The sequence below is a fragment of the Lissotriton helveticus genome, chromosome 7 (assembly GCF_964261635.1).
Source record: "Lissotriton helveticus chromosome 7, aLisHel1.1, whole genome shotgun sequence".
NCBI lineage: Eukaryota > Metazoa > Chordata > Amphibia > Caudata > Salamandridae > Lissotriton > Lissotriton helveticus.
This window is the reverse complement of record NC_136068.1, coordinates 76,579,509-76,651,597: the sequence shown is the minus strand read 5'-3', so window position 1 is coordinate 76,651,597 and position 72,089 is coordinate 76,579,509.

The window sequence follows — 72,089 nt, the reverse complement described above, 5'->3', positions numbered from 1 at the left end:
TGCAAATGAACATTTTGAAACCCGTTCTATCCTGGACACCCCGGGTTGATGTTCTTGCATTCACCTGGAGCCAACCAGGCCTGCTTCTTTGTCCGAGGCGTGGTGTAATCATAGTACCTTTGAGACCTTAGACCAGCCTCATTTCTCTCCCCCACACAGTCACAGGTTCCCAAACCTCACTATTTACATTGTGTGCCAGTCCCATTTCAGGACGCGCCATACCTAATGCTGCGCGCAGCCAGTTTTCATAACAAGGGGGGCTAGCGTCCTTCCAGAGTTTACAGATCTCTGCGCGCAATCAAAAGTAAGCTAAAAAATAAAGCCACTTGAGTCGCCATTAGTCCCCTTAAAAGGTCTACGTCGAGACCGAATATTACTCTGACCAAATTAAGGGACACTTTAGCTTTAAAAATACCCTCCAAAGCCCTCTCCACATTAGCCCAAAAGGGGCCCAGACTAGGACATTCATAAAAGATGTGGATATCATCAGCCGCAGCAAGGCCGCATCTGGGGCACTTAGGGGACGGGGTCACAAACCTAGTGAGGCTGACCTGACAAACTTATATAAGATTTGGAGGGATATCCCATACAAGCTACCTGAGACTTCCTCCAACAAGGAGGAATCCCAAACTAGATGTAGAGCGGGAGATTGTAATTCCTCCACGTCCAGCAAATTTCTGTACCAGAATCCCACCTCTTTCTTCCTGGGGTTAGGTGATTGAAGGGCAAGCTTGATGTCCCAGTTACCCCCAATATTCTCTTTCTCAGCCAGATACCAAGAGCATAGTTGCATATACTTAAATCTGGAAAAGGAATCCCCAATCTTGAATGAAGTATGATTGATAGAATGTATAGTGTGATGTACAAATGATATACAAATGAATATTCCTAGGTGGAGGAACCAGAGTGTAGCACTGAATGAGAGGTATACTTAGGGTCACTGGAATTATGTGATTGTGCGGCAGCTGAGGTTTTCCCATAATTATAGATTTGCCTCATTTGCCACCTAATCCATCATCTTTCGCATAATCTGCAGGTTTTAATTTAAACAAATGTTGTTTCTAGTCCAAATGGTTAAAAAGTTACTAAAAATGTTGCAACAGGTTGCTGCACAGGGAAGGCCCTTTGCAAAGGTTGACTGGTCACCTTTCTGTTGCTTATTGCTATATTGGGGTGTTAAACTGGTACTAACGAGGTGCAACTAATGCCCAAACTGAGTAAAAGTGACAACATAATGATGTAGTACTTTAGCAAAATGTGCTGCATTACACCACATAATTTGTCTTTTCTTGACGCATAACTTACTCAACTCTGCTGCATAATTTGGCCTTCCTCTGCCACATAATTCCAAAGCAATGGGTATACCCGAGTCAAGGCGGTTGTATCACCCCAGGGGCGACCTTAGGCATGTGCAAGCTGTGCACCTGCACAGGGCCACCAAACCCCAGGGGCCGTCACGCCAATATATATCCTTAATATAATAATCCTCTGAGGATGGATACATATTTGCGTGGCGGGCCCTGGCAGGGATTTGGCGGCCTCCGGCTCTGTTCCACTTCCAAACACCCTGACCTCCCCCTCTTCACTGGCCTCCGCCCCTGCGTTCCTCCTGGTTCCTGATTGGCTTCTTTTTCTCCCTACCCACTGCTGGCCACGTCGTGTGTCACAATACCCTCCTCCTCCTAAATTTTATCGTTCTGAGACAAATTTGGAAGGGTAGGAGGAGCCACAGGTACTGGTCATCTAACGCCTTTTCTGGACGTTTTAATCAAACACCTTCCTGAGCTCTGGGGGGCTCCGCCCCGCCAGGACCCCCTCTTCCGGGGCCCCTCTACCTATGCTCCCTGCCCAGGGCCGCCATGAGCCTAGAGCCGCCCCTGACCACCCACTTCTCGGTAATCATAATATTCCTTAGAGAATCGACCTGTCAAAATCGCAGCCTATTATATCTGCAATATATTCGGTTTTGAAAGATGGCTGAAAACAGAACCCAGACTTAGGCTTAATAAGCAGAGTGGCAATTATAATGTTGCAGAAGACGTGGCTGACAGGTCAATTACAACTCCCTGGTTTTGGAATGTTTGTAAAAAAAAAAAAAGCAATTCTCGTACAAAATGGAGGCCTTCGGGCAAGCTAGCTAAATTAGTTGGTCAAGAATATAAATCTTGGATTGTTACAGCCCTCAAGCTAGATATATTGTTGAAATATTTGATTTGACATTTGTTTATTTTTAATTTTTATATTAACATCAATGCTGGTTTTTAAACTGACATTAAGACAAGTGATGCATGAAGTTGGAATTGAAAACTCAGATTCATTCATTATGATTGGGGTTGATTTTAATGAGAAGTTAATTAAAAAGATTGATTGAAAAATTGGGTTTAAACCGTGGGGTGGAAGTGTTTAATAGATATGACTAAATGATTAACCACCTCGACAAAGATGTATTGTTGGAAGTGATTATTTCAAGGTTGATGAGCAGGTGTACTCAGTTTATGTTACAGACTTATGAGTTCTGTGACGCGGTAGGTAGTGACCGCGTCTACATTGCATGTAATGTTTTTACTGACAAATTGTCTTCATAAACTTTTTTTTTAATGCCAAGGGCCTGGTGAAGAGTGTGGTGGATGGGTTACTCAATCACAAACATGGTGGACATTCTGTGCACTTCAATGCAAGTGCCGTAGGATATAGTGAACTTGTAATATGGTGGGCGGGATCTCTGTCGTGGTTGTGATGGACAAGCCCATCTGCCAATCTCTGAATCAGACCCTAACTCACTAGCCCCTCATTTCACTGTGCTCTAGGAACAGTGAGTCAACATCCAGCACTGCAACCTGTGAATACTTACCAAATGCACTGCCTCCGAGATGCAAGAACTCATGTGTCTGACGACATCCTATTGTCCGTTTACACAACCCCACCACACTGCATTATAGCCGTGTACACAACCCCACCACACTGCACTATAGTCCATGTACACAACCCAACGACACTGTGGTCCCCATAGACACTCCACTGCACTGTGCCCAAGGAACACTACCCCAACCCAATGCATTGCAAGATAAGGACATCAACCCACTACAATATACTTCATGCTATGGACACCAACCTCCCAAAAATGCCCCAGAGGGATGCTGTTTCCCTAGATACACAACCCCACAACACTCCACTCCACTGCATACCAGAGAAGTGTAACCAACACACTGCACAGAATTATTTATTTAGCAGATTTCTAAAGCACTGTGGGATTCCTTTCGATCATGTGAGAGCGATGTAGTACTCGGAATGGGGCAGTTTATCGAATAGTGGTAGTAGCTGGGTCCGCAGTACGAACCGAGACAAGTCTCTGTACTGGGATAGCACTGTGTACTGAGATGTGGTGTACTGTCATATGAGAAGTGCCCAATGTTATGTTATGTTATGTTAGGTGGTGTTTTATATAGCGCTCAGCTACGCCAGGTAGTGCCCCGGCGCTTCTGACCAAAGAGAAACACAGACAGGCAAAAAAGAGAGGGGGGCAGGCCCTACTGAACAAACAACCAGGATTTCAACTCCTTCCTGAAAGCCAACAAGTTTGTGCTCTTTCTCAAAGACACAGGCACGGTGTCCCATAGTTGAGGGGCCAGACATCTAAACGACCGCCCTCCAATCCGCGCTCTCCTGATAATAGGGACCAAGGCCAAAGCTAGTGATGCTGACCTGAGTGACCTAGGAGGCAGATAGAAGGCCAGCCGCCGTTGGATGTATTTGGCACCCATAGCATGGAGAGCTTTGAAGGCCAGAGTAAGCGCCTTAAAAATGATTCGCTTACGGATGGGGAGCCAGTGAAGAGTCTTCAAAAATTCAGAGACTCTGGCTCTCCGATGGAGGCCAAAAACGGCTCTAGCAGCCGAGTTTTGGACTACCTGCAGGCGTTTGAGAAGATACTCCGGCAACCCAAGATACAGGACATTTGCATAATCAAGGCGAGACCCGATTAGAGCCTGCACCGTGATTTTCCTATGTGCCTGCGAGAGTAGAGGGAGAAATTTTCGGAGCATTTTAAGAAGGCCGAAACATTTCCCAACTAGGCCAAGAATCTGGGGCTTCAACGAAAGAGTATTGTCAATTTGTACTCCGAGGTTCTTGGCCACCGCCGAAGCAACCGAAGGCGGAAACATATCCACGGGCCACCAAGAATGCCACGCAGGATCGGACCGACATCCAAAAAAGAGCACTTCGGATTTGTCCGAGTTGCATTTAAGGCTGTTCTGCAGAAACCACTGAAATACAGCCCCTAGGCAACCTCTGATGCTCTCCCCGTCAAAGTCAGCCCCCTTCTCAAACGTGAAAAGGAGCTGGGTGTCGTCGGCGTACGATACGATCCGGGCACCAAATGACTCCGCTAGTGCCGCCAGGGGGGCCATAAAGATGTTAAAAAGAGTCGGGCTCAAGATAGAGCCCTGAGGAACTCCCACCTCCAATGGCGGCACCACTGCAGAGAACGGAAGGGCCCAGACCGTTTGGCGCCGGCCCGCTAGAAAGGACTTGAACCAGCTGAACACCGTCCCCGCAAACCAATCTCACTGAGTCTCGAAAGGAGACCGGCATGGGGGACGGTATCAAAAGCTGCCGACAGGTCGAGCATCACCAGCATAGCCTTGCCCCCCGCATCCAAAGCATCCTTTATCGCCTCCGTTACTTCAAGCAACGCTTGAATTACACTGATACTCCAAATTGTGCTGTGGAAGAAAGAGATATGTTGTCCTCATCCTTAAGACCTATGGAGAAAGTGTTCTAAATGTCGATGATTGTGAAACTTTACTATCCCTGCTCATTCTGTGCTGTGCAACCCTACTTAGGAGTGTAACGTAGCCCCCTACAGCCTCTCCGCTGCAGTGCGCCCAGCACCCCTGAGGTGCTGGCGACAAATGTCATGGCAAGGCTACCACATGGGTCATAATGAAAATGGCACCCATGTTCCCCCGTCTGGCTAATAAACGCCATAAATGGGGTGCAGTGCACCACACACCACAGAGGCCTGGTGCCACTATGACTGCACCTGATGCAATAATTTCACCTATGCACCTGTAATGATCTGCCCCTGGGGGGCGCTCTTCAGGAGTCTCTGCTTCGCCCACCGCCTCTGTGCATCTGTGAGACTCCAGACCACATGATGCATTAGGGGCCCTTCAACACGTTTTACAGGGGGTCTCTCTTATTGCTTGGTTCTCCACTCCAGAAGTGGTAACTACTAGCCCTTTGACCCGCTCCCCTGTTTGACTTAGAATTACCATATATAGACCATCGTCTTCCCAAAAGGCAGCCCCTGTTGGAATGATATGTGCAGGCGGGCACTAAGACCCTGCACAGGGCAGATGGGGAGGTGACTGGACATGTTTTCTGGTCAGGGAGAGGGGACACTGGGATTACTACTTACACCCGTGAGGAGGAAAAGAGGTAGACCACCAAAACCAGAGCAACTACGCATGTCTGACCTCCCCGAGGAGGTGTGGATGACATCGCAGCTGACTTCTATGGGCCACCGATGGGTACCTGCTAGTCGTCATCGACAAATACTCCTGGTTCCCCATAGTACGGCAAGTGTCATCAACATCAGCAACTGCCACCCTAGCAATCTTAGACGACATATTTTGAGCACGGGGTGCCCCGCTGACACGAAAGACAGACAATTGACTACCCTTCTCAGGAAAAGAATTCTGCAAATTCATGACCTATCTGGGAATACATCATAGCAAAATAACACCTCTGTGGCTGCAAGCAAATGGCACAGTGGAAAGGTTCATGGGCAACATTAAAAATGCCGTCCAACGAGCAAAACTGGTGCAGAGCTCAGTGGGCCAAACACTGTGCCAAATACTTCAGGACTACCATAACACCCCACACAGTTCCACGGGATGATGCCAGGCAGAACTGGTACTGGGGAGAACAAGCAGGACCCGACTGCCTCAACTGGAAGTCAAAGCACCACTTGAACACAATGGCATTGTTAACCCCTTGGCTGCGGCGGTAATTCCACCGCGGCGCTGTGGGGGAGGGGGGCCCGCGGGGCGCAGACATGCTGGTGACAGAACCACTCGGTCACCAGCCAAGGGTAGGCTGTGCTAATGACGGAGTGGTTCCGTCACGGCCCCGCCCGCCTAATAGAACGCGCCGCGCAGGCGCGAAATCAACGCCGCGCAGGCGCGGCGGCCGTGCCGTGACAGAACCACTCCGTCATTAGCACAGCCCACCCGTTGCTGGTGACGGAGTGGTTCCGTCAGCAGCATAGAAGGGGTTGAAAGAGTCGTAGAGGCAAATAGGAAGATGAAACAACACGCCGATACACAGCGTCATACCACAACATCTGAACTAAAGCAAGGAGATCTAGTACTAGTACGCCAACGGCAAACAAGGAAGTCAGACAGTCTCTTATCGAGCCAGCCACTAATGACAACAAACGTGAAAGAGCCCATGATCGCGGCAGCGTCAGGGTCCTGCTCGATCACTAGAAACAGCTCTCACTTCAAAGAATTCAGATAATCGGATAATGGAAGGTGAGGCACTGCCAAGTAACGCACAGAAAGCTACGAACGACGAAACTGAGCAATGTGCGGGACGGAGCCCCTCACGGCAGCGAAGGACATCTTCGGACTGTAGCGGCAGTGGAAGAACAGTGCCAGGAAACATAAAAGTCCTGCCACAGAAAGAGTGAGCAGAAGACACAAAAGACTCACTGAAGAACTATAATGATCTCTAAAGTCTGAGACATAGCAAACAATGTCTCTCTCTCTCTCTCTCTGTCTCTCTCTGTCTCTCTCTGTCTCTTGTCTTGTTTTCTCTCACATTTTAATATCATTTGGTTACTCTTTCCTGCACAGGCAGGCGAGGAAAAAGTATTTATTTGTCAACAAGAGGGGTGGGGCGGAGATTTTGGAATGACATTTTCAGGCGGGCACTAGGACCCTGCACAAGGCAGATGGGGAGGTGACTGGACACCAGACACCTCTTCGGGGGGGCTCAGGCTGGGGCTCAGGAGATACGACAGCACCCCCTCCCATAATGTTCTGGCTTCTGGACAGAGACCATTTTTAGCGCATGGTTCAGGTGACCGCCGGCCTCTGTGGAAAATGACAATGTATATGTACATAAGCGGCGTTCATTTGTGTTCACTCATTACCAACTGCATGTACCCTAAGACTCCGAATTTCGAAGCTGAACGTACGAAAGCTTTGTATGATATCGAAATACGTAATATAATGGGGATATACATAAATTGGCAAAAACAAAGAGAGGAGTATCCACTATGATTTTGAAGAACAGACGTATCTGGAGGACCGGTTCTTGGCAAAAAGAAGGAAATTCATCCTTTTGATAGAAACCCCTCACTCACCACCTAGTGGTGACATGCTTCATCATCGGGGTCCACCTTGGCGTCCTAGCGACACCAAGGTGTGCTGCAACACCTGGACTACAGTGGAGCGGGTTGTGGCTGTAGGTGCAAAAAAAAATGTTAAAAATTGTCCTGGTTGTACTCAGAAAAAGTAGTTTTATTTTTAGAGCAACTGAACAATGTTTTAAAATTAATACTGGCGAGATCCTGGTAGGGAGGGTTACGACCAAGGGATCTCTATATGTGTTGAGTGGTCAACATGTTTCTACCATAAGGGCTATTGCCCGGTATTCGTCAGGACCAGAAAAAACAGGTGGACAGGGGGTGCGTGCTCCCTAAAAAGCACACCCGTCCTTGATCCCCTGTGTGCCTACTGGCAAAAATTGCCAGTGGTGAGTGCCGCTCAATAAAATAAGTGAGCTGGCGGGTAAAAAAGAGACCTGTAAGGAGAGAAGGGTGGATAAAGAACAATCAGGTATTGAGTGATAGACTTACTCTCCTGTAACGTCGTGCAGTCTCTCAGTGCAATTGATATATAGTGCCAAATGAAAAGGGGGGGGGGGGGTTCTCCAGATATACGTAATACCGAGGTGGAGGGGTGATACTAGTCAACATCTATGGCAAAGGGTAGGTGCACGCAAGTTGCATGCAGTGCTAGCACGACCCAGGGGGGGTTTGAGTATTGGGTGTAAGATACTTGTGCTACACGGAACAGGTCTGTCACGTGGTGCCTAGGCTACTCGCAGGATATTTAATGACAGGGCGGAACCTATTCCATTACAGTTGAATGTACGGTGAAGTGAATTAGGGCATAGATGTAACTCGGTAGTGCTATATACATTTGTCAGCAACCGACTCAAACGTGTAAGTGAATAGCATTAAATTAACAAACAAAAACAAACATACATGTAACACTGAAGGACACACTTAAGTTCAGAATGACTTGGGAATATGCTTACTCAAATATGAGTGCTCTGCGCTTCAACGGGCAGGGCGTAGGGTCAATGCCTGTATAATAACAAATTCTGTAAGAGACAAACAGAGCGCGAGCGTTGTAAATCTCTGCGCCGCTCAGGACGCTGTGTGGGTGGTGGGCGGCGCCCTCGTGGACCCGGTACATGGATGTGTACCCGGGGCCTGGTATCATGAATCTACTTACAGTTTCAGGCAGGTAAGATCAGAGTCGACCTACTCCTCGCGTCCACTGCTCGGCTAGTAATTTCGAGGGCAGCTGGACGCGGTAAAGAGGAGTCGGCCGCTTCCGGGTTTGGGCGCGGCCTGGGCGTGTAGGGGGCGGGGCTAGCAGTACGCGGTGGCGTGCTGTCGGTAGCTAGGCTACCGTGAAGATACAGCCAGCAGGTTAGGTTGTATAACTACACATAGCAGGGTCGGTTGGCTCGCGGGGTTGCTCCGCAATGCTGGAAAGAAATGAAAACGAAGCGTGAGGTTCACGCCAGGACTTACATTGTAGAAACAGTTATTTACACAGCAAGTAGTTGTGGACATTATAATTTACACTGCGTTTGGACTGGAGACCTGTGTCTGATCACTGGTAAGTGAGGTGCCACAGTGTCAAAAGGAGCCTTATTGCAAGGTTTCTGAGGGTGATACATTTTAATAAATAAACAAATTAACATTACTGGATCAAGTGGGAAAAAAGCCCAACGCAGGGGCGTCAGAGCGGCTCAGTGGGGCCAAGGTGATTCATGCTATGGTATTTAGTAGTGTGAGGAACAATAAGTTAAGCGCTCAGTAGAGCAAAGCTTGGGAATATATTAAGAGTATCAGGTGGCAAAGCTCTGTTGTTAATTCTTGGTCTTGGTGACCATAGGGATAGAGTCTCATTTCAGGACCGAGTTCCATGGGATATTGTCGTTGAGCCCAATTTTATGGGAGGAAAGACGATAGATCCATCGCTGCTCTTTTTCAAACAGTCGTGCTTGTGCATTGGGACCTGGTTGGATTTGCTCAATCACCGTCCATCTCATGTCGTTGGGTGTGTGATGGGCTGTGAGAAAGTGGTCAGTGAGCCTGGTGTTCGTTTTTTGCATCGAATTGTGCTACGATGTTCCGCTATTCGTTGCTTGACCTTTCTTGTCGTCATGCCCACATAGGGCTTGTCACAGCTACATCGGATAAGGTAGATCACAAATGTGCTGTTACAGTTAGTGTGTGATCTTTGTTGCCAGATTTTGCCTTCCTCAAGGTTCAGAGTTTTAGTGTTGTTCGTGAGGTGACAGACGCTGCAATCACCACATCTGGAATGTCCGGTCACTCGGGGAAGGCTCCAAGCGTTGGTGATGGTTTGGTCGGTTGTCACCATGTCCATTCTTGGTCTGGTGTTGACCAAGGTGTCTTTTAGGCTCCGTGCTTTTTTGTAAGAAAAAAGTGGTTTGTCCCAATTGTGATTTCCAGTGTTCAGTATTTGCCAATGTTTTCTGATACTTTTACTGACCTGGTTTGACACCGCATTGTATGTGGTCACGCATGTAAGTGGAATCTCTTCCTCTGTTCTTGGTGTGTCCTCTAGCAGGGCTTGTCTTGGCTGATTTCTGGCCCTTTTCTGACATCTCCTTGTGATTTTCTCAGGGTATCCTCGGTTAGTTAGTTTCTCCGTCAGGTCTGCTGCCTGTGTTTTGTAGTCCTGCAACTCGCTGCAGTTCCTCCTAAGTCCCACTTTCCCACTTGATCCAGTAATGTTAATTTGTTTATTTATTAAAATGTATCACCCTCAGAAACCTTGCAATAAGGCTCCTTTTGACACTGTGGCACCTCACTTACCAGTGATCAGACACAGGTCTCCAGTCCAAACGCAGTGTAAATTATAATGTCCACAACTACTTGCTGTGTAAATAACTGTTTCTACAATGTAAGTCCTGGCGTGAACCTCACGCTTCGTTTTCATTTCTTTCCAGCATTGCGGAGCAACCCCGCGAGCCAACCGACCCTGCTATGTGTAGTTATACAACCTAACCTGCTGGCTGTATCTTCACGGTAGCCTAGCTACCGACAGCACGCCACCGCGTACTGCTAGCCCCGCCCCCTACACGCCCAGGCCGCGCCCAAACCCGGAAGCGGCCGACTCCTCTTTACCGCGTCCAGCTGCCCTCGAAATTACTAGCCGAGCAGTGGACGCGAGGAGTAGGTCGACTCTGATCTTACCTGCCTGAAACTGTAAGTAGATTCATGATACCAGGCCCCGGGTACACATCCATGTACCGGGTCCACGAGGGCGCCGCCCACCACCCACACAGCGTCCTGTGTAGACTATGTAGAAATAGGGGATCTTACCCTCCGTTTTGCAGAGGTAGTCCGCTTCTTGTTTTAAGAACAGAGGAAGAGATTCCACTTACATGCGTGACCACATACAATGCGGTGTCAAACCAGGTCAGTAAAAGTATCAGAAAACATTGGCAAATACTGAACACTGGAAATCACAATTGGGACAAACCACTTTTTTCTTACAAAAAAGCACGGAGCCTAAAAGACACCTTGGTCAACACCAGACCAAGAATGGACATGGTGACAACCGACCAAACCATCACCAACGCTTGGAGCCTTCCCCCAGTGACCGGACATTCCAGATGTGGTGATTGCAGCGTCTGTCACCTCACGAACAACACTAAAACTCTGAACCTTGAGGAAGGCAAAATCTGGCAACAAAGATCACACACTAACTGTAACAGCACATTTGTGATCTACCTTATCCAATGTAGCTGTGACAAGCCCTATGTGGGCATGACGACAAGAAAGGTCAAGCAACGAATAGCGGAACATCGTAGCACAATTCGATGCAAAAAAACGAACACCAGGCTCACTGACCACTTTCTCACAGCCCATCACACACCCAACGACATGAGATGGACGGTGATTGAGCAAATCCAACCAGGTCCCAATGCACAAGCACGACTGTTTGAAAAAGAGCAGCGATGGATCTATCGTCTTTCCTCCCATAAAATTGGGCTCAACGACAATATCCCATGGAACTCGGTCCTGAAATGAGACTCTATCCCTATGGTCACCAAGACCAAGAATTAACAACAGAGCTTTGCCACCTGATACTCTTAATATATTCCCAAGCTTTGCTCTACTGAGCGCTTAACTTATTGTTCCTCACACTACTAAATACCATAGCATGAATCACCTTGGCCCCACTGAGCCGCTCTGATGCCCCTGCGTTGGGCTTTTTTCCCACTTGATCCAGTAATGTTAATTTGTTTATTTATTAAAATGTATCACCCTCAGAAACCTTGCAATAAGGCTCCTTTTGACACTGTGGCACCTCACTTACCAGTGATCAGACACAGGTCTCCAGTCCAAACGCAGTGTAAATTATAATGTCCACAACTACTTGCTGTGTAAATAACTGTTTCTACAATGTAAGTCCTGGCGTGAACCTCACGCTTCGTTTTCATTTCTTTCCAGCATTGCGGAGCAACCCCGCGAGCCAACCGACCCTGCTATGTGTAGTTATACAACCTAACCTGCTGGCTGTATCTTCACGGTAGCCTAGCTACCGACAGCACGCCACCGCGTACTGCTAGCCCCGCCCCCTACACGCCCAGGCCGCGCCCAAACCCGGAAGCGGCCGACTCCTCTTTACCGCGTCCAGCTGCCCTCGAAATTACTAGCCGAGCAGTGGACGCGAGGAGTAGGTCGACTCTGATCTTACCTGCCTGAAACTGTAAGTAGATTCATGATACCAGGCCCCGGGTACACATCCATGTACCGGGTCCACGAGGGCGCCGCCCACCACCCACACAGCGTCCTGAGCGGCGCAGAGATTTACAACGCTCGCGCTCTGTTTGTCTCTTACAGAATTTGTTATTATACAGGCATTGACCCTACGCCCTGCCCGTTGAAGCGCAGAGCACTCATATTTGAGTAAGCATATTCCCAAGTCATTCTGAACTTAAGTGTGTCCTTCAGTGTTACATGTATGTTTGTTTTTGTTTGTTAATTTAATGCTATTCACTTACACGTTTGAGTCGGTTGCTGACAAATGTATATAGCACTACCGAGTTACATCTATGCCCTAATTCACTTCACCGTACATTCAACTGTAATGGAATAGGTTCCGCCCTGTCATTAAATATCCTGCGAGTAGCCTAGGCACCACGTGACAGACCTGTTCCGTGTAGCACAAGTATCTTACACCCAATACTCAAACCCCCCCTGGGTCGTGCTAGCACTGCATGCAACTTGCGTGCACCTACCCTTTGCCATAGATGTTGACTAGTATCACCCCTCCACCTCGGTATTACGTATATCTGGAGAACCACCCCCCCCCCCCCTTTTCATTTGGCACTATATATCAATTGCACTGAGAGACTGCACGACGTTACAGGAGAGTAAGTCTATCACTCAATACCTGATTGTTCTTTATCCACCCTTCTCTCCTTACAGGTCTCTTTTTTACCCGCCAGCTCACTTATTTTATTGAGCGGCACTCACCACTGGCAATTTTTGCCAGTAGGCACACAGGGGATCAAGGACGGGTGTGCTTTTTAGGGAGCACGCACCCCCTGTCCACCTGTTTTTTCTGGTCCTGACGAATACCGGGCAATAGCCCTTATGGTAGAAACATGTTGACCACTCAACACATATAGAGATCCCTTGGTCGTAACCCTCCCTACCAGGATCTCACCAGTATTAATTTTAAAACATTGTTCAGTTGCTCTAAAAATAAAACTACTTTTTCTGAGTACAACCAGGACAATTTTTAACATTTTTTTTTGCACCTACAGCCACAACCCGCTCCACTGTAGTCCAGGTGTTGCAGCACACCTTGGTGTCGCTAGGACGCCAAGGTGGACCCCGATGATGAAGCATGTCACCACTAGGTGGTGAGTGAGGGGTTTCTATCAAAAGGATGAATTTCCTTCTTTTTGCCAAGAACCGGTCCTCCAGATACGTCTGTTCTTCAAAATCATAGTGGATACTCCTCTCTTTGTTTTTGCCATATCTCCTCCCAGGGGAATAGGAGAAGTCTCTAGTTCACTTTTGGGTGAACGAACTCCCTTACTCTCTTCTTTGTTTGGAACATTCCTGGCAGCGCACAGCTGCGAGAGTTTTTTTACCAAGCTCACCACGGTTTCACCACTGAGCATTTTAACCTGTCTTTCACTGTAATCTCTGAGGTACACACCCACAGCCAGGATGGCGGAATACACAGGACTCACGTACTCTACTGATGAGATAGACTCCATCATGAGCGATCTCAGTGTCTTTGCGGACGCCAATATTAGTAACACCATATCCCAAACTTGCGATTGGGAAAAATTGACTGAAATGAAAAGGAACCGTATCAGGACTATCCTACATGGAACAATACTAAAGGAATATGTTACCAACAAAATAGCTCCAAAGGGCCTCTTGGTCACAAACGCTCCACGTATCTTCCTAGATGACCCCGAGTTTAGAAAAGACTGGGCACTCATCGCGTGGCACTGCACCCACGATTGGATCATATTAATTCTGAAAACGGCCATGCGCCTGTCGGAGAAGATCCAAGTGGAGATTCAAGTCACCGAGACACAAATAAAAGCCAGTATCACTGGATACAAAAAAAAGCTAGAAGACTTAAATAAAGAAATAGCCGAATACAGGGAAAACCTTACCCAGCAAAAGGTTCAAAAATTTCAGAAAGACTTGAAGAAATTCTCTTTTGTAAAAATCTACCCATACTCGGACCCTGACTTTAAAAGCACTGGAGTCCCAGACCAGGACTCAGATGCATCAAGTGACACCACCAACAGTTCCCACAATAGCGGTAGTTCCAACAATGGTACCCCCAGAAGAAGACAACAAGGAGGCCATAGAGGGAATTTCCAATGGCCACAATTTAACCATCCACCTCAGTACCCATTCCAGCAACCGCTGATGCACCCTTACCAACACCCTCAACAATACCCAATGTTTGGATGGCAACCACCGTTCCAACAGTTCCCCTTCCAACAAAACCAGTCCCGCCCCCCTTTTCAGAGCAGAGGCAGGCGCGGGAGGGGACGCAACAGACGAGGAAACAATGTCCATTGGGAAGAGGAAGACACAACAGGCAGCGTAACAAGGAGCAAATCGGGAGCCAACAAAGCGGGCCCCAGCACAGCGAGGAGCTAGTTACCAACCTATCTTCACGTACACTGACAACTACAGAAACTACTGTACTAAACAAAGGTCTAGGTTTTGTGCCCACTGCAGCCCTGGACAAATTTAAATTACATTGTGAGCTGGCCGCTTTCTTTCGGAAACTTAAACTGAAAGCATATTTCGAAAAGACTACCACCACTGAATCTGAAGAAATCAAAAATGAAACGGGCCTTAGATTGAGGTCCACCTTCACGCCTCCGCCACACTCAATCCCGGTGGAGATCAACACCTTCGAGCAAGCGGTATTTAATGACGTTGAAGCACTAGCTGTCACCAAACAATACCATAACAACAGCCAAGCTGAGAACAAAGCCATAACCGACTTGAAAAATGACGATTCAATCATAATTAAACCAGCCGACAAGGGCGGGGGGCTGGTAATAATGAATAAGGCAGACTACGACACCGAATGCCAACGCCTTCTGGGAGACAACACCAACTACAGAAGACTCACAGCCGACCCCACTGACGACCTAAGGGTGGAAATAACCAATATGGTGGAAGCAGCAGAGGCATCAGGCCAAATTTCAAAACAAGAAGCGGACTACCTCTGCAAAACGGAGGGTAAGATCCCCTATTTCTACATAGTCCCCAAGATGCACAAAGGCAAGATCCCACCACCTGGCAGACCAATCGTGTCAGGCATAGGCTCGCTTCTGGAACCCCTGTCACGCTTCTGTGATTATTTCCTGAAAACCATTGTACAAAATACTGCAACCTATCTGAAGGACACAAAAAGCCTACTGACAATGCTGGAAGACATCAGGATTGACCCGGACCACATCCTTGTGAGTCTAGACATAGAGAGCCTGTACACTAACATACCCCAAGACGCCACCATCACAGTACTAAAACAAACACTGGACAACTCCACATGGGACCATACAACACCAACAGAGTTCATTGTAGAATGTGCAACTCTTGCTCTTAAAAGAAACTTCTTTGAACATGATGGAAAGCTATACCTCCAAATAGGTGGGACATCAATGGGTAGTGTCTTTGCTCCCAGCGTAGCGGGCCTCTATGTGTATGACTTCGAGAAAAAATATGTCATTACCCCCAATAACCCTTACAACACCCACATCAAATTTTGGAGGCGGTACATAGATGACGTCTTCACCATCTGGCAAGGACCGCAAGAAACACTAATGGAGTTCATCAGGTGGCTTAACACGTGTGACCCTAACCTGAGGTTCACACATAGTGTGGACAAAGACAAAATGGTCTTCCTTGATATTGAGATCGAAAGAGACACTGACAAGCTCAAGACTAAAACCCACTTTAAGCCCACCGCTAAGAACAACCTGCTGAGATTTGATAGTTTCCATCCTCGCCCCCTGAGGGAAAATTTACCTTACGGCCAGTATCTCAGACTTAGGAGGAACTGCAGCGAGTTGCAGGACTACAAAACACAGGCAGCAGACCTGACGGAGAAACTAACTAACCGAGGATACCCTGAGAAAATCACAAGGAGATGTCAGAAAAGGGCCAGAAATCAGCCAAGACAAGCCCTGCTAGAGGACACACCAAGAACAGAGGAAGAGATTCCACTTACATGCGTGACCACATACAATGCGGTGTCAAACCAGGTCAGTAAAAGTATCAGAAAACATTGGCAAATACTGAACACTGGAAATCACAATTGGGACAAACCACTTTTTTCTTACAAAAAAGCACGGAGCCTAAAAGACACCTTGGTCAACACCAGACCAAGAATGGACATGGTGACAACCGACCAAACCATCACCAACGCTTGGAGCCTTCCCCCAGTGACCGGACATTCCAGATGTGGTGATTGCAGCGTCTGTCACCTCACGAACAACACTAAAACTCTGAACCTTGAGGAAGGCAAAATCTGGCAACAAAGATCACACACTAACTGTAACAGCACATTTGTGATCTACCTTATCCGATGTAGCTGTGACAAGCCCTATGTGGGCATGACGACAAGAAAGGTCAAGCAACGAATAGCGGAACATCGTAGCACAATTCGATGCAAAAAAACGAACACCAGGCTCACTGACCACTTTCTCACAGCCCATCACACACCCAACGACATGAGATGGACGGTGATTGAGCAAATCCAACCAGGTCCCAATGCACAAGCACGACTGTTTGAAAAAGAGCAGCGATGGATCTATCGTCTTTCCTCCCATAAAATTGGGCTCAACGACAATATCCCATGGAACTCGGTCCTGAAATGAGACTCTATCCCTATGGTCACCAAGACCAAGAATTAACAACAGAGCTTTGCCACCTGATACTCTTAATATATTCCCAAGCTTTGCTCTACTGAGCGCTTAACTTATTGTTCCTCACACTACTAAATACCATAGCATGAATCACCTTGGCCCCACTGAGCCGCTCTGACGCCCCTGCGTTGGGCTTTTTTCCCACTTGATCCAGTAATGTTAATTTGTTTATTTATTAAAATGTATCACCCTCAGAAACCTTGCAATAAGGCTCCTTTTGACACTGTGGCACCTCACTTACCAGTGATCAGACACAGGTCTCCAGTCCAAACGCAGTGTAAATTATAATGTCCACAACTACTTGCTGTGTAAATAACTGTTTCTACAATGTAAGTCCTGGCGTGAACCTCACGCTTCGTTTTCATTTCTTTCCAGCATTGCGGAGCAACCCCGCGAACCAACCGACCCTGCTATGTGTAGTTATACAACCTAACCTGCTGGCTGTATCTTCACGGTAGCCTAGCTACCGACAGCACGCCACCGCGTACTGCTAGCCCCGCCCCCTACACGCCCAGGCCGCGCCCAAACCCGGAAGCGGCCGACTCCTCTTTACCGCGTCCAGCTGCCCTCGAAATTACTAGCCGAGCAGTGGACGCGAGGAGTAGGTCGACTCTGATCTTACCTGCCTGAAACTGTAAGTAGATTCATGATACCAGGCCCCGGGTACACATCCATGTACCGGGTCCACGAGGGCGCCGCCCACCACCCACACAGCGTCCTGAGCGGCGCAGAGATTTACAACGCTCGCGCTCTGTTTGTCTCTTACAGAATTTGTTATTATACAGGCATTGACCCTACGCCCTGCCCGTTGAAGCGCAGAGCACTCATATTTGAGTAAGCATATTCCCAAGTCATTCTGAACTTAAGTGTGTCCTTCAGTGTTACATGTATGTTTGTTTTTGTTTGTTAATTTAATGCTATTCACTTACACGTTTGAGTCGGTTGCTGACAAATGTATATAGCACTACCGAGTTACATCTATGCCCTAATTCACTTCACCGTACATTCAACTGTAATGGAATAGGTTCCGCCCTGTCATTAAATATCCTGCGAGTAGCCTAGGCACCACGTGACAGACCTGTTCCGTGTAGCACAAGTATCTTACACCCAATACTCAAACCCCCCCTGGGTCGTGCTAGCACTGCATGCAACTTGCGTGCACCTACCCTTTGCCATAGATGTTGACTAGTATCACCCCTCCACCTCGGTATTACGTATATCTGGAGAACCACCCCCCCCCCCCTTTTCATTTGGCACTATATATCAATTGCACTGAGAGACTGCACGACGTTACAGGAGAGTAAGTCTATCACTCAATACCTGATTGTTCTTTATCCACCCTTCTCTCCTTACAGGTCTCTTTTTTACCCGCCAGCTCACTTATTTTATTGAGCGGCACTCACCACTGGCAATTTTTGCCAGTAGGCACACAGGGGATCAAGGACGGGTGTGCTTTTTAGGGAGCACGCACCCCCTGTCCACCTGTTTTTTCTGGTCCTGACGAATACCGGGCAATAGCCCTTATGGTAGAAACATGTTGACCACTCAACACATATAGAGATCCCTTGGTCGTAACCCTCCCTACCAGGATCTCGCCAGTATTAATTTTAAAACATTGTTCAGTTGCTCAAAAAATAAAACTACTTTTTCTGAGTACAACCAGGACAATTTTTAACATTTTTTTTGCACCTACAGCCACAACCCGCTCCACTGTAGTCCAGGTGTTGCAGCACACCTTGGTGTCGCTAGGACGCCAAGGTGGACCCCGATGATGAAGCATGTCACCACTAGGTGGTGAGTGAGGGGTTTCTATCAAAAGGATGAATTTCCTTCTTTTTGCCAAGAACCGGTCCTCCAGATACGTCTGTTCTTCAAAATCATAGTGGATACTCCTCTCTTTGTTTTTGCCATATCTCCTCCCAGGGGAATAGGAGAAGTCTCTAGTTCACTTTTGGGTGAACGAACTCCCTTACTCTCTTCTTTGTTTGGAACAGATATACATAAATTGACATGCTGGCTAGATATGTTGAAGAGGGAGGACTGTTAAAAATCTGGATTATGGCGTAAACATTATCGGCGCCATCTTGTCCTTTTCAGATCCACACGTGCGCGTAAGCAGCAACCATTTTGATTACCATGGCCTCTCTGCCCACTGCCGATAGCCAGCGTCTCTCTCTGCCCCTCACTCCCCGGCCTCGCAAGCATCCCCGACAGCCCCCGGTCTCTCATGCATAGGCCATAAAACCCTCTTCCTCTGCGCGACCGTGCTCTAAAAGTGACACCCCTGCCTGACCGACACCCCCTGCATTCCTCCCGGGAACACCCTTCCCCTCTTCTGATGACCCCCCCCGGCTACACCTGGCCTCTCGACCCGGTCCCAAGTCATAAAACAAAGCCTCATGGATGTACCCCCCCGGCCCCGCATAGCAAAACGTGATACACCAACCGAAGTGCCCGATCTTATCGCCTGCCCAACCTTAGATCTGACCACCCCCTCTTGCCCTCGTGTCCTGTTGGAATGTCCGGCTGCAAGATTACAATCACATGTTACATTTGGGAGGGGAAACGACATTCGAGCGACAGGCATGGGAATAGGCCTGAAGCTGGGATTCCAAACGTGCCTTTTCGTACTTCAAAGTTTCTTTATTGCAATAAGGAATGTTTGTACATCATAAACCTGTGTATAAAAGACGGAGCCTCAGAGAAACTTGTTAGAGCACCTCTTGAAGACATTGTGCGCGTGTCCGAAATGACAGGCTCTCCTCATGAGAAATAAAACTCTGTTCTTGCGCTCCCGCTTCCAGCGCCCGTCTCTTTATTTGGTAACTGATCAAAATGGGAACTAAGAGGCGTCTTGTGCCAGCAGCCTGGGCATCGGTTGTAATTTGGGCTGTTTTTCCACAATTGGCGTCCCAACGCGGGGCCCATCAGCGACATAAGGTCCGGTAAGAGAGGTCCAGACGATGGGGTGAACATCTGAACGATTGGAGTATACCTGCCTTGAGAGGGCCCTCGTCCGGCTGCCGATTGAATGAACTTCACCGATTCCGAACGGACCTCTCTCAAGCGACCTACTGTCCTGACTGGGATCCCACAGGAATGCTGCGGTAAAAACATGGAGTAAGAGAACGATCGGGCGCTGGGAAGGGAAGGCGAAGAACTGTCCACACGGTCCGGTCCGGGTAAGGTTAAGTAGGACGTCTTTACGTCCGATTGATAGGATGACTTTATCCATCTGATTGATTGATTGTTTATATTGGAATCGGTATTTAAATACTGGTATTGTTCATTGATTGGTTCATTTAGCCTTGGTTGCTACTAGAAGTATTGGTTCTCTTTGAGACATTCTCTGTTTGCAAACAGCGACGAATAGGAACGTTCCTCTCTCTTTGCAAATAGTGAAGGATAGGTAATGCGGACCTTTGTCCCCCGTTGTAATCTGTCATGCCTATCTACTCCCCACTGATTGGTAAACTAGTTCCACCCGGACCATTTATTAGAGGTAGATCATCTGGCTCAACCGGAGGGCGCCCCTAATAAAAAGGACATATGTAAAATATGAAGTAACCACCGTATCCTGTTAACAGAAACTTTAGCGCAAAAACACACTAGAAAAGGAAGGAAAAAGAAATAGAGCAAAATCAGTAGGCCACTGATGAGTTTTTGACTTCGCTAGAAATAAGAAACGTTAGAAATAGCCCGCAATAAGAAACATGAAAGTGTTGAGAGAAGCCAAGCTTGATATCACGGCAGCCACGAGGTAGCTAGGCTCCGCCGCCCCTCACTGCTCCAAACATGTCTGTCCCACTGCCCGCCACGCCCAATAACGGTAACACAAGATAGATACAAGTCAGCAGATACCTACGCCCATTCCGGAAGCTGCCGAAGTGCAACAGGTCCACGGTTACGCCCATCCGGAAGACGAGGCCTCGACACGTGCAGGGCGGGGCCCGGCTGGCCGCCATCGGCCGGAGAGGCCGTGGGGTGGATGGCCCGGAATGTACTGGTCTTCCCATCCTCCTCTTCTGGCGCCTTGCAGGCCACGGGGGGGGGGGTGTCTTGCTTATGCCTCCGACCCCCCCCCTCTCATCGCCTGGTCCGGCCATCACGAATGCCATCGGCCGGAGAGGTCGTGGAGTGGATGGCCCGGATTGTACTGGTCTTCCCATCCTCTTCTTCTGGCGCCTTGCAGGCCATGGGGGGGGGATGTCTTGCTTATGCCTCCGACCCCCCCCCCCTCTCTCATCGCCTGGTCCGGCCATCACGAATGTCAGCGCCAGAAGACGGCGTGGGGTGCACTGGGAGGGAGAGGCGACGCGGACGAGCCTCTCCCACCTCCCCAGGTGGAGGCCCCTCAGCTGCACCCCCAACGCTCCACTCACCCGACAAGGGTTCGTCCACTCTTGCGGTGCAACGCCACGTCCGACAGGCTGGAGTCCGTCTACTCTTGCGATCCAATGACTGCCATGATTGCCCACGGAACGACCAAGACGTAGCCACGAGACGTCGGCGCTCTCATGCTGGTGCCAGCCTCAGTTTGAATGACCAAAATCCTGCAGACTACCAATTTGATCAGTTCCGGTGGAACACCAGTATGACCCGGTAGGAAAGATTGTTGCCTCCCTCCCCCCTTTGACTGATGGTTCATGTCGACGGCCCCTTCTGTTGCCCTTTAACGAAACTTTTGGACTGCCGAAAGAGGCTCTGGTCCAACCACGAGTTGGTGGAGACATTTTGACTATACTTGGACCTGCCTGATCTCACCCAAAATGGCGCCGGTACAAATGAAACTCGCAACTCTCTGTTGTGTTCCGGTTGCTCAGCCTTAATCGCATGGCGGGAGGGGATGGGTACTGATTGAACACTTGGACAATGTATTGATGTTAAGTTCTGACGCGTCATTGATTACCGTATTATTGAAAGTTCGAATTTTCGACACTTATGGTACTTGCCCACAATGAATTTTCGATATGATTTTATTGCACTTTTCGCACCTTTATGAAATCAACGGTCACCGACTCCGTTCAAATAAATATCCCCTCATGTACAGTTCCAGTCTGCTCCTTGGCCGGCCCACGTGGTTGTAGACCTGTATTTGTGCACCAACATTTTTGAATAAAGGTTTTTTGAAAAGCAAACATAGTTGTAGCGCTTAGATTGGTAAGTTTCGAATAAATGGCCACTGTTTCCGATATAAGTAAAATACAGGTGGAATGAGGCAACTCGATTACTTAAAGGTTAAAAAGGCAAAGTACACAGAAATACTGCAAATGTGAATGGTCCAGGTTTTGTTGTGTGTGTGTTTTTATATATATATTTTTATTTTTGTGCAACGTAAAGCAATTGATAAAGGTCCCGGTATTTAGCCTTTACTTTATGTGCCACATGTATCAGGGAAGTTGTTTCAGATGCCCCTAAGCCACTCCGAAGGAATGCCACCTAACCCCTCTAGTTTCCGTGCCTGATGAACAAAAAACGACCCTGTACCACTGTAGACCATCCCTCCTCCTCGAAGGAGATCACGAGTTCGCCCCCACTTTACACTGACTGCCCTTTGTTTTGACCCTTCCCTACACACGAACCGTAATACCACACTTGGGCGATCTATGCAATACACAGTCCATCAATGATTATCTCTCCCGCACTACCGGTCCCTCTGGGCTTAAACGCCGAGATGAAAGGGACTGCATCCCGCGGAAGATAGGTCGAGTATGTGGTAAGTAAAAGCATTTTCGGGTTTATGCGCGCTGATGTGTTATAAAACGCTGCCCCCACCCCTTCTTTTCCCCTTCTTTTCTGCAGGTCACATCGGAACGTCGACTAGAGTATGGAGAAGACCTACGCAACACGCCGTGGTTCCGCACGGAAAAATTGTATATTGTCTATTGGGGACTGCCCTGAGAACGTGACGAATTTGTGTGATATGAATGCACGCGTGTATGCCCTGATGTGTATAGCTCGACTGAATACACGTTGCACACGTTTGGAGTGATAAGAGAAATGTTTTATGTGTGGCTTAAGTGATGATCGAACGGCCGATGGAATGGGGAAGAGGGGTCTGAACATGGTACCTATACACGACGAACAAACAAAGATATAGCATTCCCTTACTTAGAAACGTCTCTCTCTCTCTCTGAACCCGGCGACTGGGAGGGTGGCCTGAAGCAGAAACTTGGCGGGTTATTGCAGTATGACAAAATATGACTCCAACCGGCACCCCAAATAAGCAACCAAGAATGACGTGCACCCATGAGTAAATTCATACGGTAACTAAATAGGGAAAGGTTCAGGAATATTCCGGGGTGAGGTTTACCCGAGTACCCTCCTCCTGGAAGACTAGGAATATTGTCAATGTTTAAGATTTACCACCTCCTTCTTGCACCCTCAGAGACATGAAACTCAAAGCTGCCCCATTGTTCTCCCGACTGACACCCTTCGTTGCCTCAGCCTGGATACCCATTCGCTAAAAATGATTCGAAGATCCCACCGTGAGTATTAGCCCAACCAGGTTAGTCCCCGAACAATTGGAGTCTTCTTCAGAGGGATCCTAAAACAATGTTGGGTCCTTCTCATATATGTTTTATGAATTAAGCACTGGTGGCCTCCCTGGGACCGCCAAGTCGAGAAATCTAGAATTCTGTCTGAGCAGCTCAGTGACAGGCTCTAGACTTGCCCTGCAGTGGGTCTACCTTCAAGCGACAAAATACCCATCTTCAGGGCTTGCTTGGTCATTGCCGCCAGGCCTGAGCTCCAAGCATGACTGGACCTCAGGAACAGGACAAGAGCACCCTGCATGTGGGGTTTGGGGTGGGCAAGGCCAGCTAACGCCTAAAAAGCCCAGGAAACCTGCCCCCTCACTATGAGCGCTGTCTCCACCCTTTGGAAAGATTTGTCTTGTCCTGGCTGCCGGGCTTTAAGTAGGATGAAAAAAGTGGCGGTCTCTTAACCCCTTCCCTGCTGCCGTCGCCCGTTTGCCGTCGCGAGCACTACCTCGCTGGTGCTGTGAACGTCCAACAGCTGACGCGGCCCCGCCCACTCCGTGGAACCTCCGCACTGCTGCAAAATAACGGCCACGGCTAAGGTGTTAAAGAGGCTTTGCCTAAGAAGCATAACTAGAAATCCTTTCGAGGAGGCATGGCCTATATATTTATGGGTGTGGTTTAAAATATACAGTCGCGGCTCGCAGAGGTAACTCTGTGGGGCGGAGCTGGGTGGGGGGTAGTGGACTCCGACATACGACGGCAAAGGTGAACGTAAATAAATAAATACCTGCCGACGTATTTCGGACTCCACTATCCCCCCACGTAGCCCCGCCCCCGCTCCACGTCACCGCCCCACTGCGTTACCACTGCGAGCCGCCACTGAAAATATATAAACTAATATCCTTTGCTTCCTATAGCGTACCACAGACCAGTATTTTGGTGCCGCTCTGTGAGCTTTTTGTTAGCGCGTCACTCACATCACACGTCAACAGACATACACTTAAAACACGGCGAACCTACTGGCTTTCCAACTCTTGTTAGCAGTATGAGATAAATATGTTAGAACAATTATTTTATTGAGAACCACTGGAATTGAAAGTAGTTCCAGTGTGAAAATACAACACTATGAATTAAACATTACTATGGTCAGTGATAAGGGGTTTGGACTTTGGGCTGTGCTATTCTCTCCCGTTCTACCGGTCACACCACTTTCCTCTGTTTCGGAGTCTATCAGTTAGCAACTTGTGCCGTTTTTCCTCCCTCACATCTTTCTAAAATCCTCCACCTGCACATTTCACCCCTGACCTCTTTACTCTTCAGCGCCCTCTTTTCACTCTCTCCTGTATGTACTTCCTTACATCCTTTTCACATAACTATCCTCACACGTGCCACGCACACACTCAACTTGTAAGTACAAATGTCCTTTAACTTTCGCATAGAATAACAATTACAATTGGCACACTTGACCACTGTTCTGTGCTCTTTGCAGAGAGGCCAAGGATTGGATGAGCATGTAATCTGAACACCTTCATGATCCACTGACAGGCACTGAAAGAACCTTGCACTGACTTCACCCTCAGCTCCAGGGCTTTCAGTCAGGTCTAACATTAACACCCACCCACAACCTCAACTATGCAAGAGTAATTTGATGCAGGGAAAAAAACTACAGAAACACAACATTCTGGAAAAAGCAAATGCTTTGAGAGCATGCGAGTAAAACAAGTCATGGATTACCTTAATAGTTTTTACTGTCATTGTTCAGAAATCAATTCGCGTTTTTTCCTGTTAAGAACATGAATATAGGGCCTAATGGGGTCTCATTTGAACGTGGGTTTTTTAATAATGACGGGCCTGAGCCCAGTGCTTAACTTGTAAAAAATTAAGTGCCAGGGCTCTTGTCAGAAAGCCACTGCAGATTGCACCACACATTGTCCCTGGAAAGCGCTGCGAATGACAGTAACAGCACAGCTACTAACCATCACACTGCTACAAGTGTGACAATTGAGACTATTCCAGGCCCCCAAAGCTGTAAGAATGGCTTCCGCACAGGTAATAGTAATTTCTTTAAGTATGTTGAATTAATAAGTAACTGTTGTCGTGGTCATCTCTAAATTAGCCAACCAGCGCCACCTTGTGGCAGACTGTAACAATCGCCAGAGTTGTAAATTAAGTGCTGGTGCCGAGCACCGGGTACCACTGGCTAAAATGAAGCACTGCCTGAGACCCGGACGGACCCACCCCACTTAAAGCCCTTACTAATTGATTTGCTATGCCTGACAGTGCCTAGAAGCAGGAATGTTCAAGGATTTACAGCACTCTAGGCATAATAGAAAGTTGGTCGCCGGATAGCCACCATGCTTGTCTTTTAAGTTAATTCAGCGGCATCACTAGGTGACGCCATAGCGATATTATTTTCTGTTTATGAGTGCCATAATCCCGTGCCACTGCCTAGAAGTGCCACAGGATCGAGGAAGCGCTTGGAAGCCCATCGTGTGAACAATCAGTGGGCAGTTCTGTAGAGTACAAACCCCCTACCTTAACCCTTCTCACGCTGGTGACGGAACCGTTCCGTCACGCCCCTCGGGTGGGCTGTGCTGGTGATGGAACGGTTCCGTCACGGCCCGCTCGCCGCGCCTGCGCGGTGCTGATTTCGTACTTGTGCGGCGCGTTCTATTGAGCGGGCGGGGCCGTGACGGAACTGTTCCGTCACAAGCACAGCTCACCCGAGGGGCGTGATGGAGCGGTTCCGTCACCAGGGTCGGAGCACCGCGTGCCCCCCCCGCCCCTTAGCACTGAGGCGGAATAGCCGCCGCAGCAAAAGGATTAACAGATCCTTAACATTTACCCCCATTCGTGCACCTCAATCTAGAGGGGTGGATTCAGAGGAGGGTTTTTAATTTCTGCATCTGCTTTCCTACATTTTTAGGTTTGGTGTTAACCAAGACTTTTCTTTTAATATGCTATATCTAACGAGAGATTTTTTCACTCAGTTCTGTTCATTCATATTTTTCACATTCACATTTTTCTTCTGCCCACCACAGCATACAGCACAGGAAACAGGGTCAGCCACCATTGCACAATGTGCACATCCGCCCAATAAGTAGTCCCATGTAGTGCTAGATACTATTGATGCAATGTTGCTTTACATTTAAAACATAATCTATTTTGGCTTTTAGGCAATGATTATTTTAATTTGACAAGAAACTGGCAGCTCCTCCAACAGTGCTACCAGGCCACGTCTGAGGCCCGTAAGTTAACCCACCACGTTAACCCACCATATGTAGACACTATGAGGCTGCCCGCGGCTCACGCAGTGGACCACCTCAAAAGGATGGCCACCTTAGTGCCACATTAGGCACACTGCCACCCATCTAGTTGAGGGTACCCCAGGCAGGAGTCCCCTAACCCGGTGCGCCAGCCGCGTCACTTCTGGCATGCAGAGGGGAGGGGCGAGGTATTTATACCTGCTCCCTCCCATCTGGCACCCTCTTTCGCTCAGGACACACCATTTCCTGCCCTACCACATACCTGGCGTGTCGGCTGGTGAGCACGACTAGGTAGGACTGTTTAATCTTTTCATTTGTGTTGCAGGCGGAGTTACAGGGCGATCCGGAGGTGGAGGGGTACAGAAGGGTATCTCTTCAGGAGCACAATAAGGGCGCCTGTGCCAAACACCAGGAGTCTCCACAGCAGGACCCTGGAGAAAAAACCATCGGCGCCCACTAGTGCTTCGGGCGGTTGTAAGCCTGAGCAACCGGGGGCTTATCTTACAACGCTCCGGCGTCAAAAGGGCGTGAGTAAAGTGGTGGACTGGTGGTTATCGGTATTCAATGGGTGAATCCTCTCATAACTGGTAGCACCGATTGGGTTGGCCACGGTGCAATTTTGCTCTTCAGGCGGGCAGGGAAGCATAGGTTAGTCACTGCTGCCTGCCCTTGGATCGCCCGTAAGTTAACCCACCACGTTGGCACACTTTTGTTTGGAATAAACCTGCAGCAAACTTTTCCCAACAAAATTGTGTCGCGTGATTTATTTCAATTGAATGCTAGGTTCTGCAAAGGTGGGGAGGGTTGCCTATATAGGCACTATGTCACACGTCTTGACACAATACACATTCCACACAAAATAAAAAGCATTGGCAAGTCCAAGAGGTCCGGGGCCAATGCCAGACATATTGCAGCCTTTTTTGATGCTGGGCAACTCTGGAGATTTTGTAGACCAAGGCCAGCGCTACTGGACCTCCCCGTCTCTACCGGAATTCCGAAAAGTCCTCAACACCTGGTTATTGGACTGAGTCGCTCGGACCCTGCAAGTGCCTGGATACCCTCTCGGGTGATTAGCTGCGCTATACAAACCGAAAGATGGATTGAGCGCTTCATAACAAAAATTGCCTTTTTATTTAGGGACAGAAAAAGCTCAATTGACAAAAATCTGTCCTGCCTGGTCCTCGAGCACTGAAGCCTTCCACTCTTCAGGGCCTGGACTGCTGAGACCCATGCTAGGGGGTTTGACATCTCTGCGCCCGGAGACCCTGCCGCGAGACCCCCAGCCTGGCGTAGAGCTTCGTCTGTGCTGCTTTCAGAGGCCCCTGGTCCAGGCCCAGCGTCCCTAGACTCACAGTCCTCCATTTTAGGTTATGGGTGGAAACTTGCATTGTGATTGGTGGAGAAGGATGTTCCTGCTCTCAGCCTCAGATGCCCGTCTGAACCTTTTCAGTTGTCATTAACAGATGTGGGGGCATATGTAGGTAATTAACATTTTACGATTATCAAATAGCGATTTTTAAGGAATCGCTATTTGAGAATTGCAAAATGGAATGTAGGAAAAAAATCGCAATAATTTTGCGAATCTCTAAAATTCCTTAATTGCGATTAGCAAATTGCGAATCGCAATTAAGGAATGAGTGTCCCATTCATTCCTATGGGCCAAGAGGCCCATAGGAATGAATGGGGATACAGTCTCAAATTGCGATTTTCTATGAGAAAATCGCAATTCGAGAATCGCAATTCCAAGGGTGCCAGGGTGTCCAAAGGACACCTGTAGCACCCCTGTAATGTGCCTGTAAGTACATGTGGCGCACATACATTCCCCAAGGGCATGTCTGTGCGCCACATGGCACTTTTAATTTTTTTTAAAAATGCATTTTGACAGGAAATCGCAAAATACCATCTACTTGAAGTAGGTGGTCTTTTGTGATTCCTTAAGCCAAAATCGTAATTTTAAAGGCACCCCTACATAGCATTTAAGGAATCGCGAAATTGCGATTTCTTAAATGCTTGGGCAAAATAAGGAATCGCAATTTTTGCGATTCCTTATTTTGCTAAGTGGCACCTACATACCAAAAGGCTGTTTGCGATTCGCAAACGCCTTCCTACATATGCCCCGTCGTTCTATAACTATTGCCGGTGGAGGGGCGAGTTAAACTAGCTGCTTCCATTTGTTTGAGAGTATGCTGCCCAGGGCTCGAGTCGGGGTACCACGCGGGTGGACAGCCTCCCCCCACTTATTTTACCAGCTGGACTTCACTCCTTCGCCCCTCTGGGACGCGATCGGAGCTCCCAGCATGCTGCTCACGCGCTGGCTCCTCTGATGCAATCGTATCTAAGTGGTGAGCAAGGAGAGGCAATGAGCCCGATGGTGCAAGCCACCTTTCGTGACGTCACTTCCTGTCGTGATGTCAGCGTCCCCCCACTTCTTTTTTTGGGACTTGTGCCCTGACGCTGCCAGCTGTTGCACTGAAAACTAGCAACTAAAAACACGAGCTGGCCAAATGTAGGCGCAATTGTCTCATAATCTGCGACCATTCCTGTTTTTTCCTCTCGCCTACTTGATATGGATATTGCATTTTTGTCCTTCCTCCCATCATATCGTAAAGCGCTCTGATATCCCCCGGGATCTTGTTCGCGCTATATAAAACTTTATAAATAAATCATCTCTGCAGTAGTGGAGGTGTTAAAATGGGATGGTGACAATATACCGGCGGGCAGGCCCATTCATTTGTTTGACATTATGCACCATCACTATTGGTAGTGCAGCAGGTGCAGTGGCACCGAAGCCCAGAGGTGCGAGAGGCCCATTGCACCACAGGCATACTTAGTTTTTTACTGCTGAACCCGGAGATATGTGTGTGGGGGGCAGGCACTTTCATTACTCGCATTAGGGCCCATGCATGGCACTATTGCCATTCCAATGGCACATGGGGGCCCCTGATTGGTCCCCGGTCCCCGACATCACCACAAGGGTCTTGCTTACCCAAGTGGCTGGACTGCTGGGCCAAGAAACCCCTCAGTACAAAGAGACGTCTGCCCATCACTTCAGACGATACGTGTGTGTGTGTCCATCAGTACACGTTTTTGTGTGTGCATGTTTAGATGTGTGTGAACGTGTCGACGCATGTATCCGTGTTCGTGCATGTGTGTTTACAGTCAGGCTGTAAGACTGTACACAATGACGTACGCCTTGGCATGCGCGGGCTCCCTCTGCGTCTTGTGAAGGTGTGAATGAGACACTGGAGGCGGTACCCGGAAGGAAGGCGGGGGATGCTGGTTGCCTGGCAACGCCAAGCTCTGGCGCGAGTCACTGCTGAGCTGAGAGCAGCCGGCCTCCCATTGATAACCAGAGCATCACTGAAGGGGCGGCAAACAGGCAGGAGAGGGGGTGTCGCGCAGGCGGGGGAGGGGGTGTCAGGGTGGGGGCAGGACGTAAAAATAGAAGCGGGGGTCTGGTAGAAAGGCAGGGGCTGTTGTGCACACAGGAAATTACATATCTGGCTACACCTGCTTCTGTATTGTATTGCATTGTATTGTAATTGCATTTATATAGCGGTTACTACCCCTGACGAGGCGTCAAAGCGCTTTTTCGGCGAGTAGCACGCTACTCCGGGACCCATAGAGGATTAGTGTTGAATTAGTATAGTGAAACATGCAAGTACATTTTTTTTTTTTATTAGAAATTTTTATTGGTGTACAAAAGAAGGTCGTACAAAAATATATATATACAGATATAGGTACACAGACGACGGTCATATATATCTACTGTTCTCCCTCCACTGGAGAAGAAAAGAGAAGAGAGGGGGGGGGGGGGCCCGAACCAAGAGTTCTATAACTTCCTAAAAATTAAGACAGCAATAACAAAGGCTAACCTATGTGGAGGAGAGCCGGGGATCATCAAGTACATGCAAGTACATTTTAAGTGGTGGATAGGTTAGTCAGTTATTTGGATTTGGAATGATAGCAGAAGGATAGAGGAGGAAACAAGGGGTGTATTTATATAGCGCTTGTTGACGCACGCTATTCAGGAAGCCTATAAATGTGTTTGTGTATGTCCTTATTTTTCACCAGTCTGTGCTTACCTCTCTGCATTTATGTGTGAATCTGTTTGTCTTAATAATAATGTGTATATTTGTGTGTGTTCACTATTCTGTGCGTTGGGTCTTTTTTAATGTGACTGCCGGCTTGCAGGATGGTGTGCGCCTTTTGCATGTTTTGCAGACGTTAGTTTAATATAAGAAATTGGATTATTGTTTTGGGGTGGGTGAGTACTCACCGCAAGCAACAATCACAACCCTTGTCAGGCTGAACCCTCAAAGCCACTCCATTGACCTGAGCTCAACCCATCGAAGCCATGGCATTGAGCAGGCAGGTTTAATTTAGGGCTACGTGTAATGAATCAATGCAGTAGCAAAACAGTAAAAAAGTTGAAATGCAACATAATGTAAACCCCAAACCAAATTACAATACTAGAGTAACATTTAATAAACAGAATGATGACAACAAAATAACAAAAATCCAATAAGGGGAATCAGATAGATTAATATTTTTAAACGTAAGTCGGAATAGCGCTAAGAAGCATAAAGTGCCAGTGACAGTCAGCGGTAGCACTAGACCTGGAACTAGGAGAAATGTGACGCTGACCATGATGGATCGATGGTCCGATAACACCAACCGGGTTCGTCCTGGTCAAAGATTTGACCTTCTCACTTTAGTCCTTTATGTCCCAATCCACCACAGAGGTACACTTCTAAAATGCCACCCACTACACCCCCAGGATGTCATGAGAGGCACTTAGAGAGTCACAGGATGTCAGGCGGAGGCCCCAAAGCAGGGTTCAGTCCAGGTTCAGATGCCACTGGCCAACCCGCTGGGTAGTTCCAGGAACATGTTTCTTCTTGTGTCTATGTAGCTTTAACAGGGGGTCACACTTATAAACCTAGGAGTCCACTTCTATGTCTTGGGTGCAAATGGGAGGGCAGGTCACGCCTTCTCAGCTCTTCTTAGGTCTCAGATAGTTGGTTCAGTCTTTTTCTGATCTTCTAAAGAGCCAGAAGTGTTCCGATGTGGGTGCCTGAAGATGTATGCCTATCTCGAGCTAGAGGCTGGAAATGACTCCTGATCAGGCTCTAAGCAATAAGGAAAAAATTCCTGGCGTCAACCATAACCACTTTGGGCATTTTTAAGATGGCCAAAGTCTTCGGCCACCCTCAACTTGGGATCTGAGCAATCCTTGGGTCTGTGGGGAGTGTACTATGGTAATCCTAGTGTCCTCCCACATCTAACACTAAAATCCAGTTTGAAGCAGCCACTGCAACCCCCAGTCAACCCAAAGACAGAAGTCTGGTGCAACAAAGCAAACTTTACCAGCAACTCGACATTTTACACACATGAATCGTCTTGAAACCTGCTTCTGTCCTTTGAAGTTTGCCCCAGGTGGTATATGTACACCCCAGCAGACCTATGAAGCAAGATTTGACATTCAACAGGATTTGACACTGTAATGTCAAAAGGATTATCACAGCTCCGCCCTACATATTCTGTCTGGTTCAGAGAGGCCATCTCTGCTCATTCAGGTAAGCCTATTGTTTGCTAGTGGGACGAATTTCACACCCGTTCAGACCTATTCAGATGATAATTACTGGTTAGCACCTCCAAATGAGCCTCCAGAGACATTAAGCAGAAAAATGGTAACTTTCTAAAAGTACCTTTACTTTAATATTTATTAAAAACCCATCTTCACCATTGAATTACATTTTTAATAACTATTATAAATAATGGTTTTATTATTTTTCTATCAGTTTCCTAGTTAAAAAATTAGCATTATTAAATGTAATAATTTAACCCAGTGTTTTTCTATGGAGTAGACATGTTGCTATAGTGAAAAGTGAAGCAGCAGCCATATTTTCTCGGGCCCGACACTGGCACTCTTCTTCATTTACTGCATTGAATGCTCTTCATTGGCTCCCAGTGGAGAAGAGGATTGTCTTTAAGTCACTTTGGCATGTCCACAAAGTCTACCATGATATGGGAGCCAACTATCTTAAAAACAAGTTTTTGCACTATCTCCTGGGTCGGTCCCTCCGATCATCAGATGCTGTCCGTCTCCAGATTACTCAATATCAACGTGCCCTAATTGGAGACAAAGCCTTTTCAATTGTGACTACCCGATAAGGGAATTCCCTCCTGTTCTTATGCTTTTAGTAGAATTTGCTGCACTTTAGAAAAATACTGAAGACTTTACTCTCTACCAAATGAGCCACTTGCGTATCCTCCTTCAGAAAAGCCTCTTCATTGGACTACAACAACTACACATGTATCAATGCGCTCAATAAAACTGGTAACATAACATTGCAACATAGCTTTGGAGGCTTTTTCACTGTAAGAATCTGTTTAAAATTCCTGTATGTCCTACTTTTAAATACAATGCATCCTGCCTTATGGGCAGTAAGGCCTACATAGGGGGTCACTTATAAATATGGTAGGCCTGCATGCATGTTTGCACTGGCACTATAGGGGATGACACAATGGGTACTGCAGTCCACTAGATACATTTAAATTACAGGCCCTGGATAAACTTTATACCATATACTAGGGACTTGTAGGTAAGTTAAATTTGCCATAAGGGTATATCAATTTCATACAGTTGACAGGAGAAACACAGGTGCTTTATTACAGATTAGCAGGGGTAAAGTGCACAGATTTCTACAGCCAGCAAAAGTATAGGGATCAGCAAAACACAAAAAATCTGAAGTGACCCTGCAGAAAGGGCAAATTTCCGAAAGTGAGTTTGCCCAAATTTAGGGGAAAAAATCAGGTTTTGGTTTACACTGTTCAACTGATGTAGTCGAGCTAGCAAACTAAGGGTCATACGTACAAGCCCCTAGCACCGGTGTCACTATGCCATGCACCATACTTACAATGTGGTGTATAGCCACTTTCTGTTGCTTAACGCCGCGTTGGAAATATGGTAGGTACTATTTCACATAATTATCTGCATGAATGGGTGTTGCTGTGGGCGTTCAACCACCCCACCCATTCCTTTTTGACGCTGCCCCGGATTAACAAGGAGGTGTAAATCTGTGGCAACGCCAAAAACTAATGCCATGCAAGAGCAGGCGTTAAAGTGGCGCAAGGATACATTATTTTATTTCTCCTTGTTTTTGCTTTTTTAGGTCGAGCATTCGAGACCTCTTGTATATACTTTAGTATATACTTATTATATTCTTATATGTATATGTACTTTGTGGGCTCTGGATATCAGCCCTAAGACTTGTCTTCTTCCGCTTAGGGACTTTTTTTTCTGATCAAATGCCTCTATTTAACTTTCTTGATAGAAAATGAGCAGCAGAGGTCAGTAAAATACCAAAATCACTTTACCATTATCTAGATTTCAGTCCATAGAAATGGTCTTCCATGAGCACCCACAGACAATAACAATAATATTTTTTTTTAACCCCGTGGCTGCGGCCGTAATTCTTCGCCTGTGCGGCACATTCCGATCGCGGGTGTGGTCATGACGGCTCCGGCCGCCATCAGCACACGCCCACCGTAATTGATGACAACCGGGAGCCGTCATCAGCACAGAAGGAGTTAAATCTTGTATTTTCAGTGATATGACCACAGAAGGCCCTGATTTTGAATTAAAAATAGAGCTTTGGACTATACCATTTCCCGCTGAAAGGCAATATTTCTCCCCATGTGTTCCTATACCTGGCGTGTCACGCAGTTTGGTGCTTACTTTCCCTCCATGTATAGATAAATACATATAACGTCCCAAAGGCGACACCGATTGCATTGCACATGCTTGTCTATGTGTGCTGCATTCTGCACATAAACAATCATTCCCTGCAATGCAGGTACCCTTGCACACTGGTGCAAGGGTGCCTGCGTTGGCAGCAAAATTTAGCGCCAGCGATAGGGAAAACACAGGGGTGCACGATATTGAGTAAATACGACGCATCCCTGCATTTTGAAAATGTCAGAGCGTGCCACTGTCAAATTTGGCACAGATCCACCCTCTGACATTTTATTGTACATATGCCCCTAAGAGCGAGACAGAGCCAGTCCATCAAAATACGTGGTAAGTAAATGGTGCACAAAACATCATGTTAACATAGCATAAATACTTCAAAATTTTAAACAAGATTTTTTTTTGTACACTCATTTATATCACTGGATTGTGTACCATTTATTAGACGTATTGAAACATTTAGGAGCTGCTTTTTCCACAATGGTGCTGTTAATGAACCAAGATGTGGGTGGCGCAAACTAAGCCCTGTGTGGCTCAGGCTGTGATTAAAGATTTAACACAGCCTTAGACCATTACTCCCTGAACAGCGCCCATCCTGAACTGGTGTAGCTGAAGGTCGACTCTGAGGAGATGATGCAGGAAAAGGGGACCCAGAGAAACAAAGCAATTGCTGAGGATCACACAGGTTGATCAGCAAGGGAAGCTAGGATTTATGACCTGGCTTCAAGTTGTTCAAGTGCAGCCACTAGAAAGGCCTCTCTTTCTCATTTTACTTCAAAGGTTAAGTCTTTGTGTTGAGTGAGAGTTGTTAAATCAGTGGACTCCTAAAGTGTCCCCTGATTTAAAGAGACAGACTTTAGGAGAGACCCAGCATCCCAGGAAAGGCAATTACACCTGTCAGCAAAACAAAAGGTCTGTGAGAGCCAACACCATTACAGGTCTTCACACCAACAGAAGTGAGGTGCAGCCATCAGCGGTGACCGACATTTGTGGCAGAATACGCACTGTGCCGGCAGGTACCATTCTGAATTACCCTTTGCAGGTACAGATGTGCTAAATGGCACCTCACAATTCCACATATGCAGAGAGACCATGGAGGTGTAGTGCTGAAAAACACCTCTCTGCTTCCCCTATCAAAAATGCAAATGCTGTCTGGGACGCTAGGGGGCAGCACTGAGGTCCAGAGCTGCCTTATTGCCTGGTATCTGAGGTTAATATCTCATCAAAGGAGGTGGGCAGGCATTATTAAAGTACTTATGAAAAAGTTACTCTGGCCAAATGAAATGTTGCAGGAAAGTTGTGTGGGGTCCTGTGGTGGTACTTTGGGTGGTGATGGGATTAGAGAGTCTGCGAACCACTGGGTCCTGCGCAAAAGCTTGTCTCTTAACGATAGACCCTTAATAAGTTGGACTGGCCTTCCAGTGGCCGGCAGATTTAATTTCTTTCTTCACCCTCTTTCCCCTCCACCACCCTGTATATGCAGGGGTGTAGCTTCAGAGGGGGTATTTGAGTGTTACACCCCCTCCTGATAAATGTATTATTTAATAAATAGTTTGCTACAGGAGCTTTCAATCAGGTATGGTAGGTGTCTGTCAGATTTCACCTGGGATTATTAAAAACTCACTCAGACAAAAACACACAAAAACTCTTGTTTCTGTTTTGAAGTTCTTAAAACATACTTATTTTACAAAATACTGTGTTTTAAGTACCCCTCACAATTTACACTTCTGTCTCTTTCCACTGGCCCTTAATCCCTTTCATGCTATACTTCTCATATAATCAGTGCTTAATTTGAGCCGGTGGTTTCCGGTGCTCGGCACCAGCACTCACTTATCAACACCAGTGCTTATGACAGTCTGCCAGAAGGTGGCACTGTCTGGCTAATTTACAGATGACCACAACAACAGTTAATTATTAATTCAATATACATTAAAAATTACTATTACTTGCCACTCATGCCAATCTTATACTTTTGCGGGTCTGGAATAGTCAGAATTGTCACACTTGTACGAGGAGTGTTATGGTTTGTAGTCGTGTTGTTACTATCATTGGCAGCACAGCAGGGACAATGTGTGATGCAAGCTGCAGTGGCCTCCTGGCGAGAGCCCTGGCACGTATTATTGTATAAATTAAGCATTGCATATGATGATTAACATGATTTGCCAGCTTGATTGTCGTAAAATCTGAAGCTCACACACCTTCCGGTCTCACTGATAAGCTACGCCTCTGTGTACATATGTGCCAGGCTTTGCCTTTTAAAGTGCGAGAGAGCTGCTTATAGGGAAAAGGCAGTGTTGGAGTTATGGAAAAAAAAACACTGCGCTCCTTAAAGCTGCTTTTCTTTCCCCAAGAAAGATAAGCTGAGAATGCACTTTTCATATATATCTCCTCAACATCAGGCCCTGTGAAACCCCAGCCACTCCTGAGTATCCGAACAAAGCAGGGGGCAAGTTGTGGAAGGTGGTTTGAGAAAGCGTCTTTCTGTCAGCCCCACTGCTGACTGGAAATTGGGGGGCATATATTACCAAGGGTGGCGATAGGCAATTATCGCCGGTTTAGTGGCCGTTTTCGGCCGCTAAGCGGCGATAATTCTATTGCTCTATTAGCAAGCTGTCGCTAACTGATGTTAGCGACAGCTTTTAGGCGATAGCGAGCGGTTTGGGGCCCGCTTTGCATGTCAGCGATATTTATTGCTAAAGACATGCAAAGTGGGTGTACCCAACCTGTTAGAGACTGCAAGCAGTCGCTAACGTCGCTATCGCCTATTAGCAAGGCGGGCGTAGCGATGGAAATATTCCCGCTATCGCCAAAAACTAATGCCTGCTCAGACCAGTTCTTAGCCATGTTATCCAAAGGGAGGTGGATAACATGGCTAAGAGCATTTCGTCACTAATGCGTGAATATCGCTGTATTGTCAGCGATATTCACGCATTTCGCCTGATTTTTATCGCTTTTGAGATAAACCTTGCTAATAGCAAGTTATCTCAGCGATAAAAACCGGTGATGCGCGGCGATAAAAATATTGCCGCTAACCCTACTTAGCGATAAATATCGCTATTTGTTGATAATATGCCCCTTGGTTTTTTCCACTCTCTGATGTCTTCTTCTTTCCCTCTCAGTGGGCGTCTCGGTTTCAAGCTGGGCGGGGGAGGAGGAGGAGTGCGACTCCACAGGAGTTCAAGGGGGGGGGGGGCAGTGTGTAGAAGCTACAGCTAGGCTTGGCTCGTTTTGGGCTCAAGAGTGTAACCAGCGCCAAGCATTGGCATGGACCTGGTACCAGCCATGAGGTGGGTTTGCCCACCTCTACACTTCAACCCTAATACTCGATGACAAGACAACATCACCTGCTAGAAGTAATTTTAAACAGTGGCGTAGCAAGGTCAGGTGGCACCCGATGCGGAAAATTTCTTGTCTCCCCCCCCACCACCATTGAAATTATTAAAAGACGGAAAAATAAGATGCTTACAATTGCAAGTGTTATCTTTGCCATTTTGTCACCCCCCTCAGTGATGACACCCGGGGCGGCCCACACCCACCCCTTCCTACGCCGCTGATTTTAAACCAATTAATCTTTGTCCAGAAATTGACTCCTACTGACAAACTTTGTGAAATACATGTATAGAATTCTCTTTGCCCCACCCCCTTTTTGCTTGCCTCCGATTGGTGGGTTTAAACTCGAACCAATCACAATAGGGTGAGGCATTTTTCAAATGTTATCTGTGGTAAATTGCCGGGTAATGATATGTGTTTTTTATAATTTCACCAGTTACTTATCCCCTTGACAGTTAAGCCTCAGTTATGAGCCCCCGCAACACCCCACCCCTGGTTAATACTGATATGTGAGGTGACTCCTATTTTTAGAGCAAAAAAATTGTTGATATTTACTGCATCTGATAGATTCTGAACGGTAGCATGTGTTTATTTCATCACCAGTAATGACTTCACATTTAATATTGGGAGATTATCTTCAAGGTAATTAAATAGAGGGTCCTGAGTCTTTGTAAACGTTTTACTAAAATCATCAGATTAATTAAATCGCCTTTATCCGCTGTTTATTTAGTTTTTGCCTGTAGACTACCGTGTTAAGCCATCTTTAATGTTATTTTATTGCTTTAAGTGTAGTCTTTTTGTTTAAAGTCCTAGTACATATTTAATTCTCTGTTAATTTAATTAATTTGTTTATGAGGGGAGACGCCATCAGTCTGCCCTCCTTTTCTTTTTAATTATGCTGTACTCTCTTTTCCACAATACACTGTTTATTTACTATGGGCCAGATGTAGGAAGCCTAATTCTGGTTGGTAACGGCCGAAATTACCGAACTTCGGCAAATAACGACCAGAATTAGGATTTTCATACGTAGGGGCCTAAATTAAGAATTCGGTAATTTACCGAGACCTAGATGTAGGTAATTTTATTTTACCACTTCTTAAATACCGAATTTTACCGATTCGGTATTTAAGAAGTGGTAAAATAGAGGGGGGGGGATGTAAGTATTACAGATTCGGTAAATACCGAATCGTTAAGATTCGGTATTTACCGATTCTGTAAATACCGATTCGGTAATGCCCATTGATTCCTATGGGCATTGAAGCCCATAGGAATCAATGGGCATTACCGAATCGGTATTCACAGAATCGGTAAATACCGATTCCAGCAAGGGTGCAGGGGGTGTCACTTTGACACCCTCTAGCACCCCAAATACAGGCATGTGTGCCATGTGGCACACATACATGAACTAAGGGCATGTCTGTCTGTCACATGGCATAGGTGTGCATGCACACATGTGCAAGCACACCAGGAATCGGTATTTTACCACCCAATTGGATTGGGTGGTAAAATACCGAATCTGAAAGGCCTTTGGGACTCAGAAGAGTCCCACCTACATCTAGAAGTTACCGATTCGGTAAAAATACCGAATCAGTAAATTTACCGATTCGGTAAAATTGGCCCCCTACATCCCAAAAAGCCATTTACCGGTCGGTAACGGCCGAAATCGGCCGGTACCGGCCGGTAAATGGCCACCTACATCTGGCCCCGAATCGGTAATTTAAGGAATCGGTAAATTACCGAATTCTTAAATACCGATTCGGTAAATGTAGGGAGCACGCAAATTTGTGATTTTCCCATTTTAGGATTCGTTATTACCACCAACTACAAGTTGGTGGTAAATTTCGAAAACCCTAAAAATTGCAAATTTATGCTAATAATAACAGTGCCATGTGGCACACACACATGCCCTTAGGGCATGTATGTGTGGCACATGTGCACCCATACACAATTCAGGGGTGCAACAGGGTGTCAAAGTGACACCCTGCCACCCTTCAATGTTTCCCCCCTTTTACCGAATCGGTATTTACGATTCGGTAATTCCCATTCACTCCTATCGGCATTATGGCCCATAGGAATGAATGGGGAATACCGAATCGGTAAATACCGAATCGGTAAATACCGATTCAGTATTTACAGAATTTTACAGATTCTGTAAAATTTACCGATTGGATACCTACATAGCATTTACTGATTCTAAAATACCGAATCGGTATAATTCGGTATTGTAACTGTAACCAGCGGCACCAAAGGGTGACAGGTGCTGGAACATTGTGCACGATCATTTCTAATAAGACAGCAGTAAGAGAGTGAAGTGCTATCGGTCAGGTCGGTCACCTTGAAAGTTTTTGGTCTAAAATTTCACTCACTTTAGCCCTTCTTTTGTAGCTGTAGATGTTGTTCAAGTGCATTACACTTTATTCAAAATCTTGTTGGGTCTGGCATCTTCCACCAATGAGCTTTGGAGGAACAATCTTGCTTAGTATGCCCTCACTAACACTGTCCATCTGCCTACTCCTGTGCCTTGGACATGTTCACTCAGAGTGCACTTCTGCCTTTCACTGCTGATTCTTGACCACCACTCCCCTACATGATTTTTCACTGTTTGAAGTTTAGGTGCTCCTGAAACTTACACTTAGCGGCAGATTTAGCAAGAATTTACTTCACCGCAAAGTCTCGCAAAGTGACACAAAGAGGAGTAAAGCATTGATAAAGTATTTCCTTTTTAGGACAAAACTGTTTTTTATGATGAAAAGTTCCCCTTGTTGTAGTGCAAATAGCACTTTGCACTGTTTTGCACTTGTTGTAGTGCAAGTAGCACTTTGCACTGCCTTGCACTTGTGGTGCAAATAGCACTTTGCACTATCTTGCACTTGTGGTGCAAATAGCATTTTGCACTGTCTTGCACTTGTTGTGGTGCAAATAGCACTTTGCACTGTCTTGCACTTGCTGTAGTGCAAATAGCACTTTGCACTGTCTTGCACTTGTTGTGGTGCAAAAGCACTTTGCACTGTCTTGCACTTGTTGTGGTGCAAATAGCACTTTGCACTGCCTTGCACTTGCTGCGATGCAAATAGCACTTTTCACTGACTGTGCCTCAAGGGAGTGTTTGATGGGTGGCAGTTAGGCATTCCAATGCCACTAGACGTGGTTTATGATGCAACGCCTGATCAACAAACCTTGTCAGATCTGGCTTTGCGTAAAGAAAATATACCGCTTTTGGGCATGCTTAAAGTCAGAGAAATTATTTAATTTCTCTAATATTTCAAAGATTGCACGAGTGTTACACCATTTACCATACATCCAATGTGGTTCATGTTAAAAAGATTGTCTAAGCATGCAATTTTGTACTGGAAGGGTATCATTCCATTACAAAAGCTATGGTACACAGCACACACACACACCTTTGCACTGTGAGTGCGTGCGTGTGTATGTGTGGCGCTACTCAGCCTTAATTGATTGATTGAGGGTTTCTAAAGCGCTAGAATCGACTCCCGAAGGAGTATCTCTGCGCTGTAGACCGATGGGGAACCCGTCCTGGCTTTCCCTGTGAGATGGTCCCTACTGGGTATTTCCAAGGTGAAACCAGGCATCCCAGGCGTATGTGAGGGGCCGTTGTGGAGATGAGGCAAGCTAATGCCCAGAGTTGCCAAGTGTGATCCCTAGTTAGAGTAGGCACCGAGGCGAGAATTATCGAGTCCGTTGACCCTGGTCCACAACCCTGCCGCGTCGGGAATTGAACCCCGGTCCCGGGCCGTCCTCTGCTCCCGGGTCTGCCGCCTCTAACCAGTGAGCCACACCACTCCACAAAGTGCAAAGAAGTGTAAAAAATACAGCAGCAGGCTGTTTTTAATAAATATGGCGCTGCAATGCTCTCTCCCCAGCACAACTCACCACAGCAACTTTTGTTCCTGCGCTGTGCAGCGCTATTTCTACGTAAATCTGGCCTTAGAATTTGACATAGCGTACGAGTTGTACTTTACTTTTGATCAGCATTACATTTTCAATCATGCAAAACAGTCACATTACAAGATATAGGGGCAGATTTACAAGCCCCTTGCGTCACTTTTGCGACACTTTTAACATGGGAAAAGTGACGCAAAAGTGGCACAAATCTGCCCCATAGGATTTAACGTGAGTTTTTGCAGAATCTGCTTGCTGCATTTTCTAAATTCATGAAACAGCGCGTCAAAGAAAAACCTTTCTAAACCTTATCTTGGCGCTGTGCAGTGTTTCTTTCTGCTGAGCTAACAACTTCTTGCACATTAGAAAGCTGCTTCTTTTGTTTTACCTTTCAGAGCTCCTGTGACAGGTTGTTACTTCATTACACGTCCTTCCCGTGAAGTGAAGCTTGCGCTTGGGTGAGCAAGGGCTAAAGTGGAGAACCTCTGGCCACCCTCAGCAGTTAATGTGAAGCTAGATCTCCCAATGGTTGCTTTTGGCTGTTTATAATATTAATAATAATAATAAATGAGCTTATAAAGCGCATGGTTACACTAACTAATGTGTCCCCGCGCTGCAGCCCCTTGACACTGTCAGTAATGAGAATATTGAGCAGGCTAATTAATGAATCTATATCTGGAAGAGCCATGTCTTTAATTTTTCCCGCAATAGGTTTTCAGATTGTTCCATCCGGAGATCAAGGGGAAGAGCGTTCCAATGCTTAGCGGGTAGATAGCGAAAGGATCGACCCCCCATTCTCGCTCTTTTTACTACTGGGATCTGAACCTGTCCCGGCCCCCGGGACCGCAAGGCCCTGGCAGGGGTATAGGGGGACAGAAGGTTATGTAGGTAATTCGGACCCTTTCCCTGCAGGATACGTTGACTGACGCACAAGGCCTTAAAGAGAATTCTCTCCTTCACCGGGAGCCAGTGTAGGGTAGCTCCGGCATTCTTCGAAGACGCTCTCCTAGGGAGCATCAGGACTAGGCGGGCCACCGCGTTCTGAATACATTGTAGTCTCTGAACGCTCTTGCCACTGGCTCCGAGGTATAGAGCATTCCCATAATCCAGGCGGGAGGTCACCAGTGCATGGACTAAAGTTTTCCTGGCGGCTACGGGGAGCACATCTAAGGTCTTCCGAAGGCCTTTCCTTATTCCGAAGCACTTCCCGGCCACCGTCTTGGTGTGGTGATCAAAAGAGAGCTTAGAGTCCAGCCACATCCCCAAGTTCTTCACCTGCTCACTAGGGGTGGGGGTGGTACCCAGAGTCTGCGGCCACCACCCTGATGGCCACATTGGAGGAGCCTTACCCACAATCAAGACCTCTGTCTTACAGCCGTTCAACTTTAGGCAATTGTTAGACATCCAGACTGCCGACTCCTGTAAACATGTGGAGAAATTGGTGGCTGCCGCTTCATGAGATTTGGATAAGGATATCACTAGTTGCGTGTCATCCGCATATGATACGACACCAATGCCGTATTTAGCAATGATGTCTGCCAGAGGGGCCATATAAAGATTAAAAAGAGTGGGGGTCAATATGGAGCCTTGAGGGTCTCCTTAAGCTAGCCTCATACTCTTAGAGTAATACGGCCTTTGGGGCACTTGAAAGCTTCTGCCCAGTAAGAAAGATCTTAACCATTTCAGGGCCAGATTGTTCAGCCCTCCTTCCTTGAGGCGCTGTAAGAGTAGTGGATGGGCCACGGTGTCAAATGCGGCGCTGAGGGGAACATCCTTTACAACGGAACCGTTACAATGCGGTACCGTTACAACACAGGATTTACAACGAAAGTCGTTACAATGACTTTCGCTGGAGGGCGCTCTAGGATAGGGAATAGTTTAATTTACTATCCAACACCTTCCCTACTATCCACGGGGACTGGTGTTGGAATAGTAAATTAAACTATTCACTATCCAGCGCCCCCCAACGCAAGTCGTTGTAACGACTTGCGTTGTAAAACCTGCGCCGTAACAGTACGCGTTGTAACGGTACGCGTTGTACCGTCATACATCCGGCGCTGAGGTCCAGCAAGACCAATGCCGCCACCTGCCCTTCATCTACGTGCCTGCGTATGGTTTCTGTGGACAGAAGCAGCAACGATTCCGTGGAGTATGTTGCCCGGATACCCGACTGCGTGGGGTGGAGTAAGCTGCGCTGGATCATGTGCGTTGTTAGTTGAGTATTGACCGTTTTTTCTGCTATTTTAGCAAAATATGGCAGGAGCGAAACCGGTCGTAAGTTCTCCAACTGATTTGCATTTACCCCTGGCTTTGTTTTGATGGGGATAACCACTGCCTCTTTCCACCTTTGGGGAACTACCCCCGAATCAAAGGACAGTTTGAGAAGGTGACTGATATAGGGGACCCGGGTGTCCATGCTCTCCCTCATATTTCTTGGTTTCATGGGGTCTCTCGGTGAGCCTGACTTGATGGTCGGGGCCATGGATTTGAGATCGTCCAAGAAGGGAAGGTTAAATCTAGAGAGGCAGAGTGCCTCCTCCATGTTGCACAATCCCGTCCTATCCCGACCTCCCATTTCGTGCCCCCTCCGGGAAGGTGGAGTAAATCCTAGCTACCTTCTCTGCAAAGTATTCTGCTATCAGGTTGCATGACTCTACTGAATCATTGCTAGTAGCTGAAGTTCTGGCAAGTGATGATAACTCTTTAAAAAAAAAAAAAAGCTCTCTAGAGGAATTTTCGGCTTGCTCTATCTTCGTGTTATAGTAGGCGGCCCAGGTTTTCCTTATGAGTGAGTGGTAGTGTTTGAGACTAGTTTTATATGTGGCCTTCCTGCTCTCTAAGAAGTCGTCTCTCCAACTTCTTTTCAAACGTTTGCATGAAGACTTCACAGTCCTTAGTTCTTCGTTGAACCAAGGTGCGGATTTAGACTGTCTCCTTGGAGCACTAGTGGCCCGTGGAGCCGCACTATCTAGTGCCTCATTGATCGGTTCGCCTAGTGCACTACAGGCAGTTTCTACATCGCTCCATCCTGATGGACCACCATGATGAAGGGCGCGATTGAAATTAGCTGCTGAAAATCTAGCCCATTTCCTCTGTAGTCTCCATGCATCTGATTTGGAGTATTGTATTGGGTCTCCTAGTGCTAAAAGGGATCATATAATCTGCCCATGGAACTGCATTGGGGGTTTCAACCGTTAGCTCCCCCTAGGGAGTGCTTCGATCACAATGGACGAAGGGCTAATTGATTTTTGCAAAGAACAAACAAACATCCTACTTTGTCCCAATCACCCTTTATCTAAAACATGCGTTCTAAACGGAAAATAACCCTTTTCATTATTTTTTCACTGCAGTCTGCCTCTTGGCAAAGCTTTTGTCACAACTGGGGTGCAAGCCTGACTCCATCATGGCCGCCATTAAGGTTTTTCTAATACTTCTGCATTTGTACATTTGTCACTACATTCTTCAGGATGTGAAACCTGGCCCTTTTAGCCTTTCCAGGGCTTGTTTTTCTTCTTTGGAATTAGTCTCAAGGCAAAGGCATGTCGAACAATGAAGCAGGGCAAGTTGTGCAACAAACTGATCCAGCTACAGGAAATATGAGGGCTCACTCCACCAGGGTGCAGAGTCCATTTTTTTCCGGAAGGGGCCTTACAAGAAATACGCAAGAGAGACACTGAGGGGCAGATTTACAAGCCCCTTGCGCCTCTTTTACGCCGCCGTTGCGTCACTTTTGTGACGCAGCGGCGGCGCAAAAGATGCGCCATGGTGCGGGGTATGTACAACGTGACGCCTCTGGGAGATGCATCACGTTGTAAAGCTCTGCGCCAGAAGGAGGCGTTCCTGCGCAGGGGGGGGGCGTTCCGGCACAGGAACGTCTCCTAAAAGTGGCTGAGTTAAATCTACAAGATTTCACTCAGTAACTTTGGGGCCCATGCAGCGTCAAAACCCTGCGCCTGCTTGAAGCAGGCGTGAGGATTGATGCAGAATTTGAAGGATAGGGCACCCTAGAGCCTTGCTGGAGCTGCGGCGCGCTTGCGACGCAACTCCAGCAATGCGCCACTTTTATGGCACAGATGCGTGTCGTTTTTGCCTCATGATGCGCTGCATTGTAAATACGGCGCATCCATTGTGGCGGAGCCGTGGCGCACAATAAGTGGCGTATCCCTACTTATATGCAAGGATGCGCCACTTATTGTAAATATGCCACTTAGAGCTCTGCACACTTCTACAAATACTACTGAACTGATTTTGCTACAAGACCTGAAGTTCAGATGGGACAAACTGTGCTCATAAATGTGCCTGCGTTGGCTTCAGCCTGCAGTCCTCTTCCGCAGAAGAAAGGAAATCAATCTTTGTACAGCAAGTAAATCAATCACGGATTCAGACTGAAAAGGACAGCCTTTGTGTGTATCGAGTCGTCTAACATTAGCTCTTTTATAGATCCACATGCTTAAGTACTCCCCAAAGTCAACCTCGACTTCTCGTGTAATACAACCACTTTTTTATGGCCTGGCTTGAGAGCACAGCTGTGGCCAGACAATTATGTGAGAATCACCAGGAGAGGGGCTTTGGCTCCGCCCACCTGTTGGGTGCCAGGAGTACATGTTTTGATTAGCAGTAAAAAAGCAGTAAACACTTTCGCTGCAGGCACAGCAGCACATTTTGATACACCATGGGGCCATATGTAGGTGGGGTAATACCGGTCAGTGACGGTGAAATTCTGTAAATTTCACCGTTACCGACCGGTATTTAGGGATTTGCGATGTAGGAGGCTGCAAATAAGGAATCGGTAATTTACTGAGTCGTTATTTTAAGGACTCAGTAAATTAACGATTCCTTAAAGCCCATGTAGGCAGCACTCAAGTGAGTGCATTTCAGCCTTAAGAATTCATTATTTACCACCAACTACAAGTTGGTGGTAAATACCGAATACCTTTGAAAAAGCAATTTTTTGCTTTTTTCTCAGTGCCATGTTGCAGACATACATGTCCTTAGGGCATGTATGTGCACCACATGTGCACACATGCATGATTCAGGGGTGCAACAGGGTGTCAATGTGACACCCTGTCACCCTTGAATATGTTCCCCCTACTACTGATTCGGTATTTACCGAATCGGTAATAGAGAATGGTTTCCCATTCATTCCTATGGGCCTCCAGGCCCATAGGAATGAATGGGAATTACCGAATCGGTAAATACCGATTCGGTAATACCGAATATTACCGAATCGGTAAAATGTACCGAATGGTAACCTACATACTATTTACCGATTATTAAATACTGAATCAGTAAATTCGGTATTTAAGAATCGGTAAATAGAGATTACCTACATATGGCCCCATATCTCTTGTAAACAGCAAAATAAACTAGTTAAAATGTCAACATCATAACTACAAAATGTATATATGTTTTTATTTATCCATCCTGTTGGCTCACCAATGTCCTTTGGGCCAGTTATAGCTCTGTGTTCCACAGACCGGTCTACTTTACCTCTCCAGGGTAGCCACCACAGCATGGACAATGGCTGGTTGTGTAATGTCCATATCTATGGGCTTTTGTTAGGTGAACCGAGGGCATATATTAAGGCCTGTTTTGCATGAGCATGTCTGTCCTCCATTATTCCTGAACACAATTACACTGTTTGGTGGTCTCTACTGGCAGTCGCATGACACTAAAGCACTTCCCACACAAGCCACACATCGCTCACACATTCCCCAAAAATCCACACAGCAGCTCTAATGCTTAGTTATCATATGGGTCACTTGTATTTATTTCAAGCTCACACCTAGGTGAAGTAATAAAACCTGATAAAAATACCTCTCTGATCCTTATGCGGAAACATCCTTTACAACGCAACCATTACATCGCACTACACTTACAACGCAGTCATTACATTGCAACATCATTTACAACGCATGTCACTACAGCGCAGGCATTACAACGCATGATACTACATCGCATGATAGTACATCGCATGTCACTACAAGGCAGGCATTACAACGCATACCATTACAACGCATACCATTACAATGCATAATACCCCTACACTATCCAACACTTACCCTACTGTTGCACCCCCTGGAGTTAGAATAGTAATTTTTAAACCTACACTATCCAACACTTACCCTACTGTTGCACTCCCTGGAGTTAGAATAGTAATTTTTACCCCTACACTATTCAATACTTACCCTACTGTTGCACTCACTGGGGAGCGTATAGTAATTTTTTCCCCTATCCTATCCAACACTTACCCTACTGTTGCACCCCCTGGAGTTAGAATAGTAATTTTTACCCCTACACTATCCGACACTTACCCTACTGTTGCACACCCTGGAGTTAGAATAGTAATTTTTACCCCTACATTATCCGACATTTACCCTACTGTTGCACCCCCTGGACTTAGAATACTAATTGTTACCCCTATGCTATCCAATACTTATCTTACATGCAATGTAATGGTATGCGTTGTAATGGTATGCGTTGTAACGGTATAATGCGATGTAATGGAAAACGTTGTAAAGGTAGTTTCTAAAAATGCGATGTAGTGTCATGCGATGTAATGGAGTGCGTTGTAAAGGATGTTACGATGTAAAAACTGCAATGTAAAGGCATGCATTGCAAATGTATGCGTTGTAACGTCATACATTCATCCTTTTGTACCACATCAAAACATTCCCCATGTAGGTCACATCACAACACACATCCTTTCATCCACAGCACTTTCAGGGAGTAGCATGCCACCCATTGGCAAGTCCTCTGCGGCACCTCAACACGGGTATGAAGCGCTACGTAAATGAAACTACAATTACATCCAAATGGAACTTTGATATTGGTTTCATCTTTTCATATAATGTCAGTGTGACTATATGGATGCTTGCGATATAACCATATTGCTTTGAAAGTTTTATATCAACAGTCCGAATCGCAGGCCAAGATTAATACAGACCAGTAACATAACACTTCCTAAATCTACCAATATGTGGTGTCCTCGCTCCAGACCTCTTCTTTCACTGACACAGTAACCGGAGGCTGGAGCTCCATTGGCCAATCCTGGCGCTGCTCTTACCAGCATGAGAGCAGCACTAGGATTGGTCGGGGCGCCCTCACTCGCATTCCACAGCGTTTTGGAGGCTTTGGCTTGCTTTAATCCAGCTGTCTTAAGACAACTCGGTTAGAGATGTTTAAAGTGCACATGTGCTGCTTACCGTCGCCAGACGGCTGGCCAAAAAGACATACGCACTTTAAACAGCGCAATACCCGCCCACCCTCGTCCCTGCTGCGGTCACTTAGCAGCGGCCTGCCCCTGTCCTGATGCTCGGCTCAGGACGGGGATGAAAAATAAAATGGTAATTAATTACCATTTTATTTTTAATCTCTGGGGCTTTGGGGGGATTTTTAAGTGGGGCGACCCTCCTCTGCTAAAACGGAGGAGCCCCCCCTGCCTTTCCAACACTATCATGAGCATATCCATTCCACTCCATGCACTACTGTATTGTAGCATTTATTGGCATCACCCCCACCCCCCAGTGGTTATTATGTTAAAAAATAGGTGCCAGGGCTGTCGTCAAGAGGTCTCTGCAGCTTGCACCACCATTCCCCCTGCTAGCGATGCCGGTGACTCCTTCAAGTGTGGCACTTCAGACTATTCCAGGCCACCAACGCTATAAGAATGGCATGGGTGGTCGGTTTTAGTCATTTTAATGTATATAAAATGAATAAGCAACTGTTGTTGTGCTCATAAAAAAAACCACAAACAGCGCCACCATGTGGCAGACTGTCATAAGTCCCGGTGATGGCATTTAAGTGCCAGTGCAGAGCACCGGAAACCACCGTCTCAAATTAAACATTGCAACCCCTAGTGCTCGGGTGACCCAACATCTCAAGGAGCGAGTGGTCCATTGATTCCCCATCTCCACTGCCTCAACGCAGGCTCACATTACTTTTTTAACTATAAATTTATTGCACCAATATTGCAATACCATTATAAATGATATCTTTTGGCAGTAAAGAACTAATCAATACACAATACTAGCATGCTGATGAGTTAGTATCAAATACGTATAATATGGAGAAACAACCAAGTAGAAAAGGGAATAGAACAAGCAAAACACACTTTACCCTTTAACTGACTCACGGCACCAGTACACAATTATTTCCATTTGGTGTGTATATAGGGTCTTAATGCAGATAGGGGCAATGTGCCAACCACATCCCTTATACTATCCCCCAATAGCTATAAAAAGTAGAGCTGACAAAATGAGGAACACCCAGCGCCAGATGTAGGTAAATACCATTTACCGATTCTAAAATACCGAATTTTACTGATCCGGTATTTTAGAATTGGTAAATGGTATGTAGGTATTCATTCGGTAATTTTTACCAAATCGGAAAAATTTGGTAAATACCGATTCGGTATTTACCGATTTGGTATTCCCCATTCATTCCAATGGGCCTGGAGGCCCATAGGAATGAATGGGTAATATCGAATCGGTAAATACCAAATCGGTAAGAGGGGAAAGACCTACAAGGGTGGCAGGGTGTCACATTGACACCGTATTGCACCCCTGAATAGTGCATGGGTGCACATGTGGCAGACATACATGCCCTAAGCACAAAATTGCTTTTTTAACGGTTTTCGTTATTTACCATCAACTTGTAGTTGGTGGTAAATAACAAATCCTTACAAGTGAAAAGTACTCACTTGAGTGCTTCCTACATTAAGGATTCGGTAATTTACCAAATCGGTATTTAAGAATTCGGTAATTTACCGAATCCTTAAATTACCGATTCGGTAAATTACCGAATCCTTAAATTAGGCCCCTACATCTCAAATGCCTAATACCGGTTGGTAACGGCCGAAATTCGGTCATTTCGGCCGTTACCGACCGGTATTAGGCTTCCTACATCTGGCCCCCAGTTCGAAAAGTTGTATTTTATTTTTTTATATTATTTTACATGCACCCGTGCTCTCCCTCCCTATAAATGCCAGCCGCCACTGTGTAAAGGTCGTTGGCAAAGAGAGAAACCAAAAGAAGTAACGAGAGAGGAGAACAAGTAAAGGTAAGAGAGCAGGCCACATAGAGAAACAGGGACTGACCTATGCAACACGAGGGAAAAGGCAAACAGGAAGAGAGAGACAGTCTGAGGCACAGGAGATGCTGCAGCTTGGAGTCAGCCTACTCTCTGGCAGAGAGAGAAAATGATGGAGGTGGAGAGAAAGAGAGGAGAGAGGGGGGGGAGAAAGAGAGAGACAGAGAGACAGAAAGGAGATAGGGGGAGAGAGCAGAGAGGTGAGAGAGAGAGAGAGAAGAGGAGAGAGAGAGAAAGAGAGGGAGGAGAGGAGAGGAGAGGGAGAGAGGAGCGGTGAGAGAGGTGGGTTAAGAGAGAGAGTGAAAAAGAGAGAGATTGAAAGAGAAAGAGAGAGCTAGAGAAGAGGAGCGAGAGAGAAAGAGAGGGAGGAGAGGGAGAGAGGAGAGGAGCGAGAGAAAGAGAAAGAGAGAGAAAGAAGAGAAGAGAAGAGAAAGAGAGAAGAGAGAAAGAGAGAGGGAGAAAGAAAGAAAGAAAAGAGAGAGAGCGAGAGAGGGAAAGAGAGGGAGGAGGGGAGAGGAGAGGGAGAGAGGAGAGGAGAAAGAGAGAGAAAGAGAGGGAGGAGAGGAGCGGGAGAGAGGAGAGGAGAAGAAAGGAGAGAGGAGAGGAGCGAGAGAAAGATAAAGAGAGAGAGGTGGGAAAGAGAGAGAGAGAGAGAGGGAGAAAGAAAGTAGAGAGAGAGAGAGAAGAGGAAATAGAGAGAACGAGAGGGAGGAGAGGAGAGGGGAGAGAGAGAGGAGAGGAGAGAGAGGGAGAAAGATAGTAGAGAGAGAGAGAGAGAGAGAAGAGGAGAGAGAGAGAACGAGAGGGAGGAGAGGAGGGGGAGAGAGGAGAGGTGAGAGAGCGTGAAAGAGAGAGATATAGAGAAAAGGAGAGAGAGAGAGAAAGAGAGGGAGGAGAGGAGAGATAGAAAGAGAGAGAGGTTGGAAAGAGAGAGAGAAAAGAGGAGAGAGAGAGAGAGAGAAAGATAAAGAGGGAGGTGGGAAAGAGAGCGAGAGAGAAAAGTGAAGAGAGAGAGAAAGAGAGGGAGAGAGAGAAAGAGAAAGAGAGAGAGATGGGAAAGAGAGAGAGAGAGAGAGAAAAGAGGAGAGAGAGAGAAAGAAAGAGAGGGAGTGAAGAGAGGAGAGGAGAGAGAGGAGGGAGAGAGAGAGGTGAGAGAGAGAAGTGGGAAAAAGAGAGAGAGAGAAAAGAGGAGAGAGAGAGAAAGAAAGAGAGGGAGAGAAGAGAGGAGAGGAGAGGAGATCGCGAGAGAGGAGGAAGAGAGAGAGGGGAGAGAGAGAGAGGTGGGAAAAAAAGAGAGAGAGAGAGAGAGGAAAGAGACATTGGAGGAGAGATAGAGAGAGGAGAGAGAGAGAGAGAGAGAGAGAAAGAGAGAGAGAGAGAGAGAGAGAGAGAGAGAGACCTACTAAGTGCCCATGATCGCTCCTCTGGGGCCCTCTGCCAAGCATGAGCCTGCAGGGAAATGTGTCAAAGCACCCGGGTCCGCCAAAACAATCTAACTAAAATATGCCGTCGCTGACACATCAATCAATGCGCTGTTGTTGTTCGGACCAAAATCCATGAAAACCGCATTGTACAATAAACGTGATTGCCGCATCCGAAATACAGCACAGTTTCAACTGCACACGCCTCGACCTCACACTCCGCGCCTCTGGGAGCTTTCCGCTGTCGGTCAAATCACTACAGGAAAAAGCACTTAGTGAGTTCTAAGAACCAAGAAGCCCACAGGACACACTTAGCCTGCTGCAAAGCACTTCAGCCTGGCACTTACCATGCGGGGTCCCTCATCACTCCAGGGCCCGGCTGGGACCAGCGCCAGGGCCATCACACCCCTACCTCCGCTCAGGAGGACAGGCTCAAGCAGGGAGGGCGGCCCCAAAAATACAGATTACTTAGGGGCATATTAACAAGAGGCAACGTTAATTATCGCTGACCGCGCTTAGCGCGTGTTTTCCCATCGACAGCTATCGCTGGAACTTATCGCCAACCTAGGGCCAGATAGAACTCACTCCCCACCCACCTCCGCCTTACTCAGAACCACATCTCCTTCAGAAAAGAACTGAAAACATGGCTATTCGACAAGTAATGAACCCTCCCTCTAGCGCCTTGAGACCCTCTGGGTGAGCAGTGCGCTATATAAATGCTTGAACTTGAACTTGAACTTGAGATGTAGGAAGGGTATTACCATCGGTAACAGCCGAAATATTAACGAATTTCGGCTGTTACCGACCGGTAATAGGCTTTTCTGATGTAGGGGCCGAAATTAACGATTCGGTAATTTACCGAATCGGTAATTTAAGGAATCGATAAATTACCGATTTCTTAAATACCGATTCGGTAAATTACCGAATTCCTAATGTAGGGAGCACTTAAATGAGTGCTTATCCCATGTTAGGATTCGTTATTTACCACCAACTACAAGTTGGTGGTAAATAACGAAAACACCCCAAAAAGCAATTTTATGCAAATTGCTTCAGTGCTAAGTTGCAGACATACATGCCCTTATTAGGGCATGTATGTCTGCAACATGTGCACCCATACACAATTGAGGGGTGCAACAGGGTGTCAAAGTGACACCCTGCCACCCTTCAATGTTTACCCCCTTTTACCGAATCGGTATTTACCGATTCGGTAATGGACATTCATTCCTATGGGCCTCCAGGCCCATAGGAATGAATGGCAATTACTGAATCGGTAAATACCGATTCGGTAAATACTGAATTTTAACGATTCAGTAATTTTTACCGAATGATTTGCTACATAGCATTTACCGATTCGAAAATACCGAATCTGTAAAATTCAGTATTTTCGAATCGGTAAAAGCTATTTACCTACATCTGGCCCCTAGCGCTATATTAACAACGCTCAGCACATTGGCGATAAGAATTCCAGCGATGGTGGGAAAAAGGGCTAACATCGCTGGAAATCCAGCGATATTCACCTATAAAACAGCGAAAACCTTGCTGATACGACCCTGTGGTCGTAACCCAAGAATCCACCTCCCATGCAAAGTATGCCCAAGTCTGGATTTTAGCAGACGTTGAAATCCAATGTTAATGGGCAGTTAGCGCAATTTGGTGTATCGTTACGGCGGCCGGGGCATTGTTGTAAATATGGCGAAGCCCGGTTAGCGATATTCTCCCGTGTAGTTTTGTCAGGCACGCCTCCTTTGCATATCATTAGTGTTGCGATGCTTGGGCGTTTAGAAAATGGGCGCGGAGGCATGTAATCATGTGCTAGTGTGTCCTTGATGATAATGCGATAAAATGATCACCGCTTTTCGCCTGAAAACGACCGCTAAAGCTGCGGTAATTTTATTGCGCCCCTTGATAATATGCCCCTTAATTTGTAGAATTGTAAGTATCAGGGCCCAAGGTATTTACAGGTCACATCACACTGTAGGGATAATCCACCCCCTCCCCCAGTTTTAATATTGTATTAAGTATATTGAACACCTTTTCTTATTTAGGAGCTCTGCTCCAAATCAGACAGCGCCACCATGTGGTGGGTGGTCATAACTAAGTGTTGGTGTTTAGAAACAAGTGGTGGTGCTAAGCAGCGGTAAACACTGGCACAAATTAGGCATTTGATTACACCCACCGGAGGTTGCAGCTAGAGGGAACCAGCAGCCCACCGCAACGCTTTCTATACACCAGTGGCCTTTTTGGGGTTCCTGGGGCTCTAGTGTTATCAGGGAAAATGGGACCCCCCACACTGCTGGTTGGGTAGTGAAATGCTGTACAAATATGGGCTTTTTCCACCCCAAGGGCCTCCAGGCCCCGGTGTCACAGCACCTGCTGCACCACAGACAAACCATAGGTGCAGACATAGGCCATACCTGGAGGGGGCAGGAACAAAACCCGGCCCAAAGTCCCTGTACCCACATTCAGCGGTTGTGCCTGTGTCATATATTGTTTCCCAGGTGGCCAGCAGGCTCCAGGCAGAGCTTTCCAGCTCTACCAATGGCAGGGGTTAACTCTGCCAGAAATAACCCCTGTTTACAAGTTGTCCAGAATTTGGAAATATCAAATTCCAGCTGGAAACCCCGCACCAAACACTAGCAATCCCCACCTTTCCCCCAAGAATGTTAAATTAATGCCCGAGCCTGTAAATTAGGCCTGGGCGGAGTTTGCGAAGTTCCACTACACGAATTCTGCAAACCGACAAAAAAACTCCACCAAGCTACACAGAGTTCCACGAGCAGCAGAATGCATTACATTGCACCATTCGCACTGATTTTTAGCGCAGGGTGTTTGTCCCGTACTGTAAAATCAGCGCGAATGGCATCACGCACAGCGCAAGAGGGTGCTGCTTCTTTCTGCCGCTTGAGTAGAAGTTCTACTCGATCTGCAGCTTCCTCCACGCGGATGGAAGGTTTCTCGATGCAAGCGGTAGCGACCATCCCTGACCGCCGGCATTAAGAAATCTTTCTGAGAACCTGACTCGTGTTCGATTTTCCTCACTTGCGCTCACTGTCTTACCGTTGGCGAGGGTGAGCGAGGACATAACTCTGCTACTTGGGGCTAAGTTTTATGGATCGCTGCAAACTCCGAGGTGTGCAAAAAACTCCACAAACTCTGCAAACGGAGCGTAGTTCACCGCTAAGGCCTTCTGTAAATACTGGGTCCTTTACCAAACAGTTTTTCATGATTCTGGCAAAAAAACACAACTTTCTGTCCGCTTTGAGCAAGCGGAAAGGGTCAGCAGGGGGGACGTGGGGAAGAAGGAGGGTTATGGAAAGGTGGGGGGACTGGAGGGTCTGGGCAGGTGGTAAACAACCTTTACAATGCGGTCAAAACACCGCAGTGCCATCACAACACAGATTTTACAACGCAAGTCGTTACCACAACTTGCACTTGAGGGCGCTCTAGACTAAGGAATAGTAGATTTACTATTCCAACACCTTCCCTACTGTACGTAGGCTGGAGTTGGAATAGTAAATCATACTATTCCTAAGTCCAGCACCCTACAAGGCAAGTCGTGGTAACGACTTGCGTTGTAAAAGCTGCCTTGTGATGTACCACGATAATTTTGATCGCGTGGTAACGTCATACATCCGTGCAGGCTTCTGTCCACCTGGGGGAGGCCGGGGAACATTGTAAGCTCCCCCGTGATGCGGCAGGAGCTAGGTGTGGGCTAAAGTTGGCTAGTTGCATGCAGCACCAGACAGGCCTGGAGTTTCTGGGCCCAGAATTGACTGAGTCTGGAGTTTGCAGCCCTGATAGATAGCTCTGATTCCAGAGAGACTTGTAATTGTGATGTGAGGCTCTGGCTGAACCAAACCAACTTGTAATGAGGGCCATGGAGGCACTTTAGCTGCCAGTCTAGGGTAAATGGCCCATCGCGATGCCTGTTGGAGTTGATCGACTCTGCGCAGGATCACCTTGGAAACGGTGGCAGACATCCAGGAAAAATAAGTATACGGTCCCTAATATACTGTACAGCAGCCCAGGGGACTCCAGAGAGTTGGATGTAAGCATTTACTGGCAGACATTCTGCAAGCATCAACAGCCATTAGTGGATTTTCAATCAAACTCTTTGTCCTCCAAAGCGGTTCCTCCCATGGTGGATACAGACTCTTCGATACAGAAACCTGCACTGCAAAGTCAAAAAGCACAGCAAAAAGCATTGGCAAAGCCAATGAGTCAAAAAAGGTGAGATGTACTGGCTTTGCCAATGCTTGTTTTCTGAGTGCCATGAGTTTCTCATGGGCAGGTCTGCCGGCCCAGCCATGGTGAGCAGGTACACGTGGCACCCGTGCTGGAAATTCACAGGGCTGCATTGCCGAAAAAGCACTTCGACGCCTAGCCAGGGGTAGTAAGCGCTATATAAATGCAATTACAATACAATACATATAACATTCTAACTTAGAGCAGCTGGTTCCCTAAGTGAAAGAGTGTACCAAAGCGAAGACAAATTTATACTATCCTAGAATGATAAATCTGTAAGAGCTCTATAAGTGATAACAGATACATTCAGGCTTAGGCAAGAAGTATGGATAACGCTTGAGGAGGGCAACATTAAAATGGAGCCCTCCCTTGTGAAAGAACCGTTTGACCCTGGGCCTCCCAAGTGCAGAATGTAGGCTCAGGGATGGGCTCACGTGTGTGGTTCTGTCTCAGAAGACAGGGCAAGTCAGTGCTACTGTCACACTCTTCTCAATAAAGGAATATTATCAATAAATGTAAATGTATTGCGACTTACATAGCGCACGTATCACCCGAAGTCATCAAGGCGCTTGCCTTGGGAACCCGTCCTGGCTTTCCCCTGTGAGATAACCCCTACTGGGTATCCCCAGGGTGAAAGCCAGGCATCCCGCAGCGGGTGGGCCGCCGTAGTGGAGATTAAGCAACTATTGCCCAGAGTTGCAGCGTGGGACCCCATGATTAGAATAGGTACCGAGGCGAGAATTATCGAGTCCGTGGACATTTTGGGCTCAGGACCCTGCCGCGTCGGGAATTGAACCCTGGTCCCGGGCCAGACCTCTGCATCAGGGGCTGCCGCTCTAATCAGTGAGCCACACTCTTAGTAGTATTGTATTGTAATTGCATTTATATAGTGCTAACTACCCCAGACGAGGCGTTGAAGAGCTTTTTCGGCGAGTAGCACACTACTCCGGGACCCAGTGAGGATTAGTGTTGAATTAGTATAGTGAAACATGCAAGTACATTTTAAGTGGTGGCGTCAGAGGAGCCCTCCCACCCAGACCAGAGCTCAGGGTAATAGACCCCCTCCCCTTCTGTGTCAGATGTTTCAATTTCCAACGCACTGACATTTCTTACTAAAAAAAAATGATTGAAGTCAGCAAAGTCCAAGGTGACCCCTCCCCCAACGATAAGCAGGTCGCAGGGCTGCCACGTGACCCGTGAGCTTTACATAATGCCGGACAAAGTCGCGTAATTTATCTGCATTTTGGAGAAGGACACCGTCATGCTCGGAAGACTTGAGTCCAGGCCAAGGCTATTTGTCACAGTCAGGCTTCCGTAGTATCAGCTTGGGGAGAAGTCATGGACGCGGCCAACTGAGCTGCTCAAAGGACTCAAAGGTACGACCCCTCGAATTTAAGATTACACCAGCCTAAATTGGGGACCCCAATACTAGGTGCTTAATTTGAGCCGGTTGTAACAGGTGAGACCCCTGGTACTCATTTTGGGGGCTGCAGCTTATATTTTACTCATCTTTGACACAGAGCAAGAGGGAGAAAAATATAGAAGTGGGAAAAGAGGAGAAAGATGGGAAAACAGTGAGAAAGAAAAAAAAACGGATACAAAAAACCTGGAAGAGTGAGGTAGAGGGGTAGGGACCTATTTGGTGGTGGATTCAAGAGGCATGAGGGGGGGGATGAGGGCCAGGCATTTGCACCTCAACCTTTGATAGCGTCGGCCTCCTGTCAATCACTGAGAGAGGGAAGGTAAACCAGCCTGCTATCTCCTCTTTCGGTCCATCCACTGCCACCCACAGCTGCTTGAGAACATTGAATCTACATTTCTATTCCTAAATCACATATCACATCTTCTTCCGGATTGATCTGCCCGGGTGTATCATTATGTGTAAAAAGCTTGAATTGCCCCAATTTATAACCAAGAATTGCTGAGCAGCTGTATTTCCTTCATCCGGCTGGCGGGCGGGTTCACATTTCCAAGAATCCATGAAAAAAGGAGCAATTCGCCACCATATAATCAGAACTATTCTGTGGGTGGACAGCCTAATGCTTTCCACGGATTACACAGGAAAGGGGTTCAATAACTAATGCAAAGAGCAGAGGGGACAATGGGCACCCCGTCCAGCGGTGTGATTCCATTAGTGTACTTCCATTCTAGAGGGCGTAGCCAGAAAAATTAAATGCCCTCCTCTTTTAACCATATCCCGAATGGCACTGAGTGAGTCGGCGAGTGATGGAGCTACCCCTGCCGCTCGTTTTGTCGCTTCCTCGAGGGAGCTCTGAAAGTAAAGTGGTTGAATGATGCCTTGTACCGCTCGAGTCTCAATTAATTTGGTCACACTTTCTTCTCTTCATTTACTTGTCCACATTTCCATCCGTTATTCCTCCTTTCTATCGCTCTCTCCATGCAGCAATCCTTCCTTCTCTCCATCAGTCAATCCATCCATTCCTTTCCTCATCTATTCATCTGTCCGTCCATCCATCCACCCACCCACGCATCCATCCATCAAAACCCATCCATCCATTCATCTATCCATCCATCCTTCCATCCACCCACCCATCCTTCAATCCATCAGTCCACCCATCATCCATCCATAATACCCACACACCCATCCATCCATCACTTTCCTCATCTATTTGTCGGTCCATCCATCCACCTGCCCATCCATCCATCCATCCATTGAGCCACTTACCCACCTACCCACCCCATCCATCCACCCATCCATCCACCACCCACCCATCATCCATCCATCCATCCATCCATCTACCTACCCATCATCCTTCCATTCCACCCACCCTTCCATCTATTCATCCATCCATCCATTCCACCCACCCATCTATCCACTTACCCATCCACATATTAATCAATCCACCACCCACTCTTCCATCCATCCACCCATTCCACCCAGCCAATCACTCACCTATCCATCCCTTCCTCATCTATTCATCCATCCATCCACCCACCCATCATCCATCCATCCATCCATCCATCCATGCATGCATCCATCTATCCACCCACCTACCTACCCATCCATCCATCCACCCAACCACCCTTCCATCCATCCACCTACCCATCATCCATCCATTCCACCCACCCATCCATCCCTTTCCTCATCTATGTGTCTGTCCGTCCATCCATCCACTTATCCATCCAAACCCACCCTTCTATTCAGTAACCCATAATCCATCCATCCGTCCACACACCCATTGTCCATCCATTCTGCCCAGCCACCCATCCATCCATCCCTTTCCTCATCTATTCGTCTGTCTGTCCATCCATCATCCATCCATCCATCCATTCACCCACCCATCCACCCATCGACCCATCGACTCACCCATCCATCCACCCACCCATTTACCCACCGACCCATCCACCCACCCATCATCCATCCTTCCCTCCTATCCATCTCTTTCCTCATCTATTCGTCTGTCCATCCACCCATCCATCCATCCATCCAAACCCACCCTTCCATCCAGTAACCCATAATCCATCCATCCCTCCACCCACCCATTGTCCATCCATTCCGCCCAGCCACCCACCCATCCATCCATCCATCCCTTTCCCCATCTATTCGTCTGTCTGTCCATCCATCATTCACCCATCCATCCATTCACCCACCCATCCACCCATCGACTCACCCATCCATCCACCCACCCATTTACCCACCGACCCCTCCATCCACCCATCATCCATTCTTCCATCCTATCCATCCCTTTCCTCATCTATTCGTCTGTCCATCCATCCATCCATCCTTTCCTTTTATTCTCCCTAGGGCAATGCTTCCCCCATCCCACCGATCCATCCTACCATTCATTTACAATTGTATTTTTAAGCTTATGCTCAGAGACCAGTGTCTCCGAGCAGATGCCCATAAGGCGAGAGCCCATAAACAAAATGTTAAAGTATTTTGTCATCCACACTGCCCAGTGGCATCCTCAGCTCGGATGCTAAAGTGGGAGAAATGTGCTCCCATCACCTGGATAGACCTGCTGCTGGGCAGTGCATCTATCAGAGTTACTGCAAGAAATCTAAGCCCTTCTCCAGGTCATTGGATGTGACAATCTCAGTGAGATACACAGGTAGTGCCTAGAAGAGAAATCCCTTCTGTGCTTGACATCTTACTTCCACACCTCACCACCCACCACCTCTTTCTCCATGTCTCACTCCCTGTCCATCCCTTCCTACTGTTCCTTTCAGGGTCAAGGTTCATACCCTTTGCTTCCTCCATGAAGTCATCAAGCCCCTTTCTGAGCCTTCCTGCTGAAGGACACCAACCCCAGAAACATCCACCTCAACATATGAAACACAACCAATCCACACAACCAATCCTGATCAGATATATCACTTCGGTGGGTACCTGTCCACAAGCCCTCAACAGCGCCATCCACTGCGGCGCCCCTCAACCAACATACAACAGATCCTGAAATACAAGGAAATTTGAAATTTTAAAGCGCTCTACTACCCAAAGGTGTCTAGGCGCTGGTGCTCCACCAAGCTGGAAATAAAGAGGAGAACAAAGAAAAACTTAGAAAGTGAACTAAGCGACAGAGAGGCTACTTATTAAAAAGTCAAGTTTTTAGGGTTTCGCGGAAAGAAAAAAACTTGTATTTTTTCTTAAGATCTGGCGGCATTGAATTCCGTAGCCTGGCTGTGCCGGCTACAAAGCGTCCACCACCCCAGGTGGCTCTTCTAGCTTTGGGAATCACAGGCTTGAAAGCAGATGAAGAACCAAAGGATCTATTGGGCACATACCTCTGAAAACTTTGAAGATTCCAAGTCCTGAACCATGCAGTGCTTTAAAGGCAATGCAGAGGGCTTTGAATTTGATCTGTTTTTTTTTTTATTATAGGAAGCCAGTGCAAAGCATAAGAGACTGCCTGATGTTTGGGGAAGGCCAGCAGCAGCCGGGCAGCTGCATTTTGGAGGGCCTGCAGTTTGTTTAAAACTCTTTTTCTGAATATTAAAAAGAGTGCACCGCAGTAGTCAATTTTTGACAATATAAGTACGGAAATCACAGAGTTCCGCAAATCAAGAGGGAGTAAAAGGAAACATTTTTCTGAGTGTTATTAACCCATTGACCGCGGCGTGAATTCTGAGTGAAATAATGAGTGGGGGGGGTTCGGACAGCACCCGGCCGTCCTCCGCCCACGCCCACTGTGACGTCGTACGGCCAGGGGCCGTCCGACGCATGGAAAGTGTTAATATAAAGAAACAAGAGGGAGTGATAGAGTTTTCTTGGCCTTCGAAGGAGAGCTTATCATTGAAATAGACTCCTATATTGTTTACCTACGTGACTGGGGAGGGGTAGGGAGCTCTCCCATCTCCTGTGGCCGCCATAATGGAGACCAAAAAGAGGTACTCCTGCCAAAGAATATTACCTCAGTCTTGCCTGAGTTTAATTTCAAAGCGGTACAAAAGGGGGTGGTGATGTACGGAGCATCTGAACCAATCAAACACTCACACCCAGTCAACAGATCTGGGTTTGATCCATCACCGTTCTTTAGCCCACTCTGCCACCCCAGTTCAGACATGGCCATATGCAAATCAGTCTGACCCTGTGCCTCATGGGAACAGTCCAGCCCGAACTGCCGAGCCATGTCTTCCCTGGACCGGAAACAAGCTTCCGAGGACTGGTTTCTGGCATTACAGCCGTCTTCAGCCCGGCTTGCTTGAATCCAGTGGCAAAGTGAGCAAGGGACTCACGTCTGAGCATACCCTGCCAACTTATGGCGAACAAAGCAGTACAAAAGGGGGTGGTGATGGACGGAGCATCTGAACCAATCAAACACTCACACCCAGTGAACTTATCTGGGTTTAAACCATCACCGTTCTTTAGCCCACTCTGCCACCCCAGTTCAGACATGGCCATATGCAAATCAGTCTGACCCTGTGTCTCATGGGAACAGTCCAGCCCGAACTGCCAAGCTATGCCTTCCCTGGACCGGAAACAAGCTTCCGAGGACCGGTTTCTGGCATTTCAGCCGTTTTCAGCCCGGCTTGCTTGAATCCAGTGGCAAAGTGAGCAAGGGACTCACGTCTGAGCATACCCTGTCACACTTATGGCGGCCAAAGCGGTACAAAAGGGGGTGGTGATGGGCGGAGCATCTGAACCAATCAAACACTCACACCCAGTCAAAAGATCTGGGTTTGATCCATCACCGTTCTTTAGCCCACTCTGCCACCCCAGTTCAGACATGACCTGACCTCCAGTTTCCAATTTCACGCATACAGTCATGGAGTCTGGACTCTGGATCCTTTCTAAAGACAACTCCTAACTTGTACTCAACACACTCTAGATAGACCAGCAGACGGATGTCAGGGCTATGCACCTCCACCCCGTGCTTCTAGATATTTCACGCCTATGCAGCCCTCCCATGGTGATGTTCAAGCCAAATCATCCAGATTGCAGGTAAGCCTCTGGGCAAAACCTCCAGCCACACCCAGCAAACTTACAACACATTGCACCAACAACAGCAAACACAACTATATCCATCCTAAAGTCTGCTAATTAAAGTCCTTACTCAAATCAGACTCAGGTGCAATATATCCCATTCTACCCCACAGTATTGTTGTCACATTTGCTAAAAATCACACCTAACATCTGGCCACTATTAGTAAAGGCCACTGTGTTTGGAGCTTGACACCAATGGATGATGTACCATTATCACATGACGCTTAATTGTGTTGTTAATGGGGAATAACACCAGTGTATACATCATTTCTTAGCAGAGAGCACACACCCAGCAAACAGGTGGGACTGCCGCAACATAGATTGAATTCAGCCATTTTTCTCTCCAGGTATGAAACAATGTTCCTAGTTGTAAGAAGATGATGAGGTCTGTTGTCATTTTATGCAAAGTGCTCCAGTAAGACCACCCTGCCTTATACCTACCAAAGAGTACCAGATTGCAACACATGCCCTAAAAAAATATTTACTTGTGGGAGGGTGTTTGGGGCGCACAAACGGCTTACTGTTGGGTTGCTTAGGGGTCTAAAAATCCTTGCAGCAGAGGTGATTCCATTCAAAGAGGTGAAAATACAGAAATTACAGAATGACTGATGGCTAAATTCACGTCAGCTCGACTCAGAGAGAAAACAGAAATATACACTCAAAACCATCTCCAAAAAATAGACTACCCATAACCCGATGTCTGCGACATCATCTGCGTCTAAGAAAGAGCGACCTGAGACAAGAGTTCCTGAGGAACACAACAGCAACAGCTAAAATGTCAAAAACATCAACAACTCGACGATGACCAGTGCATACTGGATGAAACACAGAAATCTCAGCACAGTGGCCACCAAACCTGGTGTGTCTCGCCGTCTTACTTCCAGGTGACCACCAAAGACCTCTGGAGCCTGGTGGGGTGTGTGCAGACCCACAAGGAACATTAACATTATTGTTAAAGGACAGCCTTGAAAAAGACATCGGTTGAAGCGTGTCAATAAACCTTATAAATAAGGCTTCTGTTTTTACTGATTTTTACAAATAAATACAGACAGAAAACTATCTATTTTCTTCTGTTACCCAGCACTGAGTGAAGTACATTTTGCAGATGAGCTGCAGAGTGCCATGAAAGTGCTCGGAGAAGTGGGTTATGTTAATGATTTTTCTCTGAGCACTTTCACAGCACTTTGTAGGGTTTTGATGCCAGCCCATCTGAAATGCTAGTTTAGGTGAGAGGAAATCTCAGCTAGTTGCGCACTGTTCACTGTGTGTTATTCAACACTCATCAATTTAAACACAAAAACAAAAAGACACTTCAGTTATTTTAATCCATAACCTGATGTTTCTATGATCATCTGAATGTTTTTACAAAATACAATAATGAATCATTTGAACACATAATTTTGTGATTCTCAATTCTATACATGAAACATATTTGTTTTCAAATTATCACAACGCAAAACGTATAGTACTTGATTTTCATATTTTCATATCATGCCCAATGCATTTCGGCACAAGGATGTGCCTTCATCAGGGGATAATCTGTAATAAAGGTAGAAACAATGATTACAACAGATTAGCCCCTGATGAAGGCACATCCTTGTGCCGAAATGCATTGGGCATGATATGAAAATATGAAAATCAAGTACTATACGTTTTGCGTTGTGATAATTTGAAAACAAAAATGTTTCATGTATAGAATTGAGAATCACAAAATTATGTGTTCAAATGATTCATTATTGTATTTTGTAAAAACATTCAGATGATCATAGAAACATCAGGTTATGGATTAAAATAACTGAAGTGTCTTTTTGTTTTTGTGTTTAAATTGATGAGTGTTGGATAACACACAGTGAACAGTGCGCAACTAGCTGAGATTTCCTCTCACCTAAACTAGCATTTAAGTCACAGGCGTGACACACCTGATTAGTTGCAGCACCGATTGTACAGGTTGTATATAGTGTTTAAAACGGAGTGCTCCTCACAAACCCATTAAGCCCATCTGAAATGCCACTCCAACTCAGAGGGTAATGAAAAGTGCAAAAAGCCCACATGGTGTGAGTTCCCTGGGAAAGTCTCCCGGCCACTGACCTCTATGGGAGTCTGCGGAATCTGAGCTCTGTGTGAAAGCCTCCCAGGCACTGAGCTCTGCACTTCAGTTTGTGTCAAGTGAATTTTTGGGGCTACCCCAGACCTTTGTTTTGTTAACGCATTCAATTGACTCCACTGACTCTATTGTGCCTTCCAGAAATCTCCTGAAACTGGTCACCTTCTTACGGAGGGGAAGCAGGTGATGTCAAAGTTAAAAACAAACTTGCCGATATTTTTAGGCTTCACCTGCACAGCACTTGCGCTGTGTTAGAGAAATCTATTGATTTTAGTAAAAAGTTGAAAGGGACTTGCATCCCACCTCCTCTCTTTCCTGGCCTCTCATTGGTTCTTAGCGTGCCATTTACCTTTCCTCCATTTCTATTGGCTGTAGCATATTTTCCTGCATTTACCAATGATTGTTCCTCATCTGCTTCTCTTATCAGTTTCCCGCCACTGAAATACTGTTAACAGCCGCTTTGGTGGAACTATTTTTTCATAAAGTTTTGCCTGTTACTATTGCAGCATATTTATCTAACAAATTATCACCCCGAGAGACATGCAGCCTGATTCATCAAGGGGCCGTTTTGCGTGGCCCTAATAGCGAATCATAGCGACTCGCTATTGAGGACACGCAAAACGGTATTCATGTAGGAATTGCTAAATAAATAGCGATTCCTACATGTTCTCTATTTGCGAGTAGCAATTTGCTACTCGCAAAAAAAGTAATAACTCCCCATTCATTCCTATGGGCCAAAAGGCCCATAGGAATGAATGGGGAGTATCCCTTATTTGCGAGTAGCAATTTGCTACTCGCAAATCAGATAGCGATTTTAAGGGTGCCAGGGGTGTCCAAAGGACACCCTGTAGCACCCCTAAAATGCACATTTGAACAGGTGTTGCGCACACACATGTCCAAAGGACATGTGTGTGTGTGTAACATGCAAAAGAAAAAAATGCACTAAAGTGCTTTTTACACTATTTACGCAATTTACCACCAAGTCAGACCTGGTGGTAAATTGAGACCAAATATTGCGATTTCGCTATTTCTATTTGGTTGATGAATTGCATTTAAGGAATCTCTATTAGAGATTCCTCAAATCCAATTCCTCGCAAATATGAGATTTCGCTAATAGTGATTTTTGCATTTGGGATGATGAATACCAAATGCAAAAATCGCACTCGCAAAGGGCCAGATTCTGAGAATCTGGCCCTTTGCGAGCGCAAATCAGCTTGATGAATCAGGCTGTAAGTGATTTGAATAGAATCACAGGATATTCCGCAGCGCTGCCGAGACTTGTACTGGATCGTCAGCTCTCAAGTCAGCAGTGCTTGCCACTGCGCATCATCTCTACTCCTGTATTATCTGTCAGGGAGCTCTTTCCTTCTCCCGGATGATGATTGTTGAAAACAGCGACACCGTGCTGCATGACGAGCCGAGATCGTCATGAGCACCGCGGCGCTGTGCGCGCCCCTCCTCCCCCCAGCACAGCAGGGGAATGAGCCCCGCGGTGGAGGGGTTAATGTTGCTCCTTCCTGAATACCAACCTAGGCCACATGGAAGGTGAATGAAAACTCACTAGCCTCTTGGTTCAATCATAGGCTCCTCCTTTGGTTGGTGGGGGAGGGGCATCAATGTTTGCAAGTTCATGCTTAGAAACGGGGGGGCAGATTTACAAGCATCTTATGACAATTTTACGCCGCCGTTGTGTCACTTCTGTGACGCAGCGGCATCGTATACAATACGCCATGTTGTGACATATTTACAACGTGACGCATCGACGCATCTAGGGAGATGCGTCACGTTGTAAAGCCCTGCGCTACATTATACCTGTGCCAGGTATAATGTATGCAAGGTGTGCGTTCCGACGTGAGAAAGCCTCGTAAAAGTGACGCAGTGAAATCAACAATATTTTTCTGCGTCACTTTTACGATGCCACTGCGTTAAAACCTTGCGCCTGCTTGAAGCACGTTTGCTTCAAGTTGCTGCGAATTTCGGCGTTTGCGAAGTCAATATGGCTTGATACATATGGCCCTGAATCTAATTTTTACATGGCGTTTATTGCACGATTTACAAGCCAAATATGTGAACGGCTCGTGCGGCTCTCAGAGCCGAGCCCGACCCTTGGCTCAGCTCTGACGTGGCTTCCATACTAATTTGCTAGCTTGCCTACTTCATACACACAGCAATCAATGTTCTACTTGGCTTAATCCGCCTCCGGAAAAAATACACAATCCCTCCCAATCTGTCAAGAAAAATGCTCGTCTCGTTGACATGTTTTTCATCCCTGTTTGAAATAAGACTGCCTTCCAGAGGCCCTGCACCCATCCTTCTCTTCACTGGGAAGCCTTCCTTGCAGCCTCTTGTGGAGCTGGAATGGGGGCTACAGAGAGCTCAATGTGTGATCCTTGGTACACCAGGACTTGTGTCTTGTGTTCTTGTAGCACAATCAAAGCTCTGCAAAAGTGTGCCCCGAAGGAGAGGCCCTTCTGGGCTCCTAGGGGGCGCCATGCACCACAAAAGGGCAGCCCTGTCCCCCTACCACTCTTAGGGTGTGCCATGCACCCTGAGGGGGCAGCCCTGTCCCCCTGACTCCTGGGGTGTGCCATGCACCCTGAGGGAGCAGCCCTGCCCCCTTCCACTCCTAGGGGCTGCCATGAACGTTGAGGGGGCAGCCCTGTCCCCCTCTGACTCCTAGGATGTGCCATGCACCCTGAGGGGGCAGCCCTGTCCCCCTCTGACTCCTAGGGTGTGCCATGCACCCTAAGGGGCAGCCCTGTCCCCCTGACTCCTAGGGTGTGCCATGCACCCTGAGGGAGCAGCCCTGCCCCCTTCCACTCCTATGGGCTGCCATGAACGTTGAGGGGGCAGCCCTGTCCCCCTCTGACTCCTAGGGGGAGCCAAGCACCGTGAGGGGGCACCCTACCCCCCTCTGACTCTTAGGGGGTGCCATGCACCCCGAGGGGGCACCACTGTCCCCCTCTGACTCCTAGGGGGAGCCAGGCACCCTGAGGGGCCACCCTGCCCCCTTCCAATCCTAGGGGGAGCCATGCATCCTAAGGGGCAGCCCTGCCCCCCTTCCACTCCTAGGGGGAGCCATGCACCCTGAGGGGCAGCCCTGCCCCCCTTCCACTCCTAGGGGGAGCCATGCACCCTGAGGGGCCGGCCCTCCCCCCTTCCACTCCTAGGGGGAGCCATGCACCCTGAGAGGGCAGCCCTGCCCCCTTCCACTCATAGGGGTTGCAATGCACCCCGAGGGGGCAGCCCTGTCCCCCTTCCACTCCTAGGGGGTGACATGCACTGAAGGGCCAGCCCTGCCCCCTTCCACTCCTAGGGGGTGCCATGCACTGAGGGGCCAACCCTGCCCCCTTCCACTCCTAGGGATTGCAATGCACTCTGAGAGGGCATCCATGCCCCCTTCCACTCCTAGGGGGAGCCATACACTCTGAGTGGGCAGCCCTGCCCCCTTCCACTCCTAGGGGGTGCCATGCACTCTGAGAGGGCATCCATGCCCCCTTCCACTCCTAGGGGGAGCCATACACTCTGAGTGGGCAGCCCTGCCCCCTTCCACTCCTAGGGGGTGCCATGCACTCTGAGAGGGCAGCCATGCCCCCTTCCACTCCTAGGGGGAGCCATACACTCTGAGTGGGCAGCCCTGCCCCCTTCCACTCCTAGGGGGTGCCATGCACTCTGAGAGGGCAGCCATGCCCCCTTCCACTCCTAGGGGCAGCCATACACTCTGAGTGGGCAGCCCTGCCCCCTTCCACTCCTAGGGGGTGCCATGCACTCTGAGAGGGCAGCCATGCCCCCTTTCACTCCTAGGGGTTGCCATACACTCTGAGAGGGCAGCCATGCCCCCTTCCACTCCTAGGGGGAGCCATACACTCTGAGTGGGCCGCCCTGCCCCCTTCCACTCCTAGGGGTTGCAATGCACCCCGAGGGGCAGCCCTGCACCCCTTTCACTCCTAGGGGGTGACATGCACCTTGAGGAGGTAGGCCTGTCGCCTTCCACGTCTAGGGGGTGACATGCACCCCTAGAGGGCAGCCCTGTCCCCCTTCCACTTCTATGGAGGCATGCACCCGAGGGGGCAGTCCTGCCTCCTTTCCATTCCCAGGGGGCATGCGCCCTGAGAGGGCTGCCCTGCCCCCATCCACTCCTAGGGGTTGCTATGCACCCTGAGAGGACAGCCCCGCCCCACTTTCAATCCTAGGGGGGGGGGGGCATGCGCCCATAGAGGGCAGCCCCGCCCCACTTTCACTCCTAGGGGGTGCCATACACCTCGAGAGGGCATCCCTGTCCCCCTTTCCCTTCTAGGGTGGTGCATGCCCCCCGAGAGGGCAGCCCTGCCCCCTTCCACTCCCAGGGGGGGGGGGGGCATGCGCCCATAGAGGGCAGCCAAGCCCCCTTCCACTCCTAGGGGTTGCCATGCACCCTGAGAGGGCAGCCATGCCCCCCTTCGACTCCTAGGGGAGGAGGTCGCCCCGAGAGGGCAGCCCTGCCCCCTTCCACTCCTAGGGGGTGCCATGCACTCTGAGAGGGCAGCCATGCCCCCTTCCACTCCTAGGGGGAGCCATACACTCTGAGTGGGCAGCCATGCCCCCCTTCGACTCCTAGGGGAGGAGGTCGCCCCGAGAGGGCAGCCCTGCCCCCTTCCACTCCTAGGGGGTGCAATGCACCCCGAGGGGCAGCCCTGCACCCCTTTCACTCCTAGGGGAGGAGGTCGCCCCGAGAGGGCAGCCATGCCCCCTTCCACTCCCAGGGGAGGTCATGCACCCCGAGTGGGCAGCCCTGCCCCCTTCCACTTCCAGGGGAGGTCATGCACCCTGAGTGGGAAGCCCTGCCCCCTTTCACTCCTAGGGGAGTCATGCAACCTGAGTGGGAAGCCCTGCCCCCTTTCACTCCCAGGGGAGTCAGGCACCCCGAGGGGCAGCCCTGCCCCCTTTCACTCCCAGGGGAGTCATGCACCCTGAGTGGGCAGCCCTGCCCCTTTCCACTCCCAGGGGAGGTCATGCACCCTGAGTGAGCAGCCCTGCCCCCTTCCACTCCCAGGGGAGTCATGCACCCTGAGTGGGCAGCCCTGCCCCCCTTTCACTCCTAGGGGAGTCATGCACCCTGAGTGGGAAGCCCTGCCCCCTTTCACTCCCAGGGGAGTCAGGCACCCCGAGGGGCAGCCCTGCCCCCTTTCACTCCCAGGGGAGTCATGCACCCTGAGTGGGCAGCCCTGCCCCTTTCCACTCCCAGGGGAGGTCATGCACCCTGAGTGGGCAGCCCTGCCCCCTTCCACTCCCAGGGGAGTCATGCACCCTGAGTGGGCAGCCCTGCCCCCCTTTCACTCCCAGGGGAGTCAGGCACCCCGAGGGGCAGCCCTGCCCCCTTTCACTCCCAGGGGAGTCATGCACCCTGAGTGGGAAGCCCTGCCCCCTTTCACTCCCAGGGGAGTCAGGCACCCCGAGGGGCAGCCCTGCCCCCTTTCACTCCCAGGGGAGTCATACACTCTGAGTGGGAAGCCCTGCCCCCTTTCACTCCCAGGGGAGTCATACACCCTGAGTGGGAAGCCCTGCCCCCTTTCACTCCCAGGGGAGTCAGGCACCCCGAGGGGCAGCCCTGCCCCCTTTCACTCCCAGGGGAGTCATGCACCCTGAGTGGGCAGCCCTGCCCCCTTCCACTCCCAGGAGAGGTCATGCACCCTGAGTGGGCAGCCCTGCCCCCTTCCACTCCCAGGGGAGTCATGCACCCTGAGTGGGCAGCCCTGCCCCCTTTCACTCCCAGGGGAGTCATGCACCCTGAGTGGGAAGTCCTGCCCCCTTCCACTCCCAGGGGAGTCATGCACCCTGAGTGGGCAGCCCTGCCCCCCTTTCACTCCCAGGGGAGTCATGCACCCTGAGTGGGAAGCCCTGCCCCCTTTCACTCCCAGGGGAGTCATGCACCCTGAGTGGGCAGCCCTGCCCCCTTCCACTCCCAGGAGAGGTCATGCACCCTGAGTGGGCAGCCCTGCCCCCTTCCACTCCCAGGGGAGTCATGCACCCTGAGTGGGCAGCCCTGCCCCCTTCCACTCCCAGGGGAGTCATGCACCCTGAGTGGGCAGCCCTGCCCCATTCCATTCCTAGGGGGAGTCATGCACCCTGAGTGGGCAGCCCTGTCCCCTTTCACTCCCAGGGGAGTCATGCACCCTGAGTGGGCAGCCCTGCCCCCTTCCACTCCCAGGAGAGGTCATGCACCCTGAGTGGGCAGCCCTGCCCCCTTCCACTCCCAGGGGAGTCAGGCACCCCGAGGGGCAGCCCTGCCCCCTTCCACTCCTAGGGGGTGACATGCACTGAGGGGCCAGCCCGCCCCCTTCCACTCCTAGGGGGTGCCATGCACTGAGGGGCCAACCCTGCCCCCTTCCACTCCTAGGGATTGCAATGCACTCTGAGAGGGCATCCATGCCCCCTTCCACTCCTAGGGGGAGCCATACACTCTGAGTGGGCAGCCCTGCCCCCTTCCACTCCTAGGGGGTGCAATGCACCCCGAGGGGCAGCCCTGCACCCCTTTCACTCCTAGGGTGTGACATGCACCTTGAGGAGGTAGGCCTGCCGCCTTCCACGTCTAGGGGGTGACATGCACCCTGAGTGGGCAGCCCTGCCCCCTTCCACTCCCAGGGGAGGCATGCACCCTGAGTGGGCAGCCCTGCCCCCTTCCATTCCTAGGGGAAGTCATGCACCCCGAGAGGGCAGCCATGTCCCCCTTCCACTCCTAGGGGGGCATGCGCCCTAAGATGGTAGCCCTGCCCCCTTCCACTCCTAGGGGGAGTAATGCACCCCGAGGGGCAGCCCTGTCCCCCATCCACTTCTAGGTGGTGACATACACTCTGAGGGGCAGCCCTGCCCCCATCCACTTCTAGGAGGTGCCATGCACTCTGAGAGGGCAGCCATGCCCCCCTCCACTCCTAGGGGGTGCCATGCACTCTGAGTGGGCAGCCCTGTTCCCTTCCACTCCTAGGGGGTATAAAGCACTCTGAGAGGGCAGCCATGCCCCCTTCCACTCCTAGGGGGTGCCATGCACCCTGGTGGGGGCAGCCCTGTCCCCCTTCCACTCCTAGGGGGTGCCATGCACTCTGAGGGGGCAGCACTGTCCCCCATCTACTCCTAGGGGGTGCCATGCGCCTTTAGAGGGCAACCCTGCCTCATTCCACTCCTAAGGGGTGCCATGCAACCTGAGGGGGTAGCCCTACCCTCTTCCACTCCTAAGGGGTGCCATGCAACCTGAGGGGGTAGCCCTACCCTCTTCCACTCCTAAGGGGTGCCATGCAACC